The following is a 59,291-nucleotide window of genomic DNA, read 5'->3' as shown; positions in this document are numbered from 1 at the left end:
AATTTCTAAGATCTTTGAATCAACACTGAAAATGTTTTGGGCCCATGGGTATATATTGTCATTACCTGGAAACTTGCCCCTTACAGATTAATTATATTCTTACCCTTCCCCCTAAAAAAATGAGTAGTTAAAAGGGACAAAGAGAGTAAGAACACAGGTCACAAAAAGAGTAAATGATTGATTCATGGCCACCCAACCAGCAAAGGCACCATCAGAGCCAGGAGACACTTTTGTACTTCATCCATCAGTCATTTATTGCAAAGTGGAGTCTTGGTCCAGAACTCTATCAAGAACAAACTAACCAATTAATGGAGTCAACTCAACAGATAGTAACATGTGGTTAGCATTGGCTGGAGGCAGTTCTCAGTCAGGATTTATTCTCTTCAAATGTTCAAGATGTACAGATATTTTTCTTCGGATGTATATATGTTTATGCCATAAAGTTACTTTTTAAAATAAAGTACTAGTTCCTTAAGGTCTGAAAATTCTCAGAAGTTTCAACCATAAATATCTGATGTACATCTACAGAAACTATTACAGATGTCACATAAATACTTGTGTAACACAGCTAAGTAAGAAAAGCTATGACCCCAAGGATTACACTTTACTAATCCTAAAGTTAAAAACAAAAAGGCATCACATAAAATGATCAGATTTTAAGAATCATTTTATTAGAAGATAAAAGCTACATCCACAAACCATTATTCCTTCAGACAAGAACAGAAAATATACCATAAATCTCAAACTATAATACAATCCTTATTATCTAAATCACCTTCTCTATGGGTTGATACAGAATATCTGATCTCTCCATGACAAATACAGAGTACATTGAGAATGACAATTAGCAGCACTGACGTACACTTGGTAGAAATAGCAAACTTAACCACATTTGCATTCTGGATACTACTTCCAATGAGAAAGGAGTCAGCACAAATAACAACACATATTTTACTGGTTCAACCACTTTGCTACCTTTAGCAGTAAAAGCCACACAACATAACACACTTTATTTTTTTCCCCATCAAATCTTTACATGTAGAAAATACTTTTTACCTCAGGTTCCAAGTACTAACACAAAAAAGACATTTCATTTTTCTTATATATCTATAGATTCTTATCAGGCCTGATTCACCAAGGGCAGAAAGATGAGCCACTGGAAAGACCACTCGACCATACAAGTACTCTGTTTTAAGGCAAGTGTCTTTGTCACACACATAGAGCGCAATTTAGCCACTAATGAACTTCATCATATGACAGTGTCAAACAAGAAACTGAGGTATAAACGTTACTCAACATAAACACGTTTCAGAAAGTGTGAAGACATCCACAATGTACTAAACATATCTTAGCCATAACTAAATAGAGAACTCTTCTCAAAGTTCATATATGCCCCAAAATACCAAGATTCTAGAAAAAATACTAGAAATTAAGTACTCTAATATCTTTGCAATAAGGCTCTCCACATAAGGCTACCTTTAATATAAGGCTACTTTGACTGAATTTCTGAAAATAACAAAGATGTGCACCAAAATTCAAACTATTCTGAACTAAAGAGAGAGAGAGACCTTGGACTTACGAGAGAAAATGAGGTGAGTAGGGTATTAATCAGAACTAAACTTAAGCCAAAATTAAAGTCCATCAAATAAAAATGGGTCTTACCATTTTCAACATAAAAACATTGAACTATCATGATATAAAAATGGCTAAATATATAAGCTATTTCGGTGCAAAACAGACATACATATTACCTTTACATAAATAATTTAAATAGAATATAATCTATAACCTGATATTCATATATTTTAAAAATCTAAATCGTGTGGCTCTTACAAAAGTAATCTTTACTTTCAAGTTAGAAATGGCCTAGCAGTTTAATCTTTGGAGATTTCCAGTCTATGGCTTTCTAAAATGAAGGCTAATAAAAATCTAAGTCACAGGCCATTAAATGTATTAATGTGTAAGCCATCAGTTTTGAGCAAAAAATGATTGATAATACATTATCTGGAAAAAATATACCTTAGATTTCAGTTCTAGCTCAAAGACTTACAGAGCCTATGTATTCCTAATTACAGAATAGTTTGACATAATGATATCCAGTGGAAAAAAATGGCTTACCAACTCTACTCACATTAAAAATGTTTGCCTTGGACTGAGAACAGAGTATTCATTTTGTCCAAATACAAGGATAAACTAATGACAAGGTATCTTTTTGTTCTTGTTGTAGGTCCTGGAGCATGACAAGGTATTTTGTTGTTGTTGCTGTTGTTTCTGTCAGTTGTGGGGCTTAAACTCTGGGCCTGGGCACTGTCCCTGAGCCCTTCAGCTCAAGGCTGGAGCTCTACCACTTGAGCAGCAGCGCCATTTCTGGTTTTCTGGTGGTTAATTGGAGATGAGTCTCATGGACTTTCCTGCCTGGGCTGGCTTTGAACTGTGATTCTCAGATCTTGGCCTCCTGAGTAGCTAGGATTACAGGTGTGAGCCACTGACGTCTGGAGACAAGGTATCTTTTTTTTTTTTTTTTTAAATTGTGAAAATACCGGTACAGAGGGGTTACAATTACATGGGCAAGATAATGAGTACATTTCTTATCAAACATTGTTGCCTCCTCCTTTGTTTACCCTTCCCATCTCCCTCCCCCCCACCCTCCCCACACAAGGTATCTTTTTAAGAATAACAATTGCTGCACTCATTTCCTCTCTTAAACTCTCAGAGACAGGAAAAAAAATTCAGATTATTTTCACTTAAAAATTTAATCAAAGCCAGGTGGCAGTGGCTCACGCCTGTAATCCTAGCTACTTAGGAGGCTGAGATCTGAGGATCATGGTTCAAAGCCAGCCCAGGCAGGAAAGTCTGTGAGACTCTTATCTCCAATAAACCACTAGAAAACTGGAAGTGGCACTGTGGTTTAGGCAGTAGAGTGCTCACCTTGAGCTGAAGAGCACAGGGATAGTGCCCAAGCCCAGAGTTCAAGCCCCACAGCCAACAACAACAACAATATATATATAAAGTACTCTGGTAGGAAAATACTGTTGTAAGGGGAAGTTTTGGCAGAAATTGCTTATTAAAGTTCCAAATTAGATCGAAACAAAAAGTGATTCAAAAAATTATGCTACCTAGTCGAATTCTCAGCTATATGCTGAGAAACAGGAAAGGTCCACAACAAATTCCACTTGCACAAAAAATGAGATTTCCTTCTGATGGCTATGAGAACAGATACAAAGCACCCTAAAGTACCAAAAAGCTGTTCCTTTGCAAAAATGTCCTGACATTTGGGGAGGAGGGTGGGGTGTGAAGAGCTCTAAATGTAAATACTTGATTAAGTGCTCCATTACCTGAAAAAAATCTAGACATCTACTTATGTATTAGTTAGCTAAACATGCCACTAACTTTAATTCAAACACACTTCTAAAGACAGCCACCCATCAGCCACAGTTTCTGCCCACAGAATGGTTATAAGAATCCTTCTTATAACAATATAATGAGAAAGTAGTTTTGAGTAAAATCTATTTTCTACTCTTAACTACAGGGCAGGTCAATAGCCATGCCATTGAAGTAACTTGCTACTTCCTGTTCATCATGTCCAATCAACATCACTATATGATGAGCCAGGGAGTGGTTCTGCTCAATTATGGCCCTTTAACACCTCCTTTGTAAGGAAAATTGTCCTGACCATGGTGATCCCCCTTCTACCCAAAGTTTGCCTTCCCTAAACTTGGTATTTGGAACACCTCTACCCACCTGGATAATGGTAAAGCTAAACTAATGCTAATAAATGCAATTCAAACAAGAAAAATGAAAAGAGAATTAACCAGTGGAACCTATGAAGAGAAGATCCTGGAAGAGAAGCAGGGTGGTGGCAACCCAGGTGCCAAACTCAAAGGCAGGAGGGGTAGACACCAGAACTACCACCTTTGGCTAGGCAGTTCTTGCTGTGTATTGATAACACCCCATTACTTGTGTGCTTCCCTGGAACAAATGAGTCTATAAGCACAGAAGGAAATAAAGCTAGGTGTGGTGGCATCTGCCTGTAATCCTAATACTCAGAGAGCTGAGGCAGGAAGATCTAAAGTCAGCCTGAGCTATGTGTTGGGGCTTTTCATGCATGCTAGGCAAGTGCTCCAACCTTACCCCTGAGCTTCATTCCCTAGCCCAAAAGATAGATTTTTAAGGACTGTTGGTTATATTTTTCCCTCCAAGTAAATTTTATTAAAATGATAGCTAGGGTCAGAGATTTATTTTTTAGAATACTTATAAATATTGAGCAAAGAAAACGATTTTTAAACAGGGTATTGTTTCTATTTTTAAAGTTAACAATTATTTTAATACTCTCTAAACTTTAAGAATGAGAGCCATTAATTGGGCATTTGAAGAATCCTGCTATTCCTAAGAACAGTTATAAACGGTATTGAATGTATTCATTTTATAGTTATAGTAAAGTATATCTCTTTTTAGAAGCTTCTTTTCCTCAACATTTTTAACAAATATGTAACATTGCACATGTAGTATACCCAAGATCTTGGTTTAAGTCCATTATGTTTGATATCCACATTTTCATGGAACATTATTAACATTTGCTCAGCACATTCATAAGATTAAAAATGTAGCCATTAGCTGAAGGCCTTTGGGGCATATGTTCCAAATTAAGAGAATTGCAAGTATTCGGTCAAATACTATATTAGCAGTATTACTCATGAAAAAAAAATGCCCATGGTGAATCCATTAGAAATTAGTCAAAGTTAGAAAACTCACAAGTGATCTTCCACCCACTTGAGGATGTACTATTCACAGATAATATTGTATTGAGATTTCCCTTCACGTATTTTACTCTCATAATTTCCTAAAGGGATTTTTGCAATAACTTTATTCCTGGTGATGGATGACATTTAAAAATCTGGACATGATATCTGTATAAAGGAACCTCAGATTAAACCAAAGAATGAATAGAACAGGAGGCGCTTTCCTATGTACAAGGATCTCTCCAATGGCATTTGTCAGGGCACAAGTCCAGCCAACTGAGTCAGCTCTATACCTCACTGGACCCAGAGTAGCAGATATACTTGTAAGGCGAATGCTTCTACTATGTGCACACAAAGTATTTTTTTTTTCTAGAACAATGATGCAAGTTAGCTACCAAGTCCTGTTTTTGAAACATATTCTTTTTCACTCTAACAATTCAGTGACACACGTTCATGTAAGTACTATGCCTGGGCACTGCTGGCTCACACCTATAGTCCTAGCTACTCAGGAAGCTGGGGTCTGAGGATCGTGGTTAGAAGCCAGCCTGGGCAGGAAAGTCTGGGAGAGTCCTATCTTCATCAGGCAAAATGCCCGAAGTGGAGATGTGGCTCAAGTTTTAGAGCACCAGCCTTGAGTAAAAAAGGCAGGGTACTGTCCCTGAGTTCAAACCCCAGTCCATACACACACACACACACAAATAAAAATTGCATACATCAATACCACTAGCAAGCCCAATTCCATAAACTTAGTTTAGACAAGCTCCCTGCTTTACAAGCTTTTCCATGGAGACATCCCCAAGACAAGCAAAGAAAGAGCTCCAGCATACCTTTTCAGGGAGACAGAAACACCTTGTTCCAGTAAAAAGGAACCAAACAACAGAAACAACTCATCTCCTATCTCCTATATTTGTTGTTTGTATCTTGAGGCAAGTGAACACAACAAACTCAAATTAACTTGGGTTAATGAAGAAAATCAATGTTATAAAAGACTTAGAATCCATTAAATGTATATCAATTGAAGAGCTGTTTAAAATCCATCAACAAGCTCTATCACAGCTTCAGCTTGATTAGTGTCTAGTAAAGAGCTTTAGAAACTCACTTCAACAAAATGTATTTCCTGACACAGACTATACAAGAACTCAACCAAAAAAAACATTTCAATTTACTTATTAAAACATATTGTTCAATGAAAAACTCTCCACAATCCAGTTCCTTAACCTGATAAGGAGGACCTATGGAAACTCCTTAACTAACATGGCAATACTGAAAGAACAAAGCTTCCTCTTAAGGCCAGGAATAAGATTAGGATTTCCACTCTCACCCTTCTGTTTGACATGGTATTGGAAATTCCAACTGGGCAAGTAGGCAAGAAAAATAAATAAAAGGTACCTAGATTATATCCAAGCACCAGTGACTCATGCCTGTAATCCTCACTACTCAGGAGGCTAAGATTTGAGAATCGTTGATTTGAAGCCAGTCTAGGCAGGACAACCCATGAGATTCTTATCTCCAATTAACCACCAAAAAGCCAAGCCAAGAGTGGCCCTGTGGCTCATGTAGTACAGTGCCAGACTTGAGCAAAAAAGATAGAGATCCCAGGCCCTGACTTCAAGCCCTTGTACTGGCACACACACACACACACACATACACACACACACACAAGCACACACACACTCATCTATGCAAAAAAAGAAGTAAAATTATTCCATTGTAGATGACATGATCTTACAAAAAAAAATAATAATAAAGAATCCTTACAAAATTATTGGAGCTAATAAGTGAGTTCAACAAGGTGACAGGATACAAACTCTAGCAATGAACAATCTGAAAATTAAGAAAACATTTCCATTTAAAATCACATAAAAAATAAAATACAGAGTAATAAATTTCTTTAAGGGCAAGACTTGCATACTGAAAACTACAAAGCATTAAAAGAAATGAAAGAAGACAACCCATGTACATGGATTGGAGACTCAGTACAGTTAAGACAGTAATATCCCTGTAATAAACTTACAAATTTCATGTAATCCCTATCAATATCCTGGTAGCTGAACATGGTGGCACAACCCTGTAAGTCCAGCATTGAGGCTAGGGTCACAGGACAAGAGCTTGAGGCTAGCCTGGACTATATAGCAAGTTTCTGGGACCGCCTGGAAGAGTCCTTGTCTCAACAAAACAAAACAAATAAAAATAATATTCCCTCTGGCTTGTACCCCCTTAAATATCATTTATGTTTTGACTATACTTGAATTAGCTTTGTTGATGGGTTTTAAAATATAAATCATAGGACTCCCATGAAAGCGGCTACATTAAATTCATTTAAATTACCACATAAATGAAGATCATTAAATACAATTCCCTAAAATGGCCATTAAGTAAGTCTACACGAATAGTCAACAAGTTTAAGTGGTTTGGGGGAATGCCTAGAAGAAATGGAAAATCTGAAATTTTAGACATAAGTTAATCAGAGAATGAAACCCTATAAAGGCTTGTGGATGACATTTCACAGTCTATGGAAGGATACACAGCAATTGGGGAAGTAAATCACTGGTTTCCTTTCAAGGCAGAACTGACATGCCCATTCCTATGAGTGCAGATGGCTCTGGAGAGGCAGGAAGCAAAACACCATATGAATGCATGCTGAACAAACAGAGAAGTGTATGCAACCTTCCTTGACCAAACTGGAACTTTTCCAGAACATTCCATTAAAGCTTCAACCCATGTTACTTCCTACTGAGCTATGGCTTCTCTTCTAAAACGATGTAATGCTTGTACTTATTTCCATATGCATGGATGAATACAGGACTGAAGTTTTGCAATTTAAAAAATTCTGTTGAGGAGCTGGGTGTGTTCAGTGGCAGAGTACTAAGGTAGCACGTACAAGGCCCAGGGCCAACCTGTAGCTTATGTGTGCACACACATGTGTGTACACACACACCCATTGAGATAAAAGAGAAAATACAATAAATATATAATAACAGAATTTGAGTGTGTGAAGAAACAGCACACTAGTAGAGAAAAATGGGGTGAGATTTTCAAAGGCCAAAATACTACATAACTCAGACAAACTCAGGGTAAAGGAAATCATTTGGCTATGATTACTTTGGCAATGACAATGATGAAGAAAAATGTGGCATCTGTCAAAATCCAGAGATGTGTGAAGAATAAACTGCTGCACTAGATTCTGGAAATAAGGGTTTTTAACCCTAACTCCTTCATCATGATATTCTCTTTTGCCCTTCTCTTCTACCTATAATAGTCAAAGCCTGAAATAGTTGGAGGCTGATATTCCTTTAGTGAATAATTCAGGCAAGCCTTTCTTGGATAAATAGACAGATCCTTGCCCAACCTAACCTCTCTCTCCTCCACCTCAATAATTACAGGGTGTACACTAAATTATTCATAAATCTGTGGTTTTGTTTATATATGATGCCTTTATAGCAATTAGTTGAGAAAGCAAAGTTATAATTCATATTGCTAAGATTCTGTGCTAAAAATCCTCTCTTCTACACTGTCTAGTACTAATAATCTAGACAGAGTAATAAGCTATATTACTCAATATTCCTACAAGCAGAGTTTGAATGGAGCTGTGACTCACAATGATGAAGATCAAGTCAAATAATTTTATATTCAAATTGCTTTTAGCTGGATGAAAATTGACTTAGCTACACAGAAACTAAGAGTACAATACTATTTCTTTTTGATGATAATCCAGTGACAATATGTAAATATAACTTTGATATCCAAAGACTACACAAAATATCCTTTTATCTGCTAAGTCTTATTTTAAATTCATAGTGTTTTGGGGGAAAGTTAAGAGCAAGAGAAGACAAATATGGGTTGTAATATTGATAATATCAAACTACTTCTATAATTTTTATGTTGGAAATATTCTTGTTTGGACATTTGAATGTTAGCACTATTATCACTATTATCATTTCAGAACAATGAATTCTATTATCCAATAAAATGCTAAGTGATACAAGCTTTTTCCATTCCAAGTACTTTTCTGAAGTTGTTTCCATAAAGAGAGGAAAGAAATAGAAGATAGAAAGGGAGAATATACTCAAGCTTGCAGAAAGTGATACAATAAGGTGAAAAACAGGTACAAAAATAAAAGAGAGAATAGATAAGTAAGAAAAACTTTTTCAAATAATACTAGTGCTTGTATCTAGCTCCATTATACAGTTTAAATTTTGGCCAAATTTTTAAAGTATTTGTTAAACAGTTCTTGAATGTGACATATGTTTCTAGGGTGCTTCTGACATTGATATGAGAAATTATAAAACATTTAGAAATGAAAATGTTAGTCTCAAAATATAACACTAAGTTCCAAGCTTCTGAATTCGTTAAGATGGCAAAACATTTGGAAACTAGTACCTTTCTGTTTTAAAGTGTTCAAACAATGTACTTAAAAATAAAAAGCAGTTAATTGTTAGAGGCAAGGAGGAAACAAGCCCAAATAAAATCACGGCCTACAGTTCACCCTAGGTACCATTACCCTTCCTTTGCCGTCTCAATCCTATTGAGACTTCTTCCCTTCAGCTGGGAAGGGTAATTTTTGCCCTACTAAGATGAGGATAATGGCACTACCGTGCTCACACCACCAGAAACACATGAATATGAAGTAGCATCCACTCTTTCTATGGAGTGAAGTATATGCAAGAATTGATTTGCGATGCATTAATTCAGGAACTCAGCAGAGAGGCTCCTACTATATCTAGCTGATCTAAACTTGAGCTCATGATAACACTGCACAAAGCTATGGTAGATGAAAGTGATAGGTAATGCCAATAGAACAATTCCACTGACAACACAAACTCCTCCAAGAATTCTTCCAGGCATTGTGATAGGATACATATCTCCATAGCCAACTGTAGTCATAGAGATAATCACCCACCAGCAGGCAGCAGGGATGCTGGCGAAGTCCTTGTTGGATGCTTCCAGGTCCAACCCATGTTCAAGAAGCTGAGAAAGTGCACTAAAGATTGCCATGGCAACACAAATGAAGACAAGTAGCATAACCATCTCTCGGTAACATCGCTTGAGAGTCAAACCCAGTGTCTGAAGACCAATGAAATGACGGGCAAGTTTAATCACCCAAAAAATCCTCATCATTCTGAGCACCCTCAAGGTGACTCCAGCCCTCTGGAGTTGAGAGTTCTCGCCTGTAAATACTGTCATTAGCACGGAGATGTAATATGGAGTGATTGCCAGTAAATCAATGATGTTCAGGGGTCTCTTGACAAACTCACACTTGTTTTTGGAGACGATGAACCGCACAATGCACTCTGCAGTGAACCAACCTATGCAGATAGCTTCAATTATCCTGTCAAGAGAACAAAAGAAGAATTGATCATTTTATTTTTAAAGATTTTTAATAGCTCTTAACATTTCTCCAGATAGTACTACACTGACATACTAATTCACTTACTTTTCCAGAAAACAAAGAACAGACAGTATAACCAACATCATGAGACCTGCCAGGATGCAACAGAACAACAAATATTACAGTTCAGATGGAAACTGAATTTGATAACCATCTTATGTTATACTACATGTAATGCCAGTTAAATAATGCAATACCATTTTACTTGTCATATTTTTATATGTGTGTGTGTGTGTGTGTGTGTGTGTGTGTGTGTGTGTGTGTGTGTGTGTGTGTGTGTGTGTGTGTGTGTGTGTGTATATATATATTTGCTGGTTGTGGGGCTTGAACTCAGGGTCTACGCACTATGTCGCTGAGCCACTTTATGCTCAAGGCTAGCGCTCTACCACTTGAGCCACAGTGCCACTTTCAGTTTTTGAGTGGTTAGTTGGAGATAAAAGTCTCATAGGGACTTTTCTGCCCAGGCTGGCTTTGAATCACAATCCTCAGATCTCAACCTCTTGAGTAACTCAGCTAGGATTACAGGCATGAGCCACCAACCCCGGCAACATTTTTTTTTAAGCTCTTTCTTATTTGGTGGTTTGAAATTGACTGAAACAGAGCTGGCCACGGTGAAATTTCGCTTGTTGAGGACAGTGCTGGTCAACTGTGGTACCAGTTTTAGAGATGGATCAGAAGGATTTGTTCCTAGACAGTGAATATCCCAAGGCTTTTTTTTGGGGGGGGGGGCAGTCCTAGGTCTTGAACTCTGGGCCTGGGCACTGTCCCTCAGCTTCTTTAGCACAAGGCTAGCTCTCTACCACTTGAGTCACAACACCACTTTTGGCTTATGTGGTACTGAGGAATTGGACCCAGAGCTTCATGCATGCTAGGCAAGCACTCTACCACTAAACCATATTCCCAGCCCAAAAGATAACTGCTTTTGTTGTTGTCCTTGTTTATTGGTTCTGGGCTTGAACCTCAGGGCCTGGGTGCTGTCCCTGAGCCTCTTTGTGTTCAAGGGTAGTGCTCTATCATTTGAGCCACAGTACCACTTCCCCTAGGCTTTTTGATGCTTCACTTCTTGATAAATAACAAGAAGATTACTTCCTGAAATGTGACTCTTCCTTTCTTTCCCAGTTGGGCATGGAGCACTGAAAACTGAGGGAACTTTTTGGGTACTGCATGAGTGCACTCAACAGGAGAGTATCCTCAGCATCCTTACTAGGATGGCATGGGAAAAAGGCTGAGGACTCTCAGGCTGTGACACACCACCACCAGGATTTTCCCAGAGACCACAACTCCTTTGTTTGTTTGTTTTTCTCCCCCCATCATTACCATGCACTATGTATTTTTAAAATACAGGGCCACATTTTGCCTACAGACGTATTTACCAACCTCCCTACATTGAAAATAATTGTATTTACAGAGAGGCATTGTTTACTGTGCCCAATAACAATTTATTTAGTCCGATAATATTTACATGAGCTAAGGGGTAGGTTTCTTGAAGTGGAGGGGGCCAGCCTGCGAGTGCCCTGGTCTTCCTCTTAGGCTGAGGAAATTAAATTTTAGAACACTGGCTAGGAAGTCCTGCCTTGGACTGGCAGGTAACTCAGAGGCAACTGTAATTTAATTTAACCTTAAATTAAATTATTGTTGGTATAATATCATTATTTTTCCAATGTAATTCTTTCTTACCTAGACTCAACTACCTTAAGTCCAAAAGAGAGAGAGAGAGGGAAATGAAGTCATTTGAAACAAGGTAGAGCAACTGTTCAAAGAGCATTCTACAGAACTCAAGTTGTACGGGATGTCACTCAGAAATGAGTAAATACAGTTAACCAAGTTTCCTTACTGCCGGGAGTGGCAGTGCCATAAAGATTAACTCCATCTTACTAACTCATTTATTTTTTTGAATACATACTCACATTCACATGGTTCAAATTGTCTAAGATTAAAATGAATCTATAGAGATTAAAAAGAGAAGTACAGAGTGAAGTCTGAGCTGGGTATAGTGATTCATATCTGTAGTCCCAGCTACTTGAGAGTTTCAAGAGGGAGGATCACTTAACCAGCCTAAGCAACACAGATCTACTCTCTCAAAAGAAAGAAGTCTCATGCTATTTCCCAGCCACTCAGTTACATTCCCTGGAGGCAAGCTCTATCAGTTTCCAATGAATCCTTCTGAAATTATTTCATGTATAACATAAAAATAAATAAAATAGGGTATATATATATGGATCCCCTTTCACACAAAGAACAGCATATCTCTGTGATCATTTTATATCAATGAGGACACTTTCCTCATCTCTTGAATATGTTGGCAAATATTCTTGAATATTCGTGAATCCAGTTTACTAGATGAATGTTTTGGTGGTTTCTGACCTCTTGCTACCAAAACAATGGTTCAATGAATATTCTTGTTTCTATCTCATTCATACATGTACAGCTATATCTGTAGCTACTAGGTAAAGAGAAATAATTTTGATAGCTTTTGCCCAACCTCTCCTAGAAAGGATACACTAAATTACTCTCCCACCACAACCAGTATCCACAGCCTCATCAATGTTAACTTACTGAACTTGAGGCTCTATGCCACTGTGCTAGTACTTATTTTGAAAAATGGTAAGCATTGTTTTTTCCATGGGTAAAGGTCTGGTTATGAAAAGTATCTGAACAAGGCTTTTTTTTTTTTTTTTTTTTTTTACTTTGTAACAGTTTCCTGAAACATCAGTTTTAGAAAACTGTCCAGAGGCTTTGTCTATAAATTGGTTTGTAGCCTGCAGTCTAAATCCTGTCTCTTCTCTCCTTTCTTTCTGGCTGAAGGAAAAACCAAAAGAATTACATTCCATGACATCTGAAAGCTATATAAAACTCGACCTTCATTGGTCATAATAAAGTTTTATTGGAGTACAGCCATGCTCACTCATTTACACCTTGTTTAAGGCTTTTTAAAAATACTACAGTAACAAAGTTGAATAGTAATGACAAATTATGTGGTTCTGAAAAGCCTCAGGCATTTAGTATCTGGCTCTTTATAGGAAAAGTTTTCTGGTCCCTGGTTTATACCAATAGCTCTCAAACTGATAGTCACGAAAGTATTGCTTAGAATCCATATGTTCTCTACAAAAATCTTTTTCTAAAGCCTTTTAAGTATATTATGGGTCTGTGGATATATAATATATATTATGCAACATATATGTTATAGTGTGTATTTTATATATATATATAGCTGGTAGCCAGGTAGTTCCATATGACATAATAGCCATCTGCTTCATATGATCACACTTCTGCCAAATAGAAGATGTTAGTAGTTGTGGGCTAGGAAGAGGAAAAAAGTAGGCTGACTCAGCAGGCAAATTATGCAACTTGGACAGGAAAGAATAACTAACATAATAGATGTCCAAGAGATGAAGGTTTTCATGGCAGTTCAAATGAAGGCAACTGGTGAAGGCATTGAGTCATCCCAGGACAGATGGTAGGCACGGGGTGCTGCACTCCAGATCCCACAAGGAATTCTGAAAATGCCTAACATCAGGCCTGAGGAAGTCAGGAAGTTTATGGTTTTTTGGCTATAAGGCAATCCCTGTGAACACTCATGGGTCAAGGTCTTCAGGTGGCACTACTTTCGAAGGTTTGGAAACTTTATAGGGTGGGCCTACTTGGAGGAAACAGGTCACTGGAAGGACACCTTTCATGGGTGTATCTAGTCTTCAATCCCTGCTTCCTGTTCATCATGAGCCTCTTCTGCCACAAGGTGCTACAGCCATGATGTCCTTCCCAAGTCATAGGACCAAGCCATCATGATCTAAAAACGTAAGCCAAAATAAATCCTTCTTCCTCTGAGTTGTTTGTGCCAGGTATTTTGCTGTAATAACAAGAAAGGCAGCTAATTACAAGGGTTGTGGGTGGAAAGCCAAACCTTCTACTAACAGAGAAGTACTTAAACCCAGATTTTACTGATAGTATCTTAAGATGGTAGAAACTATTGATAAAGAAATACATGAAAGAATACATTTTTTTCTGAGCAAAAGTCAGTATCTATAAGATGCTGACTTTTTTTTGTGGCAGGGCAGAGAATTTATACCTACTCATCTGTCCTTCTTCCCAGAAATGTCATTTTTCCCATTACCATTGGTCAGTGTGTGTCACATAAACCTGCCCAACAGCAAGGAGATTGAAATATCGGGAAAATTTTGGCTGTTTTTAGGTCTCTACATTCATGGAAGCCTTTGTGGAAGCATCTTTTTTTGTTGTTGTTGTTAGTCTAGTAGGAACAAGGGAACATAGATTATGTCCTTTAGTTGGTTATGTAGAAATAGTTTGAATGCCTTGCAATATTTAATATCAGAATTATGTCTTAGAAGAAATCTGTATTGCATTTTTTCCTGGTCCACCAAAAAATGATCTAAACACCTCATAACAATCACTGCCTGTCCTCCTCCTAACAAAAGAACTTGAGTAGAACTATGATCCTTGAATCTGCCCATCTTCATCGCTATCCCACACCCCTCTCAAGGAAGTCTTTGTAGAAGATCTAGGAGGAGAACTGCTTCATTCTTCATATCCTATGACTCCTAAAAATTAAGGGGTCAGGCCATGGTTTAATAAATAGTAAGCACTTGTCTAGTATGTTGGAAGCCCCTGCTATGCCTGCCAAAAATAAAAGCAAAAAGAAAGGGATCCGAGCAATATTCAGAAACCTTAGCATCACAGTTCTAAAATGTTACCACAGTTATCAATGTCTCAGGCCACTAGTTACTAGGGGTGAAGTATATTAGTTTCCAGTGGCGGCTGATTAAAAAAAAAATCCCATGAGAGTAGAGAATATAGCTCATTGGAGTGTGGAGTGTAAAGCCTTGGGTTCGATTCCCCCCATTTGGGTCCAGTCTTGATAGCTTATACAAAAATTTGGGGTCCAATCTTGATAGCTTATAAAAAATTACTTTTTCAAAGAAGTCAGGGTATTAAAACCCCAAATCAATTTTACTATGCCAAAAAAAGGTGGCAGGAAGGTCACACTCCATTTGGAAGCTCTAGGGGAATATTGCCTCCTAGTTCTGATAGCTGCTAACATTCTCTGGCTTGGTGCCATATCACTCCAATTTCTTCCTCCATGACACTCCTTCTGCCCTCCTTCGTCTCTGTCAAATCCTCCCCTGCCTCTTTCTAACAAGGACACATTCTATGACAGCAGTAGACCCTACCAGGAAAACCCGTAACAACCCTATTATCTGAAGATTAATCACGTTTACAAAATGCCTGTTGGCACATAAAGTAATATTGACCAGTTCTAGAAATTAGGACATGGATTTTTTTTTATTGGGTTTGGGGGAGTTGAAGGACAGTGTTTTCAGCCTTCCACACAAAGTCATCTAGAGGGTTCAAACCACAGTAAAAGGAATCTAACATACTACCTAGAAAAGGAGAAGGTCAGCAGATATGTTACAGACAACCTACCATGGAGAAGTTCCCTTGTTCCTACTAGACTAACAAAAAAAAGATGCTTCCACAAAGGCTTCCGTGAATGTGGAGACCTAAAAACAGACATAATTTTCCCGATATTTCAATCTCCTTGCTGTTGGGCAGGGTTATGTGACACACACTGACCAATGGTAATGGGAAAAATGACATTTCTGGGAAGAAGGACAGATGAGTAGGTATAAATTCTCTGCCCTGCCACAAAAATCTGAAAGCATACTATAAATTGTTGGCTTCAATGGTAGGGTCCGAATCAGCTCAAGTCCCTGAGTCACTACACAGAATAGAGCAGACACCTGCTACTCTGACCCAGACTGGACACATGTGAGTGAGAAATACATTTTTGCTGTGATAAGTCTTGGTTGTGTGAGGCTTACAAGTTGCTGGCTAGCCTAGGCAATAAACTAATAAATATAGTACGTAGTAAATTATGCACTCAAAAGGAATTGTTGGAAAACACAATGGCACAATTAATTATTCCTTATCTGAAAATCTGAAATGCTCCAAAATCTGAAACCTTTTTGTTTGATTCTATAAATTAAAAACCTGACTTCATATAACAGGATATTGTCAAATGGAGGTACACTAAAAGAACTGTATAAAATTACCTTTAAGCCGGCTATGAGAGGCTCATGCCTATAATCCTAGCTACTCAGGAGGCTGAGTAAAATTCAGTTTGAAGGAGGATTCTGGTTCAAAGCCAGCCTAAGCAAAAATACCCATGAAACCCCATCTCCAAAATAAGCAGCAAAAAACAAGTCTGGAAGAATGGCTCAAGTAGTACAGTGATAGCCAAGAAAGCAAGTCAAATAAGTGCAAGGCCCTAAGTTCAAACCCCAGTGCCTTCAGTCTATATGTATAAAATATCAATGGAACATAAATGAATTTCATGTTTTGGCTTGGGTCCTTAACATTAACTCATTATTTAAAAATGTAAAATCTAAGATAATTATGATTGCAGGCATTTCAAGCAAAAGATGCTCAATCTGTAACAGTAATTGTTATCTTAGACTGGCTTTGGTTAAAATGTACCAGCTGTCCAGTTAACTGCCCAGCTAAATGTCCAACTGTCTCTTCTCTAGTCAAGCTCTAGCATGAGTGAGGACACTGAACTTGGTGGGAAGAAGCCCCATGCCCTTTCCTCTGATTTACAAGCCTCATCCATCAACTGCCAGAATTGTGTGGATCTTTGTGGGGTGCTGCCATCTCTAACATCCTCAGATTCTATTAATTTCAGCAGAGCAAAAAATCTTAATTGTGCCCAGAACATTTTTCTGTCTAATTATTTCCACTAGCAGCCAAGTTGTTCAGATTAAAAGGTAAGAAATGCAAATGAGGTGGAATAATATCTAGGGAATTTTGAAGCAGTAAGTTCATCTGTAATGAGGTCCTAGGGGTTCCTCCTGCTACCCCCTAAGTTTCTCCAGAATTCACAATGAAGGGATGAATCAGTGAGAAACCCCAGGCATTGCCTACACCCAGGATTATGCCAAGGCGGTCTCCTACAACAAACACCACTAAGCCTGCCAAAATCCCCATGTTTCCAAATGGCACTCTCGTCAATGCAACCAACAGCGGCTGGAAAAGTGAGGACTGTTTATTGAGCACTGCAGCAAACAGTGGGATAGTCCAGAGGGTTACTTCTGCAAACCACAAATAGGAAAACAGAACTAAAGACAACACTGAGGAGCAGTATATTCCTCAGAAGCCTATTCTGATTACTCTTGAGATCCAAATATGCAGAAAGTCTTTAATACATGACTAATAAAATGTTATCCACTTAGTGAGCTATTTCTGTTGGACACTATGCTAAGTCCTGAACAGATAGCATCTCATTTCCAAACCCTATGACAAAATTGAGATCAACAAGATAGCCATCTTTTCCATAGCTACACAAGTATAAAATTAAAATGACATAGGTAATGAAGCCCAGGCATCCAGCCCTTTAGAGCTATAAAGACCAACTAAAAATAATAAAATTCATGACAATGTCTAACATTAATAGTAAATGTTATATATTCATCTCCATTACTATAGTCTATATTTATCACAAGAGCATTTTTCAGATTACTATTCTTAATCCATTAGTGGGTCAAAGTCAATGTTTTCTAAAACTGAATAGAAAATATCAGAATGTATGAAAATATAGTCTTATGAAACTTTTGTTTCAGTTGCATTTATAATAGTGCCCTAAATTATTACTATGGTTTGCTTATTACCTCTCAAACTTTTTTTTTGTTTATTTGTTTGTTTTTTGGGCCCGGTTGTGGGGCCTGAACTCTGGGCCTGGGCGCTGTCCCTTAGCTCTTCAGCTAGCGCTCTACCACTTGAGCCACAGCACCACTTCTGGCTTTTTTTTTTTTTTTTGCTTATGTGGTGCTGAGGAATCGTACCCAGGGCCTCAGGCATGCAAGGCAAGCGCTCTACCACTGAGCCCCATACCTCTCAAACTTTAATTTTCAGTTTAACAATAATAAAAGATGGGAACTCTTATAAGAACTGGGTATCACAATGGTAATAGATCTTTGATGTTTTTAAGGATTTTGTTTTTACCTTTTTTTTAACAGAGTGTGCTGGATATTTCTATCATATGGTTCAGATGTCTAAAGAACCTGGAAAAGTTGCTACTGCATTCGATGTATATCATACTACTGCTATTGTTCCTTTTATATAAACATATATATATATATATATACACACACATAGATGTATATGTATACAAAGTTATATATACATACATTTATAAATATATATGTGTGTATATATACATATGTGTGTGTGTGTGTGTGTGTGTTGGAAACTTTAGCTGTGCTGTCAACTTTGGAAAAAAGTATCCTAATTTATTACAGTGAGTTGGCACTGTATAGAAATTAACAGCCATGGGCTGGGAAGGTGGCTCAGTGGTAGAGAACTTACCTTGCATACCTGAGGCCCTGGGTTCGATTCCTCAGCACCACATAAGCAAAAAAGAAAAAAGCCGGAAGTGGCGCTGTGGCTCAAGTGGTAAAGCACTAGCCTTGAGCTGAAGAGCTGGGGGACAGCACCCAGGCCCAGAGTTCAGGCCCCACGACCGGACCTCCCCCCCCCAAAAAAAGAAATTAACAGCCATGCTGATCTACAAATACTATAGTTAAGATTTTTTTCCAATTTGTACAGGGTAAGACACTATTAAATATGTAAGAACTTATTCATATTGGTTTTATTACAAAATTAAGAGAGCATTATTGAAATATTGGGGGGAAAAGAGGCAATTAGGGCATGATGGCTCTACTTCCCAAATGGATTAATGCTGTTAAGGAGGGAAGGCGAGTGTATTAGTTCTTTTCATAGTAGACTTCTAATGAAAGGATAAGTTTGGCCCAATTTGCTGTCTTGCACATGCTCACTGGTCTTCAGCCATGTCATGATATAGCCAGAAGGCCCTTCGTAATGGTGTTATGTTCTTGGACTTCCCAAAGCTCAAGAACCATGCGCCAGATAAATTCCTAAGGTTTATAAATTGCCTATCTGGTACTCAAGGCAGTTACAATGCAAAAAGTACTCCTTTTTTTTTAGGCCCTGGAGGACCTCTACAATTACTTGCAATCAGCCATTACTAATTGCTAGTGGATCCCTCTTGACAGAAGGTGCCTCTGGGAATTACTCTGAGGTTTACAAACAGGCTATAAGGGGGCAAATGCTTTTAGTGTTAACCAATATTTGTTTCCATGCTCTCCCACCCTTCAAAAAAAAGGCTAGGATAAGACACAAGAGGCCATTAACTATGTATGTAAGGAAAAATCAAGGCCCTTTGGGCGCTCTCTTTTCATCTTTTCCCCACAACATTTTCTTATGAAAACTTTCAAACATTCAGGATATTCATGAATATTTTAAATATGTTATAGCTGTTTATCATCAGTCCATCCCTTTAGCCATCCATTAATCTCTTTTTTATGCAGTTCAAAATGAATTGCAAGGTATCAGTTTGCTTCCCTCTAAAACTTCAAAGTGCATATCATTAACTCAAATTCAGTATTTGCTTTTTTTCCTTTTTTTTGGGGGGGGGGGCGCGGGTGGTGGGGTCCAGTTGTAGGGCCTGAACTCTGGGCCTGGGTGCTGTCCCTCAGCTCTTCAGGTCAAGGCTAGCACTCTACCACTTGAGCCACAGCGCCACTTCCGGCTTTTTTTCTTTTTGCTTATGTGGTGCTGGGCAATCGAATCCAGGGCCTCATGCATGCAAGGCAAGTGCTCTACCTCTGAGCCACCTTCCCAGCCCTTGCTTTTTTTTCTTAATATAAACTCTATAAACTATGAAATGAGGAAGACTTAGGCATACATTCACTGAGCTTTGAAAAATTCATAACCTCTATGACCCAAACTGCTATCAATTCAAAAAGTATTCACATCTCCCTAGTGTTCTCTGCTTAACTCACCTCTGATTCTCCTGATCTCATTTCGCAAGTACTCAACAGGTGTTTTTGTCTAGTGCAATACAAGTGACTTTGACAGAATGTGAAGTCCCAGAATGTCCACGCCTCAGAAATGTGCACTTCTAAAATGGTGCATCTTTATGCAAAACAATATATAAGTGCCTCAAAAATAAATCAGAAATAGAAGTATTATGGGATTTAGAAAGCTCATTTCCGGGTATCCAAAAGAAATGAAAAGTAGGGTCTTGAAGATATGGCTGTACAGTATATACATAACAGTATTATTTACAACAGCCACGATGTAGGAGCAACTTAAATGTCTGCTGACAGATTTATTGAAAACAATATGGCACAGAGGGCCCACTTCAGCAGCACATATTGTAAAATTAGAATGGGACAAAGAAGTATGGCCTTTATGCAAGGATGACACAAATGTGCGAAAAGTTCTATGTTTTTAAAATAGCCTTAATGATGCAACTCCAGTTCCTAGATAAACAACTAGCAAAGCTTAAGATCCAAATATGAGGATTAAGGCAGAACTTAATGAAATAGAGGCTAAAAGCACTATACAATGAGTCAGTGAAACAGAAGTTACTTCTTTGAAAAGAATTTTAGCCAATCTATTTGAGAGAAAAGATTCAAAAAATTAAAATTAGAGATTAAAATGGATATATTGCAACAAATACCAATAAAACTCAGAAGATCATGAGAAAATTCTTTGAAAACCTGTATTAAATTGGAAAATTTAGAAGAAATTGATACATTTCTAAATGTATTTGATCTATGAAAATTGAACCACAAGGATATAAACCTCTCAAGTAGATTTATAACAAGCAGAAAAAGGAAAGCAGCTCCCCACTAAATAGAGTTCCCCAACCCCCCCCCCCAAAATAATAAAGAGTTCCCCAACCAAAACCAAACAAAAAAATAACAACAAAAACAAAGATAGATTCACTACTGAATGCTACCGGACCTTTAAAGAAAACTACAATAATACCAATACTCCTCAAACTTTTCCATGAGGTAGAAAGGGAAGGAACATTACCAAGCTCATTCTATGAATCCATGATTGTACTCATTCTAAAACCAGATAGGGACACAACAACAAAACAACAGGAAAGAATTATAAAGCTGGGCGCTGCCTGTAATCTAGCTATTCAGGAAGCTGAGATCTGAGGATTGCAATTCAAAGCAAGTCCAGGCAGGAAAGTCTGTGAGACTCTTATCTCCAATAAACCCTCCAAAAACCCACTAGAAAACAGGAAGTGGTGCTGTGGCTCAAGAGGTAGAATACTCTCCTTGAGCTGAAGAGTGCAGGGACAGCACCCAAGCCCAGAGTTCAAGCCCCACAACAAATTAAAAAGAACTATAGACAAAAGTCTTTGATAAACACTGATGCAATGATTCTGAATGAAACCCTCATAAAACAAATTCAGTCACACATCAAAAAGATTATATATTATGATCAAGTTGGTTTCATTCAGGGATGGCAAGACTGATTTAACATATGTAAACTAATACAGATAATTCAGCACATAAGAGAATCTAGGCAAAAATGTTATGATTATCTCAATTAATGCAGAAAAAGCCTTTGATAAGATTAAACATCTATGTTAAAAGTTTTGAAGAAACTAGGATTAGAGGGGATGTACCTCAACATAGTTAAAGGCTGTATATGGCAAACCTATAGCCAACATTATATTAAATGGGGGTAAACTCAAAATCATTTCCTCTAAATTTAGGAATGAGACAAGAGTGTCTTCCCATTTCTATTCAACATGTACTGAATTCATAGTGAGAGTAATAAGGCATAAGGTCAAAATAAAAAAGAATTAAAATGGGCTGGGAAAGTGGCTCAGTGGTAGAGTGTTTGCCTTGCATACTTGAGGCCCTGGGTTCGATTCCTCAGCACCACATAAGCAAAAAATAAAAAAGCTGGAAGTGGTGCTGTGGCTCAAGTGGTAAGCACTAGCCTTGAGCACAGAGAGGCTCAGGAAGAGAGACCAGGCCCTGAGTTCAAGCCCTAGGAACAGTCTCTCCACAATCCCCTCCCCCCCCCCAAAAAATAAAACCTATTCATAGCCAGGTGCTGGTGGCTCACATCTGTAATCCTACTCGGGAAGCTGAGATCTAAAGATCAGGGTTCTAAGCCATGGGGCAGAAAAGTCCGCATGAAACTCTTATCTCTAATTAACTACTCAAAAATCAGAAGTGGAGCTGTGGCTCAAAGCGGTAGTGCACTATTCTTGAGCACAAAAACTCAGGGACAGCACCTAGGCCCTGAGTTCAAGCCACAAGACCCCAACCAAAAAAACAAAAACAAAAACAAACCTACCTATTCTGAGCTAGGCACTAGTGGCTCATGTCTGTAATCCTAGTTATTCAGGAGGCTGAGTACTATCTATCTATCTATCTATCTATCCATCTGTGATACATATAATTTACATATATATGTTCATATTTGTATGTGAAGACAGTGTGTGAAGATACCAAATTCTGTTTGAAAAAGAGGAAGGAGGAAGAGGAACTAAAGAAATATAGAGGTTGAATCTATTGAAAGTATACTGTACGCATTTATGATCTGTCATAATAAAACCCATTGTATTATTAGTGCATTCCAACAGAAAAAGAAAAGGAAAAATAAACCAAATAGTTCTAGGCAGGGAGGAACCTAATACAGAATGGAAACTCACTTTTTCTTTTTTACTTTATTCCTTTTCACACTGCTAAATGGTTTACCGTGTGCACATATTCGTTTTCTAGTTCAAAAATACTTTTAAAGAAAAAGTAAAAAGCCTGGCCAAATAGAAATGCGATCATCATGATTAAGTTGTCAGCAGCTTGAATCAACCTGGACAACTCCAATAAAAACTTTACAAAAGGAAAAGTTGCCCCTTCTCCCTCAAGCTTTCACACTGGAATGTGTGAGGCATTTCCAATCACAATGCTAACAGATAGGTATGCTGTAATCAAAATTTCCAACAAACCACTTACCAATACCAGCTACTTCACAAAGAGTCCCTTTTATGTATTTATTCCCCATAATAATAATTTGAAATGGTAGGATTTTTTTTTTGTTAAATTGTTTTCTTTATTTTTTTTCTTCTCTTTCCTTAAGAAAATTAAAAAAAAAAACTATATTATTCACGTATCTTCCAGCAAAGGTTGATGTGAGTAAAGAAAAACATACAGTGAATACTTACTGAAATATTATTTTTCTCTAAATTTACATGTATCAATTCATTTAATTCTCAAGACAAGTATATATGATAGATGTTATTATCACCCACCTATAAGTGAGGAAACTAAGACAATGAATTGAAGCAATTTGCTCCTGCCACACCGCTACAGTATCATACACTAAATCCTAGGTGGGATTTATGTACTTTCTAAAGCTACAGTCAATGTGTGCTTGCTATATTATGATCCTACTTTGTTTACTGACTCTTGCTGTGTTAGTCAGTTATGAATTACTATAATAAACAGCTGAGCAGATCAACTTATAGAAGCAGAAGGTTTAAATTGGCTGACAGTTTTAGAGCTCTTTCCACAGAGGAAGGTTTAGTGGGCTGTTGTTTTAGGACCTGAAGTGATGCAGCACATCATGGCAGGGTGTGTAAGGTAGAGCAAAGCTACTCACTTCTTGGCCGGGAATTGAAAAAAGAAAGAGGAAAAGGCATAATCCTGAGATCCACTTCAAGAATTTGTCCTCAGTGACTAGAAGGCCTCCCACTGGGCCCCACCTTGTAAAGTTTCCAATGCTTCCCAAAAGCACAAGCTGGACACCCCTATAATATCTCAACTCATTCCACTAGTTAGTATGTAAATAGCCATAGCTTTAGGGTATGTGGCAGGATAAGGATAAAGAATAGAAAGGTCACTCTTCCAAAAGCATTGAGACTGGCAATGGAGCTGGGACTGGCTCCTCTCACGGAGTTTTTAAGGGGCTGCTATTATCTTGCTGAATCTCTTCTTGCAATACCCACCTCCTACCCATTGCCCTTGTTCATGCCATTTCTTATTAGCAGACAGGAACATGCTGCTCTTTCCCTCAGCTCCTACCTGCACAGTTTCTCCTAGAGCTCTTTTGTCCTCTGTTTTGGCAATGAAGGTACTGGCCCCACATTTCTCGTTATCTAATGACCCTCTACAAAGAAACAACTAAGTTCTTGACTGTACAAAGATTTCAACATTCACTCTGCTGACACTGGGGATATTAATTTCCATTGAAGACCAGAGTGTATTTCTGTGAGAAAGAGAGAGGAAAAAAAACAGGCAATTACTACAAATAACCCTTGCCTGACTCCTTTTTGGCATAATTAATTCCATTGTCAACCAAATATATGACTCAAGTGCATTGTGACAATGCCTGAGGTAGTTTCTTGTTAGGAACCCTGTCCTGTTAGTGGAGATAAGTGGTTTTGATCTCTATCAAGGTGATAGGCTCTACTTCTTCTTCTTCTTCTTCTTTTTAATCTTTTGAGATGGAGAATTGAAACTATTAAGCACAAAGGAAAAGGTAAGACTAGTATTGTGAATCTCCAAGTAGGAAACTTTATCAACCATCAATCAGCTAATATCCAATTACCCTTTCCCACTTTCCTCATCATGTATTATTCTGCAACAAATTCTAGAGTATGAATGTTTGCTTTCTGCGCCTGTAACAAATACCTTCACTGAATCAACAGAAAGAAGAAAGGCTTATTTTGGCTCAGGATTTCAGAAGCTTTAGTCCACAGTCAAAGATCCTGGTACTTTGGGCCTGTGCTGGCACAGTACATCATGGTGGTAGAGGTGACCTGTTCACCTCACAACAGCCAGGAAACAGGAGAGAGAAGAGGAGGCTAGGGTAACAAAATCCCTTTCAAGGTCATATCGCATGACTAAAGTCCTTTCCACTAGGTCCCACCTTCTAAAAGTTCTGCCTTCCAATAAGCACAGGTTCATCATCAAATCTTTAAGACATGGGCCCTTGGGGAACATTACAGATCTAAACTATAGTTATCCCCGAGACTTTTCTCACTCTCCCTACCTGTGGACCAACCAAGCGTTCACAAAAAGGTGGCAGGGAATGCCCATGAATTCAGTGTCCTGAAACAAGCTGGTTTAAGTCTTAGCATAAGGATAAAATAACAATCTTCTGATCTATTAGATGTGGTCACAAGCACATGGAGCACATAACTTTATTCATCATGCAAGAAAGTTTCTGCATATCTACTGGATATCAGGTTCTACCAAGACACAGCAAGGTAAACAAAAATGAATTAAAGCTCAGAACTAGCTAGGCACTGGTATAATCCTAGTTACTCAGGAGGCTGAAATCTGAGGACTGAGGTTCAAAGCTAGCCCAGGCAGGAAAGTCCATGAGTATCTTATCTCCAATTAACAACCAGAAAACCAGATGTGGCTCAAAGTTGTAAGGCATAAGACTTGAGTGAAAGAGTTCAGGGACAGTGCCCAGGCCTTGAGTCTAAGCCCCATGGATCAATGAAAGAAAGGACAAAAGGAAGGAAGGAAGGAAGGAAGGAAGGAAGAAAGGAAGGAAGGAAGGAAGGGGGAAGAAGGGAGGGAGGGAGGGAGGGTTGGATATTCAGTATTGAGTAAGGTATGAGCTTTGGGGAGGGGGAGCATTCTGTACTATTTTTTAACTTTCATGTGAATATAAAAATATTCTCAAGTAAAAAGTTTAAAAAAAAAAAAGAAGAAGATAAAACCTAGCCTAAAAAGAACTTGCTGAAGGCAAGATATGCCTTCCTCAACACTCTATTCATATAAACTCAGGAATAAAATATTCTAAAAGGGCTTCTGGGGAATGTGGCTTAGTGGTAGAGTGCTTGCCTAGCACACAGGAAGCCTTGGGCTTGATTACTCAGTACCACATTAACAGAAAAAGCCGGAAGTGGCGCTGTTGCTAAAGTGGTAGAATGCTAGCTTTGAGCAAAAGAAGCTCAGGGAGAATGCCCAGGCCTTGAATTCAAGCCTCAGGACTGGAAAAAAATAAAAAATTAAAAATAAGGGCTTCTGTCCTGAGCAACATACAGAGCAAATCATCTGCTCTTTGACATCAACAAATTTCAGAAGAATAATTCTTTCAGCAGTATAGCAACTGGTGACTGCTAGTCCCAGAACTTTATTCATTGTCCAAATAAAAGAACGTAGTTTGCTTCTAGAAGGTATTTAACTGTCAAGTAGAGTTTTGGTTGACATACTAAGTTAGACTTTTGCAATCTAAGCCAAACCTGTTCATTTTATAGATTTCAGCAAATGTTTTCCTAGTTTGAAGCCTGGTTAACTTCAATGCCCTTAAAATTCTTCATCTCTATGCTAAGAGATGAGAATCCTATAAACAATAACAAAAAATAAGTAACAGAAAATCTAGACATGACAAAAGCAGTAGCTGACAGACAAGTTCAGAAAAAGGTTAAATTCTTCCTTTACTTGGGGAGTTTCAAAGGCTTCTTTGGAAAAGTGGTGATTAGTAGCATGGAAAGATTAGGATAAAGAAAATCAAGGAGTGTTAATATATTTGGAAAAGGGAAAGTAACCACACTGAAAAGATTAACAGTTATAATAATGATGATAATATACTAATAATAATGAAAAGGATCCTTAACAGAGGTGAAGAGATGATAAAAATGGGAAGGTAAATTATGGCCTAGAGTTAAAGGTAAATTTGTATCCAGAGAAAAACCAGGTTATCAAAGTATTGGTCAGGATTTTTCCAGGAGAAAAAGAGTGTCTGGCAAGAAGATCATAGTAAAGTCTTGAATCTCATCATTTAAGTATTTCTAAATAGTTGGAGTCTTCACAATTGGTATGTATAAGTATTAGCTATATGATTTCTAAAATGACTTTTAGGTATTACTGGACTTCAGAGCTGTCAACCTGGATGGCCATTGTATTATCCTTATTTCACAGATGAAGAAGCACCTTCCATGCTAATCAGTGGCATAGCTGGGCTGCTGGGTCTATAATATGGCCATTTTGGATGAAAGGGGGAGGTCTAATTAGAGGGCTATAAGAACATTTGAAGTCTTTCCATTTCCTAACAAATGGGGCAATGTCATTCTTTCTGATGGAGGCACAGAATTCCATTGTGTATATATACCACAATTTCTTGATCCATTCATCTACCGAGGGGCATCTGGGTTGGTTCCATATCTTAGCTATGGTAAATATTGCTGCAATAAACAGTCGTGCTGGTAGTTTTAGTGTGGTCTTGTTTATGATCATTTGGGTAAATGCCCCAAAGTGGGATTGCTGGGTCATAGGGGAGGAGCTCTATGTAGAGTTTTTTGAGGAACCTCCATATTGCTTTCCAAAGTGCTTGAACAAGTTTACACTCCCACCAACAATGAAGTAAGGTTCCCTTCTGTCCGCATCCCCTCCAGCATCTGTTGTATATTAAGTTAAGTAAGCCAGGCCCAAAGAAACATAGGTCCCATGGTTTCCCTTAGTTGCAATAACTAGTATATGTCAAGCAGAAAAGGTCAGATAAGTTGATGTTAGGGGAATGAACCCCAAGATAAATATTCAAATATTTTTTTGTTTTGTTTTTCCTTTCATGCAATTGTTTCTATCATATTTATAATATGATTTCTATGTTGCTTTGTATGTCCCTCCCCCACAGTATAACCCATACTTTCACTGTTTTTGATGTTGGTATAATTTGTGGAGAGGAAGGGAAAAAAACAAATCGTTTAACTAGGGATACAGGTGGACCCATTGCAACAATGAGATGTACAAGTCGTTATGTTGAAAAACGAACTTAACAAGTTTGGTGGGGTATGGGGGGAGGATCAAGTGGGGGGAGGAGAGGAGTATGGGAAGGGATGGGAAGGGGAAACAATGAGGAGGCAACAATGCTTGATAAGAAATGTACTCTTTATCTTGCCCATGTAATTGTAACTCCTTTGTATGGTATTCTCACAATTAAAAAAAAAAAAACAAACATTCAAAGTAAAGATTTTCAACCAACCAGTGACAGTGGAAAAATAAGAGGGGGGAAGTAAGTAACCTGCGCAGGCTAGCTGTGGATGTTGCAGTCATCTTAGCGAGGGTGTGAGCAGACCTCAGGGCTAATCACACAGGTACAAAACATTCAACAGGCCTCAGTCACTGTCCCATAGAGAGGGAGGGGACAAAGGAGTCAGGCAAAACCCTCTAAAATGGGAGGCAAGTAGAGAAAAAAAAATATCACTCTGAAAAATGTTATTTCAAGACATGAGCACTCAAACCATTCCCTTGATTTTCTTTTTTGTTGTTGTTGTTGTTTCTTTTTTCTTTGTTTTTTCCCTTGATTTTCTAAGACAGGATCTCCCCAGGTAATCAAGCTGGCCTTATACTCTTGATCCTCCTGCCCCAACTCCCTAGTACAGGTACTATAGGCATGGTAGGCTCCTTTGGTTTTCTTTTTTTTTTTTTCCCCTTTGGTTTTCTTTTTTTTTTTTGTCAGTTGTGGGGCTTGAACTCTGGGCCTGGGCGCTGTCCCTCAGCTCTTCAGCTCAAGGCGAGCGCTCTACCACTTGAGCTACAGCGCCACGGTCTTTCCTGCCCGGGCTGGCTTTGAACCTCGATCCTCAGATCTCAGCCTCCTGAGTAGCTGATTACAGGCATGAGCCACCAGCGCCCGGCGCCTTTGGTTTTCTTAAAAGATAAAAAAGACAGATATCCACCAGGCACTGGTGGCTCACACCTACTATAATCCCTAGCTACTCAGGAGACTGAGGTCTGAGAATTAGTTGCCACTGGAAGGCAGCCCTGGCGAGAAAGTCCATGGGACTCTTATCTCCAATTAACCACCAAAAAGCCAGATGTAGAGCTGGGATTCAAGGGTAAAGTGCTATCCTTGAGAAAAAAAGCTCATGGGCAGCACCCAAGCCCTTTGTTCAAGCTCCAGGACCACTGGCACACACACACAAAAAAAGACAAATCGGGCTGGGAAGGTAGCTCCGTGGTAGAGTGCTTGCCTTACATGCATGAGGCCCTGGGTTTGATTCCTCAGCACCACATAAGCAGGAAAAGCCAGAAGCGGCACTGTGGCTCAAGTGGAAAAGCTCTAGCCTTGAGCTGAAGAGCTGAGGGACAGTGCCCAGGCCCAGAGTTCAGGCCCTACAACCAACAAATGAACAAACAAAAAAGACAAATCATTTTTAGGAAATAAATTACCTAAAGATTCCATCACTGGGCTGGGAATGTGGCTTAGTGACAGAGTGCTTGCTAACATGCATGAAGCCCTGGGTTTGATTCTTCAGTACTACATAAACAGAAAAAGCTGGAAGTGGCGCTGTGGCTCACTAGAGTGAGCTTGAGCAAAAGAAGCTCAGGGAGAGGGCTCAGGCCTCAGGACTGGTAGAAAGAAAAGAAAGAAAAGGAAGGAAGGAAGGAAGGAAGGAAGGAAGGAAGGAAGGAAGGAAGGAAGGAAGGAAGGAAGGAAGGAAGGAAGGAAGGAAGGAAGGAATGAATTCCATCACCCCTATACTTTGGTGTTCATGTTCATTATCCTCTAACAGAGGATTTAGGTTGCTCAGGACTGGCTCTGCGTCCATCTGATCACCAGAGATTCCCAAGAGTCAAGGTTAAAGACTGAGTTTTCAGAAGACGATCATATTCTAGATGGGCATAGGAACAGAATAACCCCAAATCTCTACTACTAAAAAAACAAAACAAAGATGAGATCAACAGAAACCTAGACCCCCAGGACTTGTCCTCACAGGGCTGTTCTCTATGCCAGGTAGGCCCCTTCATCCTTCCCGTGCAGCAGCCTAGCTGGTCCTTCACCACAACCACGCTACACACACATTCACCTGAAGACTGCTATGAGAAACTCAATCTCAACCGAGACTTCATCTGTTCCCATTCCATATATAACTACCAGATGGCTTCTACGCCCTTTTTATTTAGCTGGCAATTCATTCCTGAAAGATTGAGACTGGAAGGGACATCAAAAACTCACCCGCTCTTCAAACAAGATCATCTTACAAAAACGGATACCAATTCTTTTATTTAATAACATTTTAGCTTCAAAGTAGTTTTTATCGACAGAGCAACTCAGAAAATAAATTTCAAAAGGATATTTTTTAAAGAGAAATGGCTTATGCCAGTATCATTATTTGCTATTTGCTAAGCACAGGTAAATAACATGTCCAAAGAACTCAACTCTGATTATTTTCACTCAATGCTGCTGTATTATCAGATACTCACTGAAAACATCAAGACATAAATGAGACTTTTGAGGAAGAAAAAAGATAATTCTGTAAACACAATTTCCAACACACATCTAAAAACAAGATTTAAGCCAGCTGAGGTGAAACATACCTATAATTCCTCCACAAGTTCAAGATCAGCCTAAGCACATAGCAAGACCCAGAACAGCTTGGGCTACCTCCTGAGGCTATCTCATAAAACAAAACCAAAACAAACAAATAAAAATCAATAGCCATAAGCCAGGCGCTAGTGGCTCACGCCTGCAATCCTAGCTACTCAGGAGGCTGAGATCTGAGGATCGCGGTTCAAAGCCAGCCCGGGCAGGAGAGACTGTGAGACTCCTATCTCCAATAAACCACCAGAAAACCGGAAGTGGCGCTGTAGCTCAAGTGGTAGAGCGCTCGCCTTGAGCTGAAGAGCTGAGGGACAGCGCCCAGGCCCAGAGTTCAAGCCCCACGACCGACAAAATACTTCTTGCTGCTCACGTACCACGAGCTGAACTGTACTAAACCACACACTCCCTAAGAAGAGGTTCAGCCAGGACACAGGCCCAAAGCAATGGGGCCAAGTAACCATGGCTTGAACCTCTGAAACCGTGAGCCAAAATCAACTTTTCTTCTTCTCATATAAATTAATAAATAAAAATTACCCAGATGTGAGGCCTTAGCGAAGCAAGTTATCCCTGTTCTTGCCCAATATCAACCAGGCTTTCAAGTCTATGCTCAAGCAAACATCACCATCCTTATCTCCTCCGTGGCTCAGTTTTTTTTTGTGTGTCATCAGAGCAGCCAGGGTTCTGCTAGCCTTGCATGTATCATGTGGTTTTAGTGGCTTTCTAGCCAGGGAGTAACTGGGGCTATGACTATTTTTTTTTAAAAACTGTATTTGTATGTGACTTTTTTTTTTTTTTGGTACTAGGGATCAAACCCACCCAGGACATTACACTTGGTAGGCAAGTGCTTTGCCACTGAGCTACATCCCAACCCTATGACTCAATCATAGAAATTAATACGTATTCAAAACCATTGTTTAAATAAAGTAGCATTGGAATCAATTTTTATCATTAGTGAATTGAGATGTTTTTATCAGGCTAATGAAATATTTAGGAAAAATGAAATACCTGTTATGCAGACTTGAAAAAAAAAAAAAGCAAAGCAAAACAAAACAAACAGCCTGGTGTTGGTGGCTTATGCCTGTAATCCTAACACCTCAGGAAGCTTGAGATCTGAGGACTGCAGTTCAAAGCTAGCCTGCACAGGAAAGTCTGAGATTCTCAACTTCAACTAACCACCAGAAAACCTGAAGTGGCTCTGTGGCTCAAAGTGGTAGAGCACCCAGGCCCTGAGTTTAAGCCTCATGATTGAAGAAAAAAAATACTAAACAGAAGCACATGCCTACTGTAAGTTGGCCAGGTAGAAAGCTGATGCAGAAAGGTTGTTTGTTAAGTTCTAGACTAAACTGGGCTACATAGTAAGTTTCAGGCCGGCCTGGACTATCTTGTCTCAAAAAACAAAACAAAAAATCAGAGATAAGCTGAGCACCAGTAGCTCATACACCTAATCCTAGTAGTTGGGAAGATTTGAGGAATGTGGTTCAATACCAGTCCAGGAAATTCTTTTTTTTTGGAGGGTGGTCCTGTCGTGGGGCCTGAACTCTGGGCCTGGGCGCTGTCCCTCAGCTCTTCAGCTCAAGGCTAGCACTCTACCACTTGAGCCACAGCGCCACTTCCAGCTTTTTTCTTTTTGCTTATGTGGTGCTGAGGAATCGAACCCAGGGCCTCAGGTATGCAAGGCAAGCACTCTATCACTGAGCCACCTTCCCAGCCCAGTCCAGGAAATTCTTATCTCCATCTTAAGTCCATGAGATTCTTATCTCCAATTAACTATTGAAAAACTGGAAGTGGAGCTGGGGCTCAAAGTAATAGAGCACTAGCTTTGAGCAACCAGGCCCTGAGTTCAAGCCCCACAACTGACAAAAAATAAAAAAAGATTAGAGATAATATATTACTGTCCTTACTTCAAACGTACATCAAAATTAATGTGAAGTATAAGCCAAAATGCAAAAATTTTAAATCATAAAAATCCTAGAAAGCATACCTTTTGACATGGCAATAGACAAATTTTCTTATGCCAAGCACAAAAAGCAGTAATTATGAAAAAAAACCCTCATACATTAGACTACATCAGAACTAAACATTTTTAGTACAGATGAAGATACCGTTAAGAAAATGAATAGGCCAACTAGAGGGTAGAGAAAACTATTTACAAATCATCTGACAAAAGACTAATGTCCAAAAACCCTAAAGAACTCATAAATTCCAATGGTCAAGATAAATGGCCTGCCAGGACTGGTAGCTCACACCTATAATCCTAGCCACTCAGGAGATCTGGGGATTGAGGTTCAAAGAACCTCAGCCCTGGCAGGAAAGTCCGTGAAACTCTTATCTCCAATTAACAACCAGAAAACCAGAAGTGGTGTGGCTCGAATGGCAGAGTGCTCACCTTGAGCTGAAATGCTGAGGGACAATGCCCAGGCTCAGAATTCAAGCCCCACGACAGACAAAAAATAAATAATACATAAATAAAAAGGTAAATGAGGGGCTGTGAAGGTGGCTCAGTGGTAGAGTGCTTGCCTCACATGCATAAGGACCTGGATTCGATTCCTCAGCATCACATAGACAGAAAAAGCTAGAAGTGGTGCTGTAGTTCAAGTGGTAAAGTGCTAGTCTTGAGCTGAAGAGCTGAGGGACAGCGCCCAGGCCCAGAATTCAAGCCCACGACCGACAAAAAAAAAGATAAATTACCTAATTTAGCTAAATAGTTGGACAAACCCCTCACATAATAAAATATGTAAAAGGCCAAAAAGCACATAAAAAGATGATCAATAATTTATTACCAAGGAAATTAAAAAATTAGAGCCACATATATTACTATGTGTCCAATAGAATAACTAAAATTAACAAGATCAAATACAGTGAAAATGTAAAGCAATGGAAATCTTAAGACACTTTGAGTCTGACTATAAAACAGTACAACCACTGTGAGGCTTTCTCACAGCAAAGCAAAAAGCAATGAACCCAACATGATTTTTTTTTCAAACTTAAGGCCATTCACATGTACCACTGAACTTCATTCTAGCCTTATTCAGATTCGTGGTGTGCCAAAACACAAAATGGCCACAAATTAAAATCTAAATCTTTGAAGTATGTTTTCATTAAAGAGAATTTTGTACAACTCAGAAACTAAAAAAAAAAAAACAAAACAAAACTGGAGAGAACACAAAGAAGGAAGAATCAAGAAAGTAATAAAGATACATAATAATTATAAACAAGCCAGAACTGGTGGTGCCAAAAAAGGTAGTGTCCTTAGAAGGGCTTTCATGGAAACTGGAAAGCTGATTACATTATTGTAATTATAAAGACAGTATAGCTCTGATGCTGGAATAACAGGAGGACTTAGAGGAACAATGAACTTAGAATGAGAGCCACATAGTCTCAGAAACAGATAAAGAACAGATGAGGCTCTCCAGGTGAAACGTTACTGCAGAGTTACTTAACAGCATCGAGGAGAAATGTGCATACCTTTCTGTATAGCAACTACTTTTTCTGTATAATAACTACAGTTCTAGATAGATGCATTAAAGAAAATTTCCTATATGTTCATTTAGACTTCGAATAGAAATACTCACTGTGGCACCACTGTAATAGCAAAATTTCCACAGACAGAAGAACAAATAAATCAATGCCTACTACATTAGCAGTCAAAATGAAAGGACTGACTGTAGCTATAGAAATCAACATCACAACATAAAGTTGAGCTAAAGGGGCAAGCTGCAGATTTCACTGATGATAGTGTTTATAAAAATGGTTGAAGGGATCTGGGATATCCCCCATTGGCCCATGTCTTAAAGGCTTGATTCCCAGCTTGGTACTCTTGGGGGATGGTGGAAACTTGAAAAGGTTGAACCCAGTGGGAAGCCTTGTGTGAGAGGCCCAGGCAGGGAGAAGACCTCAAAGAGCAGAAACCCAAGTATCTTTCTTTCTCTTTGCTTCCTGGCTCTACCACACACTTTTACCATGATGTACAGTCCAACTCATCAGATCCTAGAGCACCAGGACTAAACAGTCATGGACTGAAGCCTCCAAAACTTTCTCCTCATAAGGTGAACACTTCAGCTGACCTAGCATAAACTTACATGTTTGTACATGTAATCTATATTACATGTACATTTTTAAAATTTTTTTGTTGGTCATGGGGCCTGAACTCTGGGCTTGGACACTGTCCCTCAGCTCTTAAACTCAAGCGCTCTACCACTTGAGCCACAGTGCCACTCGGCTTTTTCTGTTTATGTGGTACTGAGGAATTGAACCCAGGGCCTCATGCATGCAAGGCAAGCACTCTACCACTGAGCCACCTTCCTAGCCCTGTACATGTTTTCTTTTTAAATTATTATCTTAAGTTGTACAAAGGGGTTTCAATTCAACGTGTCAGTCTGCGAAAACAATGCATCTTGATCAATGTCACCTTCCAACCCCACCCATGCCCTCAATTTGTCATTTCCATTACCATTCGGTTCCATTTTCACATGTATAGATTGAATATCATGACTGCATTTGCCCACCCTCCCTCTCTCCACTCATCTAACCCTTCCCTTAAACTCCAAGTTCCAGCTTCTTGGTTCATTTAAATGTATGCAAAACAAAAACAAAAAAACCCACGTTGAAATCTGGAGATGGCAATCTCTGTGGATCCAGATTTCAATGGGCAAGAGACACCAGGTGGACTTGAACTCTATGTTTTATATTTTACTTCTCCCATCGGGAAATGGGTACACAGGTGTTCACTGCTCTATAATCTACATTTTTACATGCCTGGAATACTTTATAATGGCTGCACGCATAATTTCTCCTACCTCTGTAAAGCATTTGTCTCTTTTATTTCACAAATTGATTTGTTCTGTGTCTTAAGCTTTAGGTAGTTGTGTTTAAGAAAAACACATTTTTGATTGGCATAAGAAATTCAACTTCTTTAAATGCTTAAATTTTGGTTGATATTTCAAGCTTTTTATACTTCAGAAAAATTCCTCTGAACATTTGTTATAATGGCTGAGTACCAACATTTAACTAATTACACAGGTTAATTGAGAAGGACAATTTGTTTCAAAAGCCCACTGTATATTGTACTGCTAGCTAGTAAAATTTAATTTTTATCTTTCTAGGGACTAAAAAAGTCTTTTTCATTTACTTGATTCTTAAATGACATATATAGCAATAACTATCAATTAAATTTAATTTGGTCCTGAATTTGGTTCTTAAGATGTGAGTCAAAATTCCCCACGCATCATTTGTATACCCAAAGACAGACAGCAGCTACTGCATAGGAAGCAGTGGAGCTCCAGCCCAGCACTTGAGCTCTGGGACCAGAACCAGTCTGATCTCAACTCTCTCATGACATGGGACCAAAAGCAACTGTGTCAACTGTGGCACCTGACTTCCTCATCGCCTCACCTGAACCTGAAATACTGATTACCTCCAAGGGTCTTGGAAAAAATAGGGCAATTCATGTCATTGGTGGCCTATGGTAGGAGGGCCACCATATTTATTTTACTTATTCCATCTTACATCAGCAAGGAACTATGCATGATGTACAAGGGGCTCACAGACGACATGAGGACAAAACCATAAATGGCTGTTTTTCTGCAAAATATATTGTATTGTATCATACTACCAGATCCTTAGTGATCAGCAGTAAAGACCATTACATACAAATAAATGAACAAATGGCTCCATGAAATCCTGTTGTGATCTCTGGTGATTAGGAATTTGACAAAAGCCAAAAGGTTGATGTTTTCATCCAGCCCTTGCAGTTTTATCTAGGGTGTAGACACCTCCTTGACACGATCCCCACCCTTAAAGCTAAAGTTAACAAGTCCCTCAGGTAGCTGCTGTCTGACCTGATACATGTCTCTGAGCATCATCACTCCTGACACTTTGTGACACTACTGTGGCTTACTGACCTGTAGTAGTATGGTCCCCAAATCACTGCACCGTTCTCTCCAGGCTCTACTGAGCTAAACCACAGTGGACCCAAACCTTTTGCAAACCCTGCTCTTGAAAAAAATCTTTAAAACTAGATACTCTCTTCTAATATTTTTGATTCTTGACAACTTTTAAGGTAAAGCAGCTGCTAATTACACAAATTCTGTAAACATTAACAGTATTATACACAATGGTTACTCTTCTTAAAGACACCAGTTCCAAATTTTCTAATATTAGAAAGAGATGAGATTAATATATTTCAATACATCTTTTGGTGATATATTTTAGAACACATTTGTATCCTGTGTGCTATAAATACATTTTCATCATTAAACCCTTCTAATTAGGTACCCAGCTCATTCAGTTAATGGAGAATGCACACAGATGTACTTCTAGCTATTCAAATCAGACTGGGTGTTTTTCTTTCTTTCTTTTTGGAGACAGTTCCCCTATGCAGTGCAGTCTAGGCTGGCCTCTAACTTAAAAATCGTACCTCAACCTTCTAAGTGCTAGGATTACAAATTTATATCACTCGGATACGTACAGACATACTTTCTTAAATAAAAATGAACAGGTTTATTTTTTCTAATCAAGTTAGGTGTAAATATACATTTCCCTGTGGTAACCTCACTTTTAAATTCTAGAGCTAGAGGTATAGCTCAATGATAAGAATTGCTTTGCCTAGCATGCACAATGCCCTCAGTTGGAAGAAAGAAGGGAGGGAGGGAAAAGTGAGGAGGCAGGGTAACCAAGGAGGGGGGCCTTTTGTGTTACTGTCATGGCACTGGCATTCCTTGAGTCTTAACTTATTGAAACCATGCACCTTACTAATATTCAGGATGGGTGAGCAAAGGGCCTTCACTTATAAACAGGGAGAAGGAATTATAAAAGGACAATACCAGGCCTTTGGGAGAACATGATTCAAAAAGACTACTTTGACGAATGTCCTCATTGAACTGGTGCCTTCAGAACTGTGGTTTCAGGAAATACCCTAATAGATACTAGGCTAGGAATTCAAAATAGTTAATTCATTTAAAACTATTACAAATACATTGCCTATGAATGATATTTTTATGAAATACGGGCATGTTTTACAAAACCAAAATGGAAGTAAGAAAAGTGACATTGTTTTCCCATTCTACAAATTCTTCTATGTCCAGATTTATAAAGACAATTGACTTTTCCTAGCTCAGTATGTTGGACTATGTTGTTTTGAAATCCATGGAGAGATTTGAGCCTCAAAGAAATATGTAGACAGAATAAGAGTATTTTAATAGCCTTTTCAGATAATTGTAACCATTTTTGATATTATACCAAAACTCAAAATGACAAGTTTCTCAAAGGCTAGCTGCCGGGCAGAAATATTTATCACTGAGGCTTTTTCTCTGGGTAAGCTGGGTAAGGGGGAGTGGTCCTCGGGCTTAGTTTCTAATTTGTGTGTGTGTGTGTGTGAGAGAGAGAGAGAGACAGAGAGAGAGACAGAGAGACAGAGAGACAGAGAGAGAGAGGGAGAGAAAGGGAGAAAGGGGGGAGAGGGAGAGGAACGGAGGGAGGGAGGTAGGGAGGGAGGGGGAGGGGGAGAGAGCTAGAGAGAGAGAGAGAGAGTTGTGATACTTGAATTCAGGACTTGGGCACTGTCCCTGAGCTTCTATTTTGCTTAAGGCTAGCACATGAGCCACAGTGTCACTTCTGGCTTTTTCTGAGTAGAATCTCATGGACTTTCCTGCCAGTGCTGGCTTCAATCCATGATCCTCAGATCTCAGCCTCATGAGTAGTTAGGATTATAGACAAGCCACCAGCACCTGGCTTACACTGAGATTTTTGAGATGTTACATTAAAATCTGTTAACCGGTCTCAACTGACACTCAGAATGGATTTTTGCTCAAGGGTAGTTTTGTAACCTTTACTCTTAGTTATTCAGGATACATTGATTCACTGGGCTATTCAGCAAATCCAAATGCTGACACATTTCCCCAGGGCCTTGTGCATGCTAAGCATACACTCTAGTACTGACCTTCACTCCCAAGCCCTCAATTCATATTCTAAAGATTGCTTTATAAATTAATTTACTTTCTGCAAGAGGGTCTTCCTGTTTAGTTAGGCTAGCTTGACTAAAAACTCACCATCCTGAGCCGGTCACCAGTGGCTCATGCCTGTAATTCTAGCTACTCAAGAGACTGAGAACTGAGGATCGTGGTTCAAAGCCAGCCCGGGAACGAAAGTCCAATCATCTCCAATTAACTACTAGAAAACCAGAAGTGGTGCTGTGGCTCAAGTGATAGAGTGCTTGCCTTGAGCTGAAGAGCTGAGGGACAACGCCCAGGCCCAGAGTTCAAGCCCCATGACCAACCAAAAAAACCCCAAACCCCAAAACAAAACAAAAACTCACCATCTTCCTGCCTCAGAAACTCCAGAGTCCTGTGAAAATTTCCGCCTGCACCAACATATTAGGCAAGTGTTCTGAGTTTCCAATTTTGTATTTATTTAATTTATTTATTTTGGTGCTTGAACTCAGAGCCTGGGTGCTATCCCTGAGCATTTTCTGCTTAAGCCTAGTGCTTTACCACTTTGAGCCACAGCTCTACTTCTGGATTTTCTGGTGATAAGAATCTCATGGAGGGCTGGGAAGGTGGCTCAGTGGTAGAGTGCTTGCCTTGCATGCATGAGGCTCTAGGTTCAATTCCTCAGCACCACATAAGCAGAAAAAAGCTGGAAGTGGCGCTGTGGTTCAAGTGGTAGAGTGCTAGCCTTGAGCTGAAGAGCTGAGGGACAGCACCCAGGCCCAGAGTTCAAGGCCCATGACTGGCAAAAAGAAAAAAAAAGAATCTCATGGACTTTCTTGTCTAGGCTGGCTTTGAACCTTGATCCTCAGATCTCAAGCCTCCTAAATAGCTAGGATATAGGTATGAGCTACTGGCACATGGCTTTTTCTTTTTCTTTCTAATGTTTTCATATATGTTTATAATTTAGATCCAACTTCCTTAAATGAGAGAAAACATGTCTGGCTGATTTTTTAATTTAAAAATGTTTTCAGTGTTGGAGATTGAACTCAAAGCCTTGCACATGCTAATCATGTTCTGCCACTGAGCTTTAACTCTAGTCCTCATATTTTTTAAATAATCTATGTGACCAATTGAGAAGTTGTGGAGAGCTCTTCTGCTGGCTGTACTGAAATATTGCAAATGCCTCAAGGGAAAGCAGTTGTACAGCTGGATGCACTGTGAGCTAGCCTAGCCACCTGTTTCACAAAATACTGCTCATTCTTATTTTAAGAATGACTTACATGCTGTATTTATTTAGACTTGAAGGTAGATCATTTTCTCAAAGGTGAACAAGAGAAATCTTTCAACTTAAGAAAAACAGTGACCAATATTTGTTGACCAGTTCAACCTTAAAAGTAAAATTAGAAACTCAGCCAGGTGTAGGTGGGTCATGTGTGTGATCCTAGCTACTCAAGAGGCTTGAGATCTGAAGATCAATGTTCAAAGCCAATCTGCACAAGAAAGTCCATGAGATTCTTTTTTTTTTTTTTTAATTTTTTAAAATTTTTTTGGGGGCCTGGGAGCTGTCCCTCAGCTCTTCAGCTCAAGGTTAGCGCTCTACCACTTGAGCCACAGTGCCACTTCTGGCTTTTTTCTTTTTGCTTATGTGGTGCTGAGGAATCGAACCCAGGGCCTCATGCATACAAGGCAAGCGCTCTACCACTGAGCCACCTTCCCAGCCCTCCATGAGATTCTTATCTCCAATGAACCACCAGAAAATCAGAAGTAGAGCTGTGGCTCAAAGTGGTAAAGCACTAGCCTTAAGCAAAAAGAGCTCAGGGACAGCACCCAGGCCCTGAGTCCAAGCAACAAAATAAATAAATAAAATAAAATAAAATTGGAAACTCAGAACACTTGCCTAATATGTTGGCTGAAGTCTTCACAGGACTCTGGAGTCTCTGAGGCAGGGGGATGGTAAGTTTTTAGTCAAGCCAGCCTAACTAAACAGTAAGACCTTCTTGCAATAAGTCAGTTAATTAAGTTATAAAGCAATCTTTAGAATATGAATTGAGGGCTTGGGGGCACTGCTATAGTATGTGCTTAGCATACACAAGAGTCCATGAGATTCTTATTCCAATTAACAACCAGAAAACCGGAAGCAGCATTGTGGCACAAAGTAATAGAGAGGCTGGAGCAGAAAACTCAGGGACAGCACCCATGCCCTGAGTTCAATGTAAGGTCCACTCCAGGATGGCTAGCAGACTCCACCCTCCTCACAGCAAAGTCTCCACCCAGTACCTGCGTTACCTAGGCAACTGGGACACCTGGAAGAGGTCATATCTGCATCCGCTGAGGTCACATCTGAATTTGATGTGGCCACACCTTTCTCTGCCCATACCCTAGATAAGGTCTAGCCCAAGCCCAGACGCCCTCTCTCTGCTCTTTTCTAGCTCTTTCTCAGCTCTTTCCTTCTCTTCTCTTTCCCAGCTCTCTTCTCTTTCCTAGCTTGCTCTTTCCCACCACTTTCCCAGATGCTCTCTTTTCTAGCTCTTTTCTCTCTTTTCTAGCTCTTTTCTCTCTCTTTCCCAGCTCTCTCTCTTTCCCGGCTCTCCCAGCTCTCTTTCCCATGCCTTTCCCCACCGCGTGGAGGACCCAGATGGCCTGGTGCCAGCCGCGTGGAGTGCCAACCTTGCCTGGTCCCAGCAGGTCTACTGAATAAACCTACCCCTTACCTGAATACCACGTGCGTGGTGCTGTTCTTACTCGGCTACCTCTTTTTAAAAAACCTAACATTCAAGCCCTATGACCACCACCACTACCACTCCAACAACAACACAATCTTAGGATCATAGTTCAAAGGGCAAGAAAGGCCATGAACCTTTTATCTCTATTAACTACCCAAAAGCCATAATTGTGCCAGGTGCTAGTAGCTTATGCCTGTAATCCTAGCTACTCAGGAGGCTGAGGTCTGACGATCAAGACTCAAAACTAGCCAGGACAGGAAAGTCCATGAGACTCTTATCTCCAATTAACTATCAGAAAATCAGAAGTAGAGCAGGGGGTCCAAGTGGTAGACTGCTAGCCTTGAGTGAAAACGCTCAGGGACAGTACCCAGGCCTTGAGTTCAAGCCCTATGACTGACACACCCCTCTCCCCACCTTGCCAGAAAAAAAGCCAGAAGTGGAAGAGTGGCTCAAGTGACAGAGTATCATCTTTGAGTGAAGAAGGCCAAGGGACAGACCCCAGGCTCTGAATTCAAGCCATAGTACCAATACAAAATGAATGAATGAATGAATGAATGAATGGTCAAGGTATAATGAGTATTTTGATATAGCACATCTTTGTAAAGGATATTTTTAGATGACACTTCTTTTTTTTTCTTTTTTACTATGATACCTAACAACTCAGTTTGGCCCCCGAGCCTGGCCCTGGGAATAAAGTAGAAGCTGAAAACGCTCTTCTTTGACACCCCATGCTGCTATGCCACTCTGCCCAACATCTGTACTCACTTCCAGAGTAACACCCCCTCCTTCTGCTCATCACCATTAACTCTTGGGCCCTTCCTCTTGAAAAGACACTACCAGAGCACAAGGGCAGCTGAGGAATTACTGGCACCTACTATTTGTGTCCTTTTTAAGTGTACCTCCTACTGTATTCGTGTAAAATCATAAACAACCACTACATTACTAAAATGGCCATCACTGTTCAGCAGGACTGCAAAATTCAGTTTTCATCACTCATACCTCCCATCTCCTACTAGCATTTACTGATTCAGAACTCAGGATGGCTGTGCCTGTACTTCAAAGGTGCTTTCTCTACCAGCAATGTACAGCACAGTTATTTATTGCCATCTCACACCAAGCTCCAAGCAGAGAATCTGATGTCCTTCAAGGTGGACTTCAGCCATAGATATCATCATGGAAGAGTGTTATAAATGGGAGTTAAGCAAACCTGAAGTTAATAAGATAGTTCCTAGCTTATAAATACTTGATATCCCCTACCAGTGTAAATACAAATAAAAGCCTTTGCTCTTCTAGACCACAACTGAATAATAAGTTCTGATTAGGAGAACAATCTGTGCATCAGGATAGGTCTCAGTGGGATCCAAGGGCAGCACCAGGCATCCAGCTGGCTAAAAGACAAGAATCAGCCACCAGTCTTCACAGCCACCCAATAAAGTAGGTTAAATTACTGCTATCCCTTTTTCATTTTTGCAGACCTGGGGACTGTACTCAAGAATCTCACCTACTAGGCAAATGCTCTCCCACTCAGTCATACACACACAGCCCTTTCTTTACTATTTATTTATTTAGTCGTGGGACTTGAACTCTGGACCTGGGAGCTGTCCTTGAGCTCTTTAGCTCAAGGTGAGTGCTCTACCACTTAAGCCACAGTGCCACTTCCAGTTTTCTGGTGGTTAATTGGAGATAAGAGTCTCACAGATGTTCCTGCCCAGGATGGCTTTGAACGGTGATCCTCAGATCTCAGCCTCCCTGAGTAGCTAGGATTACAGGTGTGAGCCACCAGCGCCTGGCTTTACTTTTTATTTTGAGACAGAGTTGCACTAAGTTTCTCGGCTTGGTCTTAAATTGTGAGTCTCCTTTCTTTGTCTTCTCAATAGTATCTCTAGTTTTACAATAAGACATAGGCCTAGAGAAGGAATAGACTTGAGGAACACACAGCTGGACAGTAGCCGAATAAAGTATGATTGTGGACCTGGGTAACTCCATATTGTAGAGGGCCAGAGGTCAGCAAACTTGTCAGCTGAAGAATCAGGTGACAAATATTCCATAGTTTCTACTCCAACTGCTTGATTCTGCTGACATCATGGGAAAGCTGCCACAGATTATATGTAAGAGAATGAGCATAGCTGTGCATCAATTAAACTTTATTTATGGGCATGTATATGTCATATAATGCTCATTAGTCACAAAACAATACTTGATTTTTGTCTGGACTCAGAGATAGATGCTTACTTGGCCTAGCTGAGCCTGCTTAGTTGGCTCTTCTACCATATGACCAACATCTCCAACCCAACTTTTTGCTGGTTACTTTTGAACCTAAGAGTCTGATTTTGAACCTTGAGCCTCTGGATTTCAGCCTTTTGAGTAACTAGAATTACAGGAAAGAGCCACAAGCAGCCAGCAGTTCCAACATTTTTAAAATGGCTCAAGAGCTATATAGAAAATCAGACAGTTGGGGCTGGGAAGGTGGCTCAGTGGTAGAGCGCTTGCCTTGCATACATGAGGCCCTGGGTTCGATTCCTCAGCACCACATAAGCAAAAAAAGCCTCAAGTGGCGCTGTGGCTTAGGTGGTAGAGCGCTAGCCCAGAGTTCAGGCTCCACGACTGGACCCAAAAAAAAGAAAAGAAAATCAGACAGTTCATGTGCAGGCCGTAGGTTACCCATCCCTCCTCCAAACCACATTGTTCCCGCAACAGAAGATACAGGGACCACTAGACACCCTGTCACACCATGGGTCAGAGGTAAATCTGGCCAAATATATATCTCTACCTAGAAAATAGCAAAGGAAATACAGCCACTATAGCCTAGATCAACATGGTGCTTAGGACTTGGGTGAGTGGCTGAGTGAAGTCCTCAAAGAGACGCTGGATCCTGGAGACTTCTGTGAGCTAGCTAAGGAAACCACTCAGCTAACAATGAGCCTGAGTCTAGAATTCCACACATACCCAGGCCCACCTTAGCCTGTGTGTGTGTGTGTGTGTGTGTGTGTGTGTGTGTGTGTGTGTGTGTGTGTGTGTGTGTGTGTGTGTGTGTGTGTGTGTGTGTGTGTGTGTGTGATGGTCCTGGCACCTTAGCCTGTGTGTGTGTGTGGTGTGTGTGATGGTCCTGGGGCTTGAACTCAGGACCTGGGCACTGTCCCTGAGTCTTTTGTGCTCAAGATTAGAGCTCTACCATTTGAGCCACAGCTCTACTTCCAGCTTTTTGGTAATTAATTGGAGATAAAGAGTCTCACAGACTTTCCTGTCAGGGCTGGCTTTGAACTGTGATCATAAAATCACAGCCTCCTGAGTACCTAGTACCTAGAATTACAGGCATGAGCTATGGGCATCCAGCTTGAGCCTTTATTTATTTTTTGAGACTTTTTCTTTTCCCCTGGGGATTGAACTCCTGCATTTAGGTAAACCACACTTCTGGCACATAGACTAAACTTCTAAAATTAGCCAATTATGTTTTTCTAAAACCCAAATTAATCTACAAATTCAAAGTCCAAACTATTTTTGCTTTTTAAAAAAGAAGACAGAGCTGGGTGCCACTGGTTCATGCCTGTAAATCCTACCTACTTGGGAGGCTGAGATCTGAGGTTTGCAAGTTCTAAGCCAGCCAGGATAGCTGGGGGAAGAAAAGAAGGAGATGAAAGGCAGATAGGCAGATGAATAAAGAGAGAAGGGGAGGAGGAAGAATACAGTCACAAGATTCAATGTATATTCTATGAAACTAGGAAAATCTAGGAGAGGGGTTGGAAGGGGCAGAATGGCAAAAGGGCTGATATCAATCAAGAATGGCAACCCCTTTTTGCCATTACTTAAAGATAATAAAAATGTATGTTTTTTAAAAAAGAAGACAGTCTGGGCACCGTGGTTCATACCTATAATTGCAGCTACTCTGAAGGCAAAGGACTGGGAATATTACAGTTGGAGGCCAGCCTGGGAAAAGAGTTAGTGAGATCTCCATCTCAACAAGCAAACTGGGCATGGTGGTCCAGGCCTATAATCTTAGCTATGCCATAAGCATAGATAGGAGGACCATGGTCTGAAGCAGACCCTGGAAAAGGGGCATGAAACCCTATCTGAAAAATACCTAAAGCAAAAAATGCTGGGGTTGTGGCTCAAGTGTAAAGCACCAATCTAATGAGTGTAATACAGAGTTCAAACCCTAGTACCCTTCTTTCCTAAGAATAGAAGGCGGGGTTGGGGATGGGAATGTAGTTTAGTGGTACAAAACCCTAAGTGTGATTCTGAGCACTGAATAAATTAATTACTTAAAATGTATAAGTAATTAAGTTTAAAAACATGTTCCTGGAGTTGTAGATCAGTGGTAGAGTGCATGCTATGACATGAATGAGAACCGGGTTAAATCCCAGCACCAGAAACAAATAAGGTTAATAAAGAAGGTAACACTAAACTCTTAGGCTTCAGGTAAGCTCAGTAGCAGAACAGTTGGCTAGCATGCCTGAGGCCATAGGTTCCATGTTAAGCACCAGAAAACAAAACAAAACAAAACAAAAAACTGACCCTCTTTATTGATACATCTATCTTCATGATCTACATGTCCCACCATTATCTCAAGTTCTCCCACACTTCCATGGCAGTCAGCGTCCTTATTCAAAGACATACTCCCCTCAGGGTCTGCTCTTCCTGTTCTGTCCGATTGGAATTATCTGGCCCAGCATTTCCATGGGTGCCTACCGCACCCCTCCTGGTCCTTGTTCAGACACTGCCTTAGTAAGGAGGCTCTTCCTGACTGAACTGCACAGGTATACACTGTACCCTCTTCATTATCCCACTGCATTGCTGCTCAGCCGTTCTCAGCCCCTGTCAGAGATTTACTTAGTCGGTGGTCTTGAAAGGAGACTCAGTTTTGTACCATAGCACCTAGAACACTTAGTAATATAATTGGTGATCTCAAAATAAGCAAAAAAATCATTACAGGGCTGGAGGTATGACTCAAGTGTTAAGGGCCTGCCTAGCAAGCACAGGCCTTAAATTCAAACTTTTGTACTGCCAAAACAAACATACATTTACTTGGTTCTTTCATGTGTCATTCACTTTAAAATACATACCTATCATGATCAAGGTCTATGTTACAAAGCATAGAATTTCTGTTCTCAAAGAATTCATAGATTAAAAGGAAGTTAAACATAGTCACAAGCTGGGCACCAGTGGCTCACCATGCCTGTAATCCTAGCTACTTGGGAGGCTGAAATATGAGGATCATGGTTCAAAACCAGTCCAGGCAGGAAAGTCTCCAATTAACCACTAGAAAAACCGGTAGTGGCTCAAAGTAGTAGAGTACTGACCTTGAACCAAAGCGCTCAGGGACAGTACCCAGACCAAAAGTTCAAGCCACATGACTGACAAAAAACAAAAACAAATAAAAAAACCATACTCAGAAGCAACAAGACAAGCCAGAGGATAAGAGGGGGTTTGAAACAGGGAAAGATAAAACTAAGGAAGTTCAGCTTCTAGTTGAGGGTTTGGGTTTGTTCTTCATTCATTCTCTTTTAACTCTCTTAATACGGAATATCCCAACTTATCAGATGAGGATATAGGACCAGAGTGTGCACGGTGTATTAGCTGTCCAGCATCATTACCTCCCACCTCCTGAATCTGAATCCTGGTTTGAAAATCACAGCCTTATCCCTTTGTCATGCACTGCCCAAGAAAGTGACTCTTCATCACACCATTTCTTTGCTAGTCAGTACAGACAAAAGTCATTCATGGACTAGTTACATTCATTTAAGTGAATGTAACTATTTCAAATACTAGAACAGAATCCACCAGCTCCTGAATGAATTAATTCAAACACAAATGTTTTGCTTGTTGCTTATCTGATTCATCTGTTCATCCAAAATGCCTCTTCTTTCCTAGACATTCATTGAAGGGATGCAGCATGGATTATACTCTTTAATCACACAACTAAAACTTAATACTTAAAGTAGTATGATGATTACCTAACTAGTATGCTTGAGGCCCTGGGTTCAATCCCACTCTATGAACTGCGGCATAGAAACACACACCCACGTTCAGATCAATGGTAAGAAGCCTAAGAAAGTTAAGGAAAAAAAAGTTAAGGAAGTTTAGCTCCTAGTTAAGAACATGGTCTTTATTCCTACATATACAAAGGTTATTACAGCCATTACTATCATTTCTAGGACAGACATCAACTAAACCAATTATGGTATCTAGGTACCTGTGGCTCATATGTGTAATCCTATGCAGGAGCCTGCGATCTAGGTGATCACATTCTGAGGCCAGTCCAGGCAGAAAAGTTCACTAGACTCCATCTCCAAAATAGCCTGACAAAAGAAGGGCTAGGGGGAGAATGGGTCAAGTGATAAAGCACCCATTTGGCAAGCATGAGGTCCTAAATTCAATCCTCAATACTATCAATTAAAAATAAAAGTTAGCCAGGCACCAGTGGCTCATGCCTATAATACGAGCTACTCAGGAGGCTGAGATCTGAGGATCATGTTTTGAAGCCAGCCTGGGCAGGAAAGTCCATGATACTCATATCCAATTAACCACTAGTAAACTGGAAGTGGTGCTATGGCTCAAAATGGCAGAGTGCTAGCCTTGACTGAAAAAGCTCAGAGACAGTGCCCAGGCACTGAGTTCAAGCCCCACGTCTGACAAAAAAAAAAAAAAAAGTTATGATTTATCCATACAATACTATATAGATAGTAATAAAGAGGAGAAAAACGTGAATTGATATGGAAAGAGTTCCAAGATGTGTTGGAAAGTGAAAAGAGCAAGTTGCTGAACGATTTCTGTTACATCCACATGTGCCCATGGGATATTTCTGGAGGGCTACCCAGTACTTGAGGAGTAATGGGAGTACGGAAAGAATATAATAGTACATTTTCACATTATAGTATGCTTTCCAGTGAGAAAAATTTTCATGAAAAGTACATAAATAAAAGGAAAAATATTGAAAATGATTTGCTTATCAAAAGGAAAGGGGAAAAAAGCTCTTTGTTTAGAAATAAAACATTGAGAAAGCAAAGTTTCCATAGAATTCTAAAATTGGCAGGAGATAGAAAAACCCTGTATACGTTTAAAAGAAACAGTCCACTGTGAAAGAATAGGATTTAACTGAAGTTTGGGTTATGTTCAATCTTATCAGAGATCTATTAATTACTGACTTCTGAAAGTAACCTCCTTATCTACTGAGTAAAAGCACTGAGACATTCATCTTCCGTTTCAAATACTGCTTTTTATTTTTAACAGACTTCAAAACCTACTGGACTTATATAATATTGAGTGAAAAGGCCAGGGAAATCAGACAATTGATTTTTAAATTTCTATCACCTGGTGCTTCATTTTGATTATATATATGCTCTTAGGCTTACACAATGTAACACAAATTAAAGATCAAAACTCTCACAGGAAGCAACTTTTAAGATTATTAAAGTACAGATCAAAAATTATCACAAGACCTTGCATGCTGAAAAGATTAAAACTCCAGAGAGAATTCTTGTGCTGAGACTGACTGCAGGAACAGAAGTCCACAGGCAAAAGGGCCCAGATAATAAAAGGGTAACTACTTTATATCTGACCTGTCTGTCAAAGGTTGAGACTTGTCAAAGGCAACTAGGAAAGAGCAACTTTTAATAAAGTAGGCAGCAATGTTTAGTATGTTTTGGATTTTTCTTTTCTTTCTTTTTTTCTTATTTTTTTTTGTCAGTTGTAGGTCTTGAAATCTGGGCCTGGGTGCTCTCTCTGAGCTCTTCAGCTCAAGACTAGAGCTCTACAACTTGCGCCACAGTGCCACTTGTGGTTTTCTGGTGGTTAACTGGAGGTAAGAGTTTCACGGACATTCTTGCCTGGGCTGGCTTTGAACTATGATCCTCAGATCTCAGCCTCCTGAGTAGCTAGGATCACAGGCATGAGCCACTGGTGCCTGGCTTGTTTTGTCTTGTTTTATTTTTTAAGACAAGATCTATATAGGCTTGCCTATCCTTGAACTTGTGATCCTCCTTCCTGTTACACCCCAAATCCCTCCAAGTGCTGGGATCACAGGTATATGCCAAGACCTCTGGCTGATACTTAATAATTTGTGTGTGTGTGTATGTGTGTGTGTGTGTGAGAGAGAGAGATGGTACTGGGGCTTGAACTCAGGAGCTAGCATGCAGTCCCTAAACTTTTTTTTTTTTTTTTTGGGGGGGGGGGGTGGTACGGTCATGGGGCCTGAACTCTGGGCCTGGGCGCTGTCCCTCAGCTCTTCAGCTCAAGGCTAGCGCGCTACCACTTGAGCCACAGCCCCACTTTCGTTTTTTTTTTGCTTATGTGGTGCTGAGGAATCGAACCCAGGGCCTCATGCATGCAAGGCAAGGGCTCTACCACTGACCCACCTTCCCAGCCCGTAGTCCCTAAACTTTTGTGATCAAGGCTAGCACTCTACTACTTGCAGTCAAAGTTCCACTTCAGCTTTTTAGTGGTTAATAAGAATAAGAGGTTAAAGAACTTTCTTGCTCAAGCTGGCCTCAAATTGCAATCCTCAGATCTCAGCCTCTTGAAGAGCTAGGATTACAGGCATGAGCCACCAACATCCAGATTAATGCTTAGTAATTTTATAAGATAAGTAATTTTTATATGTTAAAGTACTCAAAGAGAACGCTAATCTTATTGACAATGCCAGAATAACAGAAGCTAGTGCCACTAATTCAGGTAGGAGGCTAGATCTGAAAATCATGGTTTGAAGCCAACACAAGAAGAGAAGTCCCTGAGATTCTAATCTCCCACTAACCACCTTAAAAAAAAAAGCTAAAAGTGGAACCGTGGCTCAACGTGATAAAGCAGAGCATTGCGCAAAAAAGCCAGGTGCCAATAGCTCATGCCTGTAATCCTAGCTGCTCAGGAGCTGAGAACCGTGGTTCAAAGCCAGCCTGGGCAGGAAAGACTGTGAAACTCTTTCAGTTGTGGGGCTTGAACTCTGGGCCTTGGCACTGTCCCTCAGCTCTTCAGCTCAGGGTGAGTGCTCTACCACTTGAGCCACAGTGCCACTTCTGGTTTTCTGGTGGTTTTTTTTTTTTTTTTCCCGGTCGTGGGGCCTGAACTCTGGGCCTGGGCGCTGTCCCTCAGCTCTTCAGCTCAAGGCTAGCACTCTACCACGTGAGCCACAGCGCCACTTCCGGCTTTTTTTTTTTCTTTTTGCTTATGTGGTGCTAAGGAATCGAACCCAGGGCCTCAGGCATGCAAGGCAAGCACTCTACCACTGAGCCACCTTCCCAGCCCTCTGGTGGTTTATTGGAGATAAAAGTCTCATGGATTTTCCTACCTGGGCTGGCGTTGAACTGTGATCCTCAGATCTCAGCCACCTGAGTAGCTAGGATTACAGATGTGAGCCACCAGTGCCCAGCTATGACTGTGAAACTCTTATCTCCAATAAACTACTCAGAAAGAGCCAGAAGTGGCACTGTGGCTCTAGTGGTAGAGCACTAGCCTTGAGCAAAAGAAGCTTAGGGGGGAAGTGGCGCTGTAGCTCAAGTGGTAGAGCGCTCGCCTTGAGCTGAAGAGCTGAGGGACAATGCCCAGGCCCAGAGTTCAAGCCCCACGACCAACAAAAAAAAAACAAAAAAACAAAAAAAGAAGCTCAGGGGCAGTGCCCATGCCCTGAATTTAAGCACCACAACTGACACTCCCCCCCACCCCAAAGCAATGTACAAGCCCTGGTTTCAAGCCCTTCCCCCACACAAATAATATTCAGGTATTACTTGTGAGTAAACTGCCTTGGGGAATCTATAGAACATTAAGAACAACACCATTCTAAGATTGCTTCATTATTAGATTTGTTTATCTAGGAAGGCTTCAATGTACTCACTAAAGATCTCCTGCAAAGGGAGATGAGAGGTTTCAGCTGTGCAGTAAGGAAACTAGTCTATAATCCCTCTCCAAACCAGCCTCTGTGGATCACTCTTTCAAAGCCTCCTCCTCCTTCCCCTAAAGGGGAAGTAATCCCTGTAGAATTCAATATATAGAGTCCAAAGCAGTCAAGCCGGAGGGACACCCAACACCCATAGACCCCAATACCGTTTCATTCAATAGCTTCTTACGCTTTCCTAGTCCAGTGCTATGGTTTGGATAATGAATGTTCCTCATGTCCATGTATTAAAGGATCCGTTCCCCAGTCTATAGCACTATTGGGAGGTGCCATGGAAGGAAGTTAGGTTTACTGTGGGCATGCCTTTGACCTCCTTCCTGGAACCCTGGCCCTGATGTTTCTCTCTTTTGCTTGGCAGACACCATGAGGTGTGCACCTTCTTGAGCCAGATGCTCCCACTACAAAGTGTTCTGTAGCCACAGGCACAAAGCAACAGAACCAAGTGACCATGGACTAAAATCTCTGGAAGCCTGAGCCAAAATGAACTTCCCTCCTTTTAAGTGGATTGTTTCAGATATTTTGTCCATAATGGAAAGCTAATACATGCTGATAGAATAATTGTGGACTTAAGTCTAACGAGTTTATACCCTCTCCATTGCTACTTCCCTAACCCAAGATCCACAGTCTCTTGCCTCCTCTTGAAGCATCTGCATTTGACATCTCTGTCCATTATCCACCCAATGAGTGGTGTTTTAATACATATTAGTCAGCTGGTGACATGGCTCAATGGTAGAATTCATGCCTAGCAAGTGTGAAGCCTTGAGTTCAGAATCCACTACCACCAAATAAACACACAAACAAATAATTCTACCACTAAGGTGGTTCATGTGATAGAATGCCAGCCTAGTAAGTGAAAAGCTGGGTTCAAACTATAGTACCACTGAAAAAGAAAAAGGGGGGGGGAAGGGAGAAAGTAAATATTAAAAAGATAACATACCAGAATCTTTTCTGTGTTTCAAGCCAACCAAAGGCTTCTATATCATGCTTAGAAGAAAAGCCAACCTCCTTCCATGGCACACAGGCCTGGCTGTAGTCCACAGGCTTCCCTCCAACCCCACCTTGCACACACTTGCCCTTGAAATAAATTGTAGCCCATAGTGGCTTTCCTTCGATTCTACAGACAAGACAAGCCCACTGCCATCTCATAGCTGTTCCTTTTGCCCAGAACACTCTTTCCTCCATTGTGCCATGGCTCTTTCTTACATTTAGAACTCAATCCGTGTTACCTTTCACAATCTGAAAAAAAAGATCTTTTTCTTCTTTTTGTGGTGCTGGCATTTGAAACCAGAACCTCATGTTGCACACAGCCGCTCTACTACCTGAGTCATGCCTCCAGACCCACACTCTGGAATTCTTATGTTTGCTTATTGTGTTGTCTGTCTCCCCATCCCACTATCAACAACAGATGGATGTCTCCATGAGAACAGAAACCTTGTCATGAAACTGTACTCAGAGTGCCCAGGACAGTGCACAATTAGGCTGGTTAGAATTCATGATCATTGTTCAATCATCATGGGCTTTTTCTCTCAAATAAACAGATATTAAAGTATAATCACTATGTTCTAGGAAATTGTAGTTGTCTTAATGAAGTCTTAAACGAGAGAATAAAGTTCTTGCAACTCATAAACAAGAGCTAATTTATCATATCCTATCATATCAAACAAGGGCTACTGCAGTTCTTCAAATCTTCAAAACTGGGAGAAGTCTACTGCCTTACTCCGAACAGCTATTCAAACTATGTAACACAAAGTATGTTTCTGACCATTTTTAATGTAATATGAACACAACACATATTTATTGTTCTAGAATAGTAATTTTTTCCTAAAAAGACGCAGTCATAATAATACAAGAGAACTTACCTGCCTCTGAGGGCTTTTCATCTAATCTAGTTTAGAAGCCAGGGTGTGTTTATATGAGAAATTACTACCACACTAGGAAGGCTATTATAGACACCAACTAAATACAAACAAGCAATCTCTCAAGAGGTTTCAGATAAAATATTACCTCTACTAGCACAGTAATAAAAGCTTCAAAAGAAAAAAAAGGCTGAGTTGGGCTTTATCAATGATGTAAGGTGAGTAGGCTACAGATGGTATAATAAGGGACACCAGGTAACTTGGGAATAAGTAAGCAGGCCAGACTGGATAAATGGGAGGCTATAGGTAGCAGGGAGCACTCTTCTGTTCCTGGAAGTCCAAAATGAGCCCCTGAATTCTGTGTCTTTCCAATGTCCAGGAGTAGCTCAGGCTCTTCCTACTGTGTCCCAAAAGTTGTCATTTATTCTCCATTCTCACAACCACAAAGCAATCCAAGCTCTCATCCCTGCCCTCTGCAAAGATCTTCAATTTCATTATGTTTCATTGTGTTCTATTCTGCAGTGCTGGGGATGGAATCTGGGAGCTTGTATATGTTAGGCAAGCACCTTACCCCTCAGTTTATCCTCAACACTTGATTTTTTGAGACAAGGTCTTGCTATGTCAATCAGGCTGGCCTGAAACTTTCATTCACCTTGCCTCTGACTTCTAGGATTATAGATGTGTGATACCACAGCTGGTTTCAAACATATTTTTCCTGTGTTCAATTCCTCACTACCACCCCCCCCCAACCCTTTCCAATCATGATATACATTTACCAAATTCATTACTTTATATGCATAACCTATTCAGGCCAAAAGCTATAAACCAAACAATAGCTGGACACTGCTGCAAAATAGTTACTGTCTTTTTTTCTTTTCTCTAGTGACATCTCACTCTACCATAGAATTCTACTCCCTAAACATAAAATACAAGTTTCATGTCTATGCCCATGTTGCTCGTTTTCCTGAGACAAGACTCCTGATTTTTTTCCCTCAAAGCTAGACCCACATGATTGTGTAGGTTGCATAAACTAGCTTATATAAGTGACACCCCCCGGCCAGTGATGGACAGTGAACAGCCAATACAACCTCCCAATGATTGCTTATTTCCATCTCTCCCCACCCCCACACATATACCCTGAAGGCTTTCTCAGCACAATTCAACTCTTAGAGATCAATTGTGCCTCAAAATCTCACATCAATTGTTCTTTACAAGAAGTTATAATACTCAGAACTGTCAACAGGGCCTTGAACATAACAGATACTTAAAAGATGGTTGCAAATGACAATGGGCAAAACCAAGACCTGAGTGTTAGGGTGCTGGCCAGAGCAAGTTAATAATTAAATTGCAAAATACCTTGAAGGCTAAGTAAGGAGTTTTGGCTTTCTTTGGTAGATCCCCAGTCAAACAATCAGAATGTTTCAGAATGTTTCAGCAACAACAAACTGGCAGGGGTTGAGAGACTTAGGGTCTGTTTTAGGAAGATAGTAAGGTGCTTCCTCTGTAATATGTGGCCTAAGTGGTACTTAGCCAGCCTTTAGTTCTTCTGTTTGGGACTACAGATACTGGTTTTCATATACTGAAACTCAAAGGGGAAACTGAAAACTGGGCCATTAAGCCAAGAAAAACATGTATTTGCCTGAAATATCTGGGTATCTAGGAAACAGTCTGACTTGAATAATTATATACATACATAGATATGTATACACAGATTAAGCATTACTCTCATCTTCCTCCTTCACTTCTACAGTCTCCCTCTTCTCCACCTCCCACTTCTCCCTAGAATTATTATTCAGCTCTCTCACTTCCTTCCAAGGGCTTTACATTAGTGATTTCCAGGCTGCTCATTCTCCCCAAACCCCTCTTCCTCAGTTTTTGTTTATACACTGGTTTAGCCAACCTTCTCCCTCAATATCTAATCCAGTAAGTCAATTCTCCTGTTCTTTTTCCTTAGGCAGTTCAAACCTTCTCTAGCCTTACAATTCTAGTTACTAGTGAATCATTTCAAGACTAGTCATCTGTGGCTCATTTTTCTATGACTATTTCAGAAAAAAAAAAAAAAAGACATTTATTTATTTAGGTATACAAATTAAGTTCATTGTAATTTTGGAGTACCAAGTCAGTAATTCTTATCTGTAAACTGAAAACAGACCCTAATACACTGAACAAAATGAGTTTCTTAATTTATTTCTTTTCAAAGCATATATCTTGGGTTTCATGCCAAGATGGCAGAGCAGTAATAGGCTCTGAGGTCCTAGACAATTTTATTTACTTTGTAGATTTATATAGAAATCTTTATACCCCATAGGAAGAATATTACATAGAAGGAACCCACTGTAATATCAGAAACACAATTTCTAACACACTCATGCCTATCAGAAGATTACAGGGTACGTACAACCTTGAATTTAAAAAGTGAGTGCAGGGGGGAATTAAACGTGAATTGAGGGGGAATCTTAACACCGTTATCAAGCAAAAGTAAAAGAGAATATACAAGTTGATTTTTGTGTCCAAAATGGCTGTCTCCCTTAAAAAGTCCAACTTTAGTCTGCTGATTCCTCCCACCAAATATGCAAAATAAACTCACTTGTACTAAAAAGAGAAGTGTTATCACCATTAAGAGAACTAGGCATGATCTTAGGGAAGATAAAAACATTTTCCTTATATTCTAGTCGAAAAAAAATATACATCAACTTCTCAAATACTGTTTCTGTATTCGAGCAGTTTCGATTTTTTTCCCCCCTCCAAGGACATGGTTTCTTGTTGACATTTTTTCCCCCTTCCCCATACTGAAAGACCCTCTGAATGTCGCAGTGTAAATCTCTGGCACCAAACAGTAGTCAGGAACTTTCCTAACTCCATTCCTTTATAGGAAGAGAAAGAAAAGAGCACAGACATCCATTATTCAAAAATCTATCGTTGAATTAGCCTCCTTTACTATACGCAATTCCATTACAGCACACATTATGCCGGGGGCAGGGTGTGTAGAACGTGTGGGCAGTGCCCTGCGGGCCACATTTCACCCGAACAACACTTCATCTTTTCTACCATCACCAGATATTGGTACAAATTTCAAACTGCTCTTCGCTCTAGGTGAAATGACTGCAATCCTAGTAATAAAAGTTGAGAGAAATCTAACTAGTAGACCGCCATTTGCTCCCGAAGCCAACTCCAAAGATGGGGAAGTTGGTACATCTCTGCCTGCCCCTTCCCCAAGCCTGGGTGCTTCACCCTCCAGATGTGCATCTGACCCCTAGGCCAGCAGGACTTTATGGCTGGGAAACTGAGCTTGGGGAGGGGACCGACGCGCCCCTCGGTGAGCACGCTGGGGGATCCCATTGGGCACCAAGTCAGCCTGGCAGACAGGAACGGAGACGGGACGGATGGACGCACGGACGGGACGGACGGACGCAACAGGACGGACTGGAACGGGCAGAGAAGCAAGTGCGTCCTACCCGGAGGGCTCCCTCCCAGGGACGGCGGAGTACCTGCTCCGGTCATCCAGGCTGCGGTTGTCGGCGGCCGCGGCGCGCCAGTCGGGTAGCGTGCTGGCGCACAGCACCACCATGGACACGATTACGAACACCACGGACACGCTGGCCAGGATCTGCGCGGCCAGCGACGACGTGGGCTCCTCGAAGGTCCGCCGCATGCGCTCCAGCCAGCGCCTCGAGGGAGCCACCTCGGCCCCGGCGGGGCGCGCCTCATCGCGGCCCAGCGCGCCCGGCTCGTCGGCCGAGTAGAAGGTGTAGGTGTCGGACATGCGGTCGTCGAGGCGGCGCTGGCAGCAGTACTCGAGGTGCGTGCCCTCCAGGCCCCAGTAGATCATCTCGTTGTAGAAGGAGAGCTCGCACATCCGCGGCGCGAAGCGCAGCTTGCCGTGGCCTCGCACGTAGAGCAGGATGAAGCCGAAGGCCTCCGAGTGCCGGTCGAAGAAGTACTCGTTGCGCTCGCGGTCGTAGTCGTCGCACACCTCGAGCACGTCGCGCTCGGAGCGGCAGCCGTGCAGCCGGCTCACGCGGCGCAGCGGGAAGTCCTTCAGCAGCTCCCGGGCGAGCGAGTACCGGGCGCCGCCCACGTTCAGCACCACCGAGGCCGCCCCGCTGCGCCCGAAAGTCATGGCTGGCCGCCCCGGGGCCCCGTGGACCCGAGGGCCGCGCCGCCGCTCCCCGACCACCGCGCGGGGCCTGCGTGCCGCGGAGAAACGGGGGGGAGCGCGCCGTCGGGGCCCGATCTCCCTCGGGGCTCCGCGGCTGTCCGGCGCCGCCGCCAGCGACGCGTCCCGGGGCGGCCGGGACCTGCGGGTGGCCGGGGAGTCCCCTCCGGCACCAGCGCGGCGCCCCACGGGCCGCGTGCCAAGCTGTGTCAGCGCCGCCGCCCCTCGCGCCCGGGGGTCGCCCCCTCCGAGGCCCGGCTTGTCCTCTCCACGGCGGTGGCGCCGACCTCCCCGGAGAAGCGCGGGCACCGAAGCGGGGGAGACGCCGTGGGAAGGCTCCGGTTCCCCCGCGGAGCTGCCTCCGGCAGCGGCTCAGGCAACCGCCCCGCCGCCGTCCAGAGGCGAGAGGCAAAGTGAACGAGCTCGGCGGCGGCGAGGAGCCGGCTCGGGGCGGCGGGGGCGGGGCCTCCCTCGCCGTCCTCCTCCTCGCCTGCCCGCTCCGCGCGCTCACCTCCCTCCGCCCGCCCGCCCGCCCTCCCGCGCCCGCCTTTCCGCACCTCCCGGGCTCGCTCGGGCTGGGATTCCCCAGCGCCCCGCCCTGGACCTCGGGCTCCCCGCCTCGTGACGCCGTGCGCTCCCGCCCGCACCGGCCAGGAGGGGTCCGCTAGGCAGGGATGCGAGGTGGGAAGTCAAGCCCCGCCGCCCGGGCGTCCCCTGCCTCATGTCGCCCCGGCCCGTCGGGATGACTAGGGTACCCCCCCTCACCCCAACCCCAGGTCCTTTTGACAGCTCTCTCTCCCCGAAGGGAGGAAACCGGAGGCTAAGGAGTGAGTAGTGCAGAGGTGAGGATTGGGGTTTGGAAAGCTTTTTCCAGAAACAGTCCGTACCCTCCGGCTTCGGAGTCCTCCCCAAAGGATGTCTCCAGAGAAGGCACCCCGAGCTGGGGCTTTTCCTGCTGACTTGCGCTTCCTTCTCCCCGCGCGGGGAGCCCCACGTGCGGCAGCGCGCGCGCTCCGAGGGCGGCCGTGCACCCAGCCCCCGGCGCGGTGCTCGAGCGCCCGGCCCCCGCTTTGCCCCGGGGTTCTAGTCCTAAGAAGGCGCCTATGTGTATCGCGCCTGGACTCGTTCGTGACATTTCCTAGGGAGTGAGGTGAAAATCTAGGGGAGCATCGCCTTTCCCCTGGCAGCCCCCTCCTCCAGAATTTCTTGGTGCTTTCATTAGCATCCTCTTCATGATGTCTCTGGCTATCCCCATGTCCGTGCACTCCCGATCCGGCTGCAGCATAGGCTGCATAGTATCTGGAGGGTGAAGAGCCCCTTAAACCTCCGCGGAGCGAACTCCCCTGGGCTCTGGCAGGATGTCCAGGGAGTGGGTTCCATTCACAGCTGGGATCATTCACGAGACATCCGACACACTTGCAGCCCAGCCCGCCGGAGGGGAGCCAGGTAAGTTATAAAGTAAACTATTGCATACAAAATAAATCCTGACAGAAAGAAGAAGGGTGGAGTGGGTTGCGGGTCATCTGTCCAACCGAGTAACCAGGCTGGTTACTGGGAAGGATTTTACTTTACTCCTCCACTTTTCCTGATTGTGTAGGATCGTCGGGTGCCCACTAGAGGTCACCATAAAGAGTGGTTTTTGTCCTGGTTTAGTATGAATTCTTTAGTTTAAAAAAAAAAAATAGAGGCAGACGCCTGGCAATTGGAGTGCTGTCTCTGACAAAGTCACTCTGGGTGGCTCTTAATGAAAATCTTTGTAAGTTATTTATCCCTAGACCTGGATAATTTATCTTGAAAGCACTTAATGTGATTAAAAGCTCAAAAAAAATAAAAAATAAAAGCAAGAGTTGTTTATCTGCTAAATAGCTACTAAAGGAAAACATCCAGAAGGAAGTGTTTTCAAAACCGAATGAAAGGAGGTAACAGCCATGAATTGGCAGAGAGAAGAAAGAAGCAAAGGATTTCAAGCAGCAGAATCTCGGATGTGGAGGATTAACGTCTGTAAAGAAAGCTAATGCATTTGCCTGGCTGAAACAATGGAGCGCTCCACTGCAGTATGTAGATTTCATCATGTAAGCAAAGGGCTCCCTGAAGCTTTAATAACAAATAGCTTGGTGAAGGCTTTATTTCTGGAAGATGCCTTGCCCTGTGGGTTATTTTAAGGAAAAGACCCTTTTAGCCAGATGAGAATGGAAACCCCACCCCATGTCAGTGAGAAGGAAAGTCGATTATGAGAAACACTGAGGAAAGACTCGCTTGCAGGTCTTGGTATTGGGTTTGTAATAAGACACAGAGATGGAGAAAAGTTGTCAGGGGTGTAAGCCAGAGGTGAGCCTGGCTTCACACCAGCAAGAGTCAAGTTGTTCAAAATACATCCTAAAAGTATCACAGGCAATAGAATAACCCTTGTGTCCATTATTTGTTTGTGAATTA

At 41.2% G+C, this 59,291-nt stretch overlaps 1 protein-coding gene across 2 annotated transcripts; it reads right to left on the bottom strand.

The window, feature by feature from the left end:
* Window positions 1-9,344: 9,344 nt before the first annotated feature.
* Kcng3 (potassium voltage-gated channel modifier subfamily G member 3) lies at window positions 9,345-56,822 on the bottom strand. Of its 2 annotated transcripts, none has more exons than XM_042675544.1 (2): window positions 56,158-56,822; window positions 9,345-10,068 (listed from the first exon to the last, which is right to left on the bottom strand). In XM_042675544.1, exons 1-2 carry the CDS (start codon window positions 56,820-56,822, stop codon window positions 9,423-9,425), a joined length of 1,311 nt encoding a protein of 436 aa, XP_042531478.1. In that variant the 3' UTR covers window positions 9,345-9,422. The 2 variants fall into 2 exon arrangements, with proteins under 2 accessions (XP_042531478.1, XP_042531479.1); XM_042675545.1 differs by having other exon boundaries at window positions 56,191-56,822.
* Between the last annotated feature and the right edge of the window lie 2,469 nt (window positions 56,823-59,291).

Source organism: Dipodomys spectabilis, unplaced genomic scaffold (assembly GCF_019054845.1).
Source record: "Dipodomys spectabilis isolate Male_0828 unplaced genomic scaffold, ASM1905484v1 ptg000026l, whole genome shotgun sequence".
NCBI classification, from domain to species: Eukaryota; Metazoa; Chordata; class Mammalia; order Rodentia; family Heteromyidae; genus Dipodomys; species Dipodomys spectabilis.
This window is presented reverse-complemented; position numbering and strand designations above follow the sequence as displayed.

What these genes read in the sequence shown, in the direction of transcription:
- Kcng3 (XM_042675544.1), bottom strand. Translation starts at nt 56,822, where the DNA reads ATGACTTTCGGGCGCAGCGGGGCGGCCTCGGTGGTGCTGAACGTGGGC. An exon ending in CCTGGGAGGGAGCCCTCCGG is followed by an intron (nt 10,069 to 56,157) that starts GTAGGACGCACT and finishes TTCTCTTGACAG; the next exon opens with GATAATTGAAGCTATCTGCA.